Here is a 72,089-nt window from a genome sequence, read left to right as displayed (position 1 = left end):
TCAAAGAGGATGGTGTGAATAGTTCAAACTATTTAACACTTCAACAACAGAATTGCTTTCTCTTTCAATGGCTTGGATGTGGCTTTAGAAAACACTCATAAGAGAATGCATGTGCCATAGGTAAGTCTCACTCAATTCTAGCTAAAAATATATCTTTATCACTGTGGGTGCTTTGCCCTGTGACAGAAAGAAAGACTTCAAGGCCGGAAACATCAGTATGAACCTAGCAGTGCCTGGAAATAATGTCAGCCATCGCGTCTTACTATGAAATAACAGGTTTCTGTATGGAGAACAGTGATGAAAACTTCCATGTTAGAGTTATCGGTCTTTTGCATCATTTTGGCACCCAGCAAGTAAATATACACGATGATACTTGAGCAGTAATTTATTTTAACCTAAAAATAAGGTATGCCTGTGTATATCAACATTGTATATGGCTACAAGTCCTGTGTTTCTGCTGGTAACAACACATACACCACAGCTGGCTGCCTCCAGGCTCCTGCTCAGGGACTCGAGCCAACCTGTGACGTCACAACCAATCACAGAGCTTTTCGCAGTCACGTGACTTTTTAGCTACCTTAGCCCTTATTTTTTACACTTTTTGGCCCAATTTATTTTAAAATATCATTACCTTTGAATTTAAGCGTTTTCTTTACCCAATGACCCGCCATCTTTCGAAAAAATTCCAACCGGCAACTCGTCCATTGTGTGCATGCACCTATATGTTTTAATAATACAGCCGTCAGTCACAAGTGGAGGTGACAACAACAGGTGTAGGTGACACACCTACCTGTATAGGTGACAACAACAGGTGTTGGTGAGAACAACAGGTGTAGGTAACACAACAACGGGTGTATATAGGTGATAACAGGTGCCAGCAGACAACAACAGGGGGTGAAACAGTAAGAGGTGAGTGTGAAAAGTAACAACAGCAGTGGTTGACAAATACTGTACCACCAAGAGGAACAACACGTGAGGGATTCTTTTCTTTTTTTATCAATTCAACTTATGAATGGAAATTAGAGGGAGAAAGACAGTGATAAAAGAAACATTTCAACGTCCACATCAGAAACACCATAACGTAATTTCAGGGAACAGTTGTAACTTTCCGATTGAGTCCAGCGGCTAGCCAGGTCTGCTGCAATGTGGTGAGGGCAAATCATTTTAATTATAATATAACATTCCTAAGCTGAAAATCACTCTTGATCCAGATGATGTGTGTGGAGGCAGGCAGTGACCCTGGACCCTGAGGCAGCAGTGAGTCACCTTCAACATGACGATACCAAACACTCATATATGATTCTATTCGATTTATGGTTTTTTACACATACATATGACCGTTTATACGTATACACATTACACTGTAGTTCATGATATAATTTCGAGGGAGGTGGGACTACAAGCCACTATAAAACTATTAAATATAATGGGTAAAACAGTCCCTATAAAACAGAAGGGCTTCTTGCACTGGCAGCAACTACTGTACTGTTATCATCGAGACAGAGAACACCGGACATAAGTTGGTCATCGTCAGAAGCATGACTACGAACAGCTGAGTGAATAGCCTGCTCATGTGAGCTGACGATAACATACTCTTGTGGTTGTGTCAGTGCACAACTGTGTCATCAAACTGTAATAGGGCCAACATGACGTTTAATATCACTCTCCCCAAATATTAACCCACATGACTCCCATTCCCATGAGGTGACCCTGTCCCTGGCCAGCGGGCATAATATTCAGGCTATCCACAGTTAGTTAATTTTTTCAAATAATAAGACTTAAGTAGAACAAATAGAAGCATTTATAGTGTTGGGAAATACTGTTAGGTGGAACAAGAAAAACCATTGATAATAAAATATTGTTATATAAATTACTGTCGATAGAATGAAAACACTAAGGCGGTGTGGGGCTCCTTGTTGCAAATATACATTATATACTGACAAACACCTCTGTGGACATGGGAGCATCTCGAAGCTAATAGACAAGCAATTGTGTGTTATATCCTATATTATGAACTTCCGAACAAGAAAAAAAAAATTGCTCCAACATCATAGACAGGGAAGAATCCTAAATCAATGTAAGGAAGCTGCATCAAAAATAAAAAAAAGGCATTTCACAGTCAGAATGGCTATCTTCAGTACTGATATTGCAAAGCAAGAATTTGGTGACACATGTGTGAGAACACTGATAGTGTCAGTCACGGAAATAAGTGAGGTAGTTGACTCGTAGATATTTACATGAAACAAAAGTTCCTATACAAAGAAAAAACAACAGAAAATGGCCCTGGGAAATTATCAACAGAAACAAAAACAAAAAATATTTATTTTAGCTGACACTTGATAATGTTTCATAACACGCAGTAATTGTTGATGACAACTTAAGGGTAGAGTTCAAGTAGATATTGTATTATTAAGATAAAACCAAAGTCGATTTACAAGGTTGTGAAAATAACCATCTCCCTTTTCAATATGATTTATATGAGACATGTTTGTGAATTCATCGTTGAGCAATGTTAATCACCGCATAACAATATGTAATAAGGACAGTACCATCTGGAATCCTAAACTTGTGAAACCATCAAACAATTAGTGAAAAGGAGAAGCAACTGAGATATCAAATAAAACGGAGATGAAATGCTACATTGCTGTAAACTTTGGAAAGAAATAAAACACTTAAAACGGATATTTTTCGGTCTTGTAATTCATTTTGGGTCAGAAAACAACAGAAAATAATGACTGGGAGGAAATTTGAAGTAAAATCTACGAAAAAATCTCATCATGATAGACGGACAAAAAGACGCAACTGTGACAAGAAATATAACGTTAATCACAACAGTAGAATGTGTATGTGCCTACTGTAACACGCGTATACCTATAGTTAGACTCACGGATCTTGAATCTTCTCTTTACGATGTCATCTGGCTCAAATATCTCTACCAACTGTGACTAGTTTCCTTTTTTCCTGTACTGTTCTCCCACTAGAACGGGGTGGTAATATCGACAATATTTACCTAGATTTTGCCAAGGCTTTCGACAGTGTACCCCACGAAAGGCTGAAAATCAAACTGGAAGGGTACGGAATTCGGGGAAATGTCCTTGCGTGGATAGAAGACTTTCTACATGACCGCAAGCAATGTATGGTGATTAATGGCACGAAATCGTCATCTGTACCTGTAACAAGTGGGGTACCGCAGGGTAGTGTATTGGGCCCGCTGTTGTTTGTTTGTTTCATAAATGATATGCCTGACGTTGTACACTCCTCCATACAAATGTTTGCCGATGATGGCAAGTTATTTCGGGAAATTAAGAACCAAGCGGACTGTGAAGAGCTGCAGAAGGACCTCTGTGGGCTCCAGGAATGGTCGAAGGAATGGCTGCTGAGATTCAATGTCACGAAGTGTAAGAGGATGCACCTGGGGCGTACCAACGGTAAGGAGGCGTACCATATGTCCCAACGGGATGAAGAAAATGTACTAGTTGAGACTGTGTGTGAGAAGGACCTAGGTGTGTATGTTGACAATGAGCTGAAGTTCTCGGGCCATTGTGAGAAGAAGGTAAATCAGGCAAATAAATTATTGGGTCTTATAAGAAGGTCGTTCAGATATCTAGACGGTCCGTCCCTCGTGACGATCTTCAGGAGTGAAGTGCTTCCCCATCTGGAGTACTGTCACCCCATCTGGTCCCCGAGATATGCTAGGGACTGTCAGTTGGTTGAAAATGTTCAAAGGAGGGCCACCAAACTGGTGCCTGCACTTCGGCACCTCAGCTACCCTGAGAGATTGGAGCGCCTGAACTTGCCTAGCTTATACTACAGACGGGCAAGGGGGGACCTAGTTGAGGTTTATAAGCATCTCAGGGGGCACTACTCAGTTGAGTGTCCTTACTTGGAGCTGGCGGACGCTCGCCCCACAAGGGGTCACAGCTCAAGATTGAAGAAGCCGCAAGTCCAGAAAACCGTGAGGGCAAACTTTTTCGGAGTGAGGGTTGTAAACTCTTGGAACAATCTACCAGAGAGTGTTGTGACGGCACCGAGTGTGAGCTCTTTCAAGAGAAGACTTGACCAACACTGGAGCGGGTTCAGGTACATTCAGGAGCCGGTGCATGCCCAGTATTTGCCAACAGTGCGTGACAGAGACGTGACCGATCGCCCGGGCGGCTAGCGAGCCGACCTTTTGGTGAAGAATATAAAGGAAAAGAGACGTGACCGATCGCCCAAGCGGCTAACAAGCCGATCAGTGGCGAAGAGGATAAAAAAAAAAAATAAATAAAAAAAAACTCTACTAACTATTTAGAACTCTTTGACTGTCTCACTTCTTGCTATGAGTCGTTGCTATCCACACACAGAGATCCTCTACCTAGGGGATTTCAATGTACATCACAGAGAGTGGCTTGGTTCTGCAAAGGTTGACCCAGGTGGAGCTGAGGCACTCTCTTTTTCATTACTTAATGATCTGGAGCAAAAAATTAAACAATCTACACGTGCTCCAGATCGACACGATCAACTTTCTTACATTCTTGATCTTTGTTTTACCTCTAACCCCTCACACTATTCATACTCAATTTCTGCCCCCTTAGGGTCTTCTAATCACAATCTTATTTCTATTAAATCAAACTGGGCGCGGCCACCTCCCCCACCCCCCTCTAAACGTCAGCTATGGCACTATCGGAGGGCGAACTGGCAATCCTTGCGAGAATTCTCAGACTTTCCCAGGGATGAATGTTGCTTTTCCACTCGGGACGCCTAGGTATGTGCTGAGAGCATTACTGGGGTTATGTAGGGTGGTATTAGTGCATTTATCCCATCTTCTACCAAAACTTTCACTTTACAATCATGGTTTGATCGCTCCTGTTCTCTTGCTTGTAGGGAGAGAGATAGGGCGCATCTAGTTATGAAACTATCTCCTTCTCCTATTATTCACTCTTCTTTTATTCCTTCTAGGAATCGTTGTAAGGTTATTCTCCGTAGGGCCAAGCGGAATTTTATGAAAAGAAAGACCGCTGACCTGACTAACTCTTCTTCTAGTAAATCCTTCTGGTACTTCACAAAAAACATCTGTAATAGCGTCTGCACTGCCCCTTTTCCTCCTCTCTTCTGACCTGATAACTCTATAGCCATCTCTTCCCCTGATAAAACCAATCTCTTTGGCACTATATTCTCCTCTAACTCCACCTTAGACGGTTCCAACTCTACCCCTCCTACTCCTGCTCCGCCTACTGAACCTATGCACTTTCCTATAATCCCCATTCGTAGGGTTGCTAGTGTGTTATCCAGTTTGGATGTGAGTAAGGTGCATGGATCGGACGGAATACCCTCTCGTGTTCTGAGGGAGTGTGCTGAAATTCTGGCCCCTGTGCTTGCTCGCCACTTTTGCCTTTGTCTCAAAACTCAAACTTTTCCTTCTTCTTGGAAGCATGCCTCGGTTCAGCCCATCCCGAAGAAGGGTGACCATTCTAATCCCTCTAACTATCGCCCATTGCCCTAACTTCATCCCTCTCTAAGATTTTCGAAACTGTCTTAAACTCTCATGTATTCTGTCACCTTGAACGCCTTTCTCTGTTTCGTCGGATCACCAGTAGGGCTTTCACCAGGCGTGGTCTACTGGTGATCTACTTTCCTACTGCACCCATCTTTGGTCATCCTCTCTTAGGGATTATGGGGAAACTTTCGTCCTGGCCCTCGACATCTCCAAAACATTTGACAGGGTATGGCACAAGTCTTTGATTTCTAAACTTCCCTCTTGTGGTTTGTCGCCTCCATTTCTTCTCTAAATTCTAGCTTCTTTTAGAACCAATCCATAGCAGTTGTTGGCGAGGAATCGATCTCGCTCTTTCTCTTCCAATAGTGGTGTCCCACAGGGTTCTGCTCTTTCACCTACTCTCTTCCTTCTTTTTATCAATGATTTACTTCACACTACAACTAATTCTATCTATTCTTATGCTGATGATTCTACTCTTCACTCTTCACATTTTTCCCTTCCCCCTAATTCTCTTACTAGATATGTTTCTAGAGCTGATATCGTTTCATCTATCAATGCGGATCTGTGCAGCATTTCCGAATGGGGAGGTAGAAACTTGGTTAAATTCAATAGTAATAAAACACAGTATTTACCAATTACACTTTCCAAAATATAAGATGTCCCACCAATCATGTTTCAGGACGCAATTATTCTGCCAAATTCGAAAATAGATATGCTAGGCCTCGTCATTTCCTCTAATATGTCATGGAAGCCACACATCCTCAACATTGCTAAAGCTGCCTCCCGAAAGCTAGGAATGCTGTACAGATGCCGTAGCTACTTCACTCCCGAGCAGTTGCTTCAAGTTTATAAGGGATTCATTCGTCCGAACTTGGAGTACTGCTCCCATATCTGGGGTGAGTCTTGTCCTGTCCATCTGTGAGATAGGATGGAATCAAAGGCATTAAGTCTTATTAATTCTCCTCCTTTAATTAATAATCTCTCTTCCCTTTCTCTTCGCCGCAATGTTGCTTCACTCTCTCTCTTTTACAGGTACTTTAACGGCCATTGTTCTGTGGGTTTTGGCATCCTGTGTACCGCCGGCAAGACCGTGGGCTCGTAACACACGTCTTGCCCGCGGTGCCCACCGTTTCTGTGTGGATTTTGGTCACACTAGAATAACCCGTTATAGTACATCCTTCTTTCCTCAACAGCCAAACTGTGAAATGCTCTGCCTTATTTTGTGTTTCCATACTCATACAATCTGTCTCACTTAAAAAAACTGGTTTTCCGGCTTCTTCTTGGTGTAGATTAATTTAGTCTTTTCTCTTCTATTTTTAATTTTTTTTTACTAATATTTTTTTCGCCCCCAGGCCCCGTTGTGGGACGATGAAATGTGTTCGGGTGGGCTATTCTCCGCAAAAGAAAAAGAAGAGTTTATTGAGAACTGTAAAAGAAACAGTGAGGAAGTTCATGTCGCCAAACATAGCAATGAGTAACACCTGAAATATATTTTCCTGGTGTTTAACCATCGAATAAGACCAGGAGGTGAGGATTTAATAGGAGGTCCTGGAACTTTTTACGATAAAATGCATTGAAAAGAGTTCCAAACAGCGAGATGAATGTCAGAGTCATGAAAAATAAGAGTCCCATTGGCCTAATGGCCCGTTAAAGACAGTGTGGATACAACACACTATTAATAAAGAAGCCTTTCGTACAAAAGCTGGTAGTGTGGCAAACACTACACTTGACAGCTTTCACTTCCAATAGTGCGTAACAGTGACGTAACCGACCGCCCAAACGGCTAACAGTTTGATCAGTGGCGAAGAGGATGAAGTAAAGTAAAGGTAAAGTAAAGTGAGTTAGACTCCTATTCGCAGGTGGGTTGACTGGGAGCGTCCCGGGCACCCTTAGGAGAGTAATGTGAGAGCTTGGTCATTGTATCCCATCGACTTAAAACTAGTTTACGTATCAATGTCGCTTTACTGATTAATAATTTAGTATTTTCAGTCACTTGATAAGACAGTATTTAAATTTTACACAAATATGGAGAGGGAGGCTCCGTCGTATAACATTTAGAACTCGTCTACAACATTTATATTTGACTGTAAAATGTGTCCAAATAATCCCTACTTACGATGCAAAGAGGCACACCGTGACTCATCCCGGTGCGGGAGGTGGACTGACGCAACTTCCACCCCATGTAACACCTCAGTCTGCTGTGGATCATCTGTCACATGACTTAGTTGACGCCTTAGATCAGTGGTTCTCTACCCTTTAATCAGCATTCCCCTCTTCGCCGTACTATACATACATACATACATACATACATACATACATACATACATACATACATACATACATACATACATACATACATACTACTTTGCTGTCACTCGAAATCGAGTATGACGATCATCCAGCTATGATACAATGATATGAATTATTAGGGATGTCACCTTCATTGGTGAGTTTTGGGGTGACTAAAGAGGCCGATACGGGACCGGCAGAGTTGTTCACAGATGTTTCACATGTGGAGGGCTAAATCGAGTACGGGTGGGTCGGTGGCAACGTCTTTTAGGCATTGGCGCTTGTCTGCCTCGGTTTGCAGTCGGGCTAACTCGAAAGTATTGACACCTTCTCGTGTGGTACTCCTCCAAGCGTTACGATGTGGAGTAATCGTCTACCAGGTGAGGGGGTCGATTTGGCACCTTTTCAGGTTTGTCTTAAGACTATCCTTATATCTTTTCAGTTGCCCGCCGGCGTTACGTTTACTATTCGTTAGGTAACAGTAAAGCAGCTGTTTTGACAGTCTACTGTCCTCCATGCAGGTAACATGGCTAGTCCAGCTTAGCTGTTCATGAATAAAAGTAGCCTCGATGCTCCTACAGTTGGTGTCAGCAAGAATACTGGCATTTGTTCTCTTGTCTTCCCAGGGAACTCGGAGGATGGAACGTAGACTACGTTGGTGAAAGTTTTCAAGTGCCCTGAGGTGCCTCCTTTATGTGACCCATGTCTTGCTGCCATATAGCAGGGCGGGAAGGACTACTGCTCGATTACGTATAACCTTGTAGATAATTTCAGCTCCCTACCGCTGAAGACACGGTTTCGAAGTCTGTCACAGGCTTGGGATGCACATCTGATCCGATGCTGAATCTCTTCATCAATGTCCGCGGTGGTGGACAGGTTTGAGTCGAGATACCGAAAGTGAGTAACATTAGAGAGGGTAGTACCGTTAAAATGGATGGATGGTGGAGGTGTGTCTGAACCAGGGGCAGGTTGAAAGAGAATCTGAGTCTTACGTACATTCACCTCAAGGCCGAAGTGTGCGTGCGCATCTGCGTAGGTGTTCAGGATCTTCTGTAGATCGCGTTCTGTGTGAGCAACAAGAGTGAGATTGTCTGCATACTGAAGTTCAGTAATGGAAGCTGCTGACACCGTTGTTCTTACCTGGAGTCGTCTATGTTGAAAAGACCCTTCATCCGGTACTCGATGTCCACCCCGCCGGCTAAATTGGCACTGGCACAAGTAAGGAAGGCAGGCAAGAAAACGGAAAAGAGAGTTGGTGCCAGTACACACCCTTGTTTAACCCCCGTTTGGATGGGGAAGAACTCAGACTGGGTGCCGTTGTGCAGGACACTGCCGTTCATGCCATCTTCATGCCATCGTGGAGTTGCCTCATAATGGCGATGAATTTTGGTGGGCAGCCAAAACGGCTGAGGGTCCACCACAGGGCTTCCCTGTTGACCGCGTCGATGAAAGCCATGCTCAGGTCACGATGCTGTTCTCTGCACTTTTCCTGTATCTGGCGGGCAGCAAAGATCATGTCAGTGGTGCCACGTGATGGTCTAAAGCCACATTGAGATTCTGGGAGGATTTTTCCGCCTCAGGAAGAAGTCTGTTTAGGAGGACTCGGGCAATAATCTTGCCACCTACGGACAGCAGCGAGATCCCCCAGTAGTTGCCACAGTCTGACCGGCCCCCCTTGTCTTATAAATATTGACGATAGAGGCGTTTTTAAGAGCTTGAGGGATTTCCTCCTTTTCCCATATATTCTCCAGGAGAGAGTGGAGACGGCTAGTGAGCAGAGGTCCTCCTGCTTTATGCACCTCTGCTGGGATTCCATCAGGCCCTGAGGCTTTGTTATTTTTCATCTGATTGATGGCAGTAGCTACCTCATCGAGGGATGGAGGATAGCTGAGGTGGGTCAGCTCTGGATGCTAAAGGACCATCTGGATAGTCAGGACATCCACACCAGTGTATCAGTTGAGCAATGAATGATAGTGTTCTTTCCAGCGCTAATGGAGGCCGTCATCGTCTTTAATTAGGGAGTCACCGTCGGATGAGCGAAGGGGGGCTGACCCATAAAATGTTTTGGTGGAATTGAAAAATTCGCGCATCTTGTGCTGATCTGCAAATTTTTGTGTTTCACATGCTTTATTTTTAAACCAGTCATTCTTTAGATTGTGAAGTTCCCGCTTGGCCACAGCTTTCTTCTTGCGGTAGGTACCAGCTTTGGTCCGAGACTGATGGTTGTTCTGACAGTCCGTTAAAGCTGCACGTTTATTATTGACGAGTACATTGATTGCCGGGTCATTTTCATCAAACTAGTCCTGGTATATTCTTTCGATCTGGCCGAGGGTCTCTCTGCAGGTTTCTGTCATGAGAGTGTAGTGATTATCCCATTCGGCACTGGGATTTGGGTTGTTCGTTGTCGGGTTGTTTATCAACCCATGTTCGAGCTGCACTCTGAAAGTATGTGCTACCGCTGGATCCCCCAGACGCTTAGTATTAAAACCTCTTCTGGAAGCTTGCTGCCTTCGCCGTTTTGGGGCGACATGAAGTGAGAGCTTGGTTCTGATGAGCCGATGATCAGTGTCGCAGTGGTCTGAGTCACGCTTGGCACGGGTGATGAGGACATACATACATACATACATACATACATACATACATACATACATACATACATACATACATACATACATACATACATACATACATACATACATACATACATACATACATACATACATACATACATACATACATACATACATACATACATACATACATACATACATACATACATACATACATACATACATACATACATACATACATACATACATACATACATACATACATACATACATAAAGAACGGGACACGTTGGAGGGTATAGCGAGCGTGTATACAGAAACACCAAGCATATGAAAAGCTTTTTCTTTAGTAAACCTCTGATTTTTTTCATATTTATTTAAATCTTTTTAAGTTAATTGCAGAATTAACCACATACACACCTATTCCACGTGAGGCCCCTCATAACACCATCTGTGAGGGAATTACTACACCACGTGAGGCCCCTCGTAACACCATCTGTGAGGGAATTACTACACCACGTGAGGCCCCTCGTAACACCATCTGTGAGGGAATTACTACACCACGTGAGGCCCCTCATAACACCATCAGTGAGGGAATTACTACACCACGTGAGGCCCCTCGTAACACCATCTGTGAGGGAATTACTACACCACGTGAGGCCCTCATAACACCATCTGTGAGGGCTTACACCACGTGAGTCCCTCATAACACCATCTGTGAAGGAATTACTACACAACGTGAGGTCCCTCATAACACCATCTGTGAGGGAATTACTACACCACGTGAGGTCCCTCATAACACCATCTGTGAGGGAATTACTACACCACGTCAGGTTCCTCATAGCACCATCTGTGAGGGAATTACTACACCACGTGAGGTCTCTCATAACACCATCTGTGAGGGAATTACTACACCACGTAAGGTCCCTCATGACACCATCTGTGAGGGAATTATTACACCACGTGAGGTCCCTCATAACACCATCTGTGAGGGAATTACTACACCACGTAAGGTCCCTCAAAACACCATCTGTGAGGGAATTACTACACCACGTGAGGTCCCTCATAACAATCATCCTCCTGTAGGAACTACTACACCTCACGTCATGTCCCTCAAAAATGCTCATCTGTGAGGGAATTATTACACCACGTGATCCCTCATAACACCATCTGTGAGGGAATTACTACACACGTCAAGGCGTCCCTCAAAACACCATATGTGAGGGAATTACTACACCACGTGATGTCCCTCATAACACCATCTGTGAGGGAATTACTACACCACGTGAGGTCCCTCATAACACCATATGTGAGGGAATTACTACACCACGTGAGGTTCCTCATAACACCATCTATGAGGGAATTACTACACCACGTGATGCCACTCATAACACCATATGTGAGGGAATTACTACACCACGTGATGTCCCTCATAACACCATCTGTGAGGGAACTACTACACCACGTGAGGTCCCTCATAACATCCTTCTGTGAGGGAATTACTACACCACGTCAGGTCCCTCATATCACCATCTGTGAGGGAACTACTACACCACGTCAGGTTCCTCACAACACCATCTGTGAGGGAACTACTACACCACGTGAGGTCCCTCCTAACACCATCTGTGAGGGAATTACTACACCACGTGAGCCCCTCATAACACCATCTGTGAGGGAATTACTACACCACGTGAGGCCCCTCATAACACCATCGGTGAGGGAATTACTACACCACGTGAGGCCCCTCATAACACCATCTGTGAGGGAATTACTACACCCGTGAGGCCCCTCATAACACCATCTGTGAGGGAACTACTACACCACGTGAGGTCCCTCCTAACACCATCTGGGAGGGAGTTACTACACTACGTGAGGCCCCTATAACACCATTCTGAGGGAATTAATACACCACGAGGCCCCTCATAACACCATCTGTGAGGGAATTACTACACCACGAGGCCCCTCATAACACCATCTGTGAGGGAATTACTACACCACGTGAGGCCCCTCATAACGCCATCTGTGAGGGAATTACTACACCACGAGGCCCTCATAACGCCATCTGTGAGGGAATTATTACACCACGTGAGGCCCCTCATAACGCCATCTGTGAGGGAATACTACACCACGTGAGGCCCCCATAACACCATCTGTGAGGGAATTACACCACGTGAGGCTCCCCATAACACCATCTGTGAGGGAATTACTACACCACGTGAGGCCCCTCATACCATCTGTGAGGGAATTACTAACGTGAGGCCTCATAACACCATCTGTGAGGGAATTACTACACCACGAGGCCCCTCATAACACCATCTGTGAGGGAATTACTACACCACGTGAGGCCCCTCATAACACCATCTGTGAGGGAATTCACTACACCACGTGAGGCCCTCATAACACCATCTGTGAGGAATTACTACACCACGTGAGGTCCCTCATAACACCATCTGTGAGGGATTACTACACCACGTGAGGCCCCCATAACACCATCTGTAGGGAATTACTACACCACGAGGCCACCTATAACACCATCTGTGAGGGAATTATTACACCATGTGAGGCCCCTCATAACACCATATGTGAAGGAGTTACTACACCACGTGAGGCCCCTCATAACACCATCTGTGAGGGAATTACTACACCACGTGAGGCCGCTCATAACACCATCTGTGAGGGAATTACTACACCACGTGAGGCCCCTCATAACACCATCTGTGAGGGAATTACTACACCACGTGAGGCCCCTCATAACACCATCTGTGAGGGAATTACTACACCACATCAGGTCCCTCCTAACACCATCTGGGAGAGAGTTACTACACTACGTGTTTGCTGTTCAACACCTACAATAAACTGTATGTTCACTGTATGTTCCTTCACCTTTCTCTAATGAAGGCTTTTGTTAAACCACCAATGTATGTAATAAGTCATTTATGTCCATTGTATATTTTCAGCCTTCGGGCTGCAGAACTTTTTCAATAAACCGTTAATTATTATTATTATTATTATTATTAACATCCTGCGTTGGCTTATTTCCTATCAATTGTCAACCAATAGTCATTTCTGACCCCACCCCTTCCATTGTGACCTCACTCCGCCTTGATTTTCGGTCTCAGTTTGTAGCAGCTCTGTATTGAGAAGGTGAATGATTCATCGAAATATGTACGCAGAATAAGCATTGTTCCAAAAAGAACTTTGTGTGAAATAAAGCAAAGCTTAGGATTGATTTTGTTGTCCTTGTGGCACGAAGGTAGCGATCTATAGTATGCGGTCTACCGAGCTAGAGTTGTGCCTACCGGGATATTTACACTACAGCATCCATTAACCTAACCTAGTTTACGTTAAGATATATTAGACTAAGTTAGGTTAGGTTAGGTTAGGTTAGGTTAGGTTAGGTTAGGTTAGGTTAGGTTAGGTTAGGTTAGGTTGGGTTAATAGACGCTACAGTGTAAATATCTTGGTAGAGCAACACCAGCCCGGTAGAATATATATATATATATATATATATATATATATATATATATATATATATATATATATATATATATATATATATATATATATATATATATATATATATATATATGTGTGTGTGTGTGTGTGTGTGTGTGTGTGTGTGTGTGTGTGTGTGTGTGTGTGTGAAAAGTCCGCGTGTACCGTCTTCGCACTAATGGTCATGGTATGGGAGTGGTCGCCATAATAATTACGTTTGGTCCGTCCCTCCTTAATGATGATGCTCTGGTGGGTGTGGAGGTTCGTATCACGTTACACATTCACCTTCGCCGCACTCCCTCCATTATCTAGTGCGATATCAGTCTCCTCTGACACCTTCAGAGTTGGGTGCTAATGAGGTACACTTAGTGCTTTGTGGTGATTTGAAGGACGCTGACACCATATATCTCCAGGATCACAGCTCCATGTATCACGAGCAGTGAAATTTCTCACACACGACCAAAACACTCGAGACCAAATATCAAGGCTTACTAACCAGTTATTGACTCCGCAGCGTGTCGTTTAGGACAATGGATTGTCCAATAACCCTTGACTGCAGTATTAAGTGTAATGATATAGACACTAATACGTCTACATGGATAGAATACATTAGCTCCATCTAGGACACCTACCACCACTTCTTCCCTAAAAAGTCAATCAGGCTATAATCAGCTGACCTACCCTGAGTAACCTCTCGTAACAAGAGTTTTATGTAGTTCATCAGGAATATTTTGTCCTGTTCCTCTGCATTACTTTGCGATCTGGATATACGAATATATTCCTAAACGTTATATTTCCTGCTATGACCCATTTTTATTCCTCATTTTCTCATGTAATCCTGAGGTGGCAAGGCTTATTCTCTGCCTTTTCCGTAGCCGACTCGCTTCAAAGATGAGAATGACCTCTCAGCTCCACAAGCACCTAGCAGGCTTCTTCACCCTTTCCATATATAAGGATTTCACTCCTAGCACCCTTTCTTCTGACAAGGATTTCTCTTGAACTACTAAAATAACATAAGTACATATAATTTATAGCCGAGTGAGGCATAAGAAAAATCCATTCCATTCAAAGGTTAATGAGCAGACAATTTGAACAATAAAAAAGCCAAAAACAAAGGCTGACAACTTATTAAACAACTAAAAGACAACATGAACGACAGAAAATATCATGCGGTGATCTGGTTGAGCCCAGATTCTTTTAAATTCTACCACTTTATTTATATTGTTACGCACCCCTTTCGCTGATTCCCAGCTTCTACCGCTGGTTACCAGCGGCCAATTCGTTCATCCAGCAGTAGATATATCACAAATGTCGTCGAATTACCACTGGCTGTCCCGTCAGTCTCCGATAATTTCCCGACGATCGATATCAGTGTACAGACAAACAACGGGCAGGTAGATTTCCACCAGGTCACAGAAACACATTTGTGAACTGTAGTCTCTTTAATAATCACTAGATCCTTATAAAACTGTTCACAGGGTATGTCTTCACAACTGGACTTCTCACTTCACATCTATACAGTCAACACACTACCAGTATAAAATTCCTTAGTCTTTTCACTTTATATCGCTCACAACAATTCCACAATACTTGAACAACAATTATCTTAAGCTGTCACTAGGCTTGTATTTCACACTCTGAACAGAAACGGTCGACTACTTCTTATGATGATGATGATAATGAAGTAAAGTGGCAAATGACTTTGCCATGGGAGAGGAGAGAAGAGAGAAAAGGAAAGCATAGATCTTAGGTGGCTCACCTGTGTTTATATACTTTTCGTCAGACGCCTAGAGCATTCTAGCGACATCCAGGTGCTGCAGGTCGGAACAAGACACGCCTGGAGAGTTCTAGAATGATCTAGGCTTGCAATACGTAAATAAACTATAAAAAATGCTGAAATACATTCTAGAAAATTCTTACGTAATTAATACATCAATATATACAGAAAATCTCCCAAAACTTGTTAAAATAACTGCTGTTTGAAATAAAAAATAATCAAAACTCCTAGTCCACAAAAATTATATAGCTAAATTATGCCTCGACATAACAATATTATGATCTCTAAATCCTTAACCATTACTCATCTTTTTTCTACTTTAACTAAAGGCTTCAAAATCAAAGTTAGGGGCAGCTGACAATTTCAAATTGATATCCATTTAACTTTGACTTAACCAAGTTAAAATAGCACACAGGGGAGGGAATGGTGAAGGACGTCTTTATTTTGCGGAACGATTGAAGGTGTAAGGAGTCTGCAGTGTTTATATTAGTACAATTAGATTCAATACGTCTGCAGTTTAGGCTGAGGACTAGGTTGAGTGTGACGGGTCGTTGTTGTCTTCATATCAGAAGGGCATTTAGCTTTTCTTAGTGAAGTACAGACGATGGAGCAGAAAGTTTATTTAGTTCTAAGTAAAAGTGCTAGTAGAGTTTCATTATTTGGTAAAGTGTTCAACTTTAAGATTGCTTAGCCGCCCGCCGACTTTAAAATCCTACACCTTGTCAGAGGGTGAGGGGCTCAAGGGTAAGTTGGAGAGCTTTTGACATACTGTGCAGTATACAGGTAATGGATAAATAATAAATAATTTATTGGGCTGCGTCATCATTGGTGAGATAGCTGAGAACTGGGAAGGAGTGCATTATGACTATATTCTGAAGCAAAAAAAAAAATAAATAAAAGAAGACTGTAAGCATGAGCTTCAACTATTACACATACGTTTTAATTGTTGATGGAATCGTGTAATTGCTGACCTAGTTACGTGCTTAAAGACCTAAGTTGTTGAAGCGCAGTAATACCATATCAACAACAATAGCAACAACTGTACGTAAGAAGTCGAATGATATATCACAAATGAAGGAGTACAATAACTGGTTACACTTGAAGACGACAGTATAACAACTGTTCTAGTACACCCACCCATTACTGCGAGGTAAATAGGGAACTTCTCCCCAGCCAAAACTTCCCAGTCAACAGTATCAACAATTTACAAAAAAATGGAGTTGTATGCAGATTTTATTTGTTTTTAATTCTAAAATAAGTGATGACGATTTCCAACCCTCGATACGTGGCAAACTGTCGAGATCACGCCACTTAAACCACAACCAATCACAAGCCAGAAGTCAAGATTAATCGGTTGGTGAAAAACGCCACTTTAACTAGGCAAACATGATCAAAACTATGGACCAGCCTCGATCAACCCTTTTGGCCCATACATTGCAGTCATTGTTCCTCATAAATCAGTCCGAGCGAGATCAAGTTAAAAATCGTTTTGGTAACTTATTCCATACACTTGCAACTTTGTTTTCACACCAATGTTTACCTAATATCCACCTAAATCTAAATTTGACTAATTTAAAACCATTGCTATGTGTTTGCTCCTGTTTTCTTTTTCTTGTTCTTTTTCATACGGGGAATAGCCCACCGGGGCACAGGTCATCGACCCACAACGGGGCTTGGGGGCGAAAAAAAAGAGTAAAAAGAAATTTAAAATAGAAGAGAAAAAAATCTATTAATCTATACCACGAAGATGCCGGAAAACCAGCTTTTTGAAGTGAGACAGATTGTATGAGTATGGAAACACAGAAGAAGGCAGAGCATTCCAAAGTTTGGCCGTGTGAGGAAAGAAGGATGTACTATAACGGGTTATTTTAGTGTAACCGACATCCACGGAGAAACGGTGGGCACCGCGGGCAAGACGAGTGTTACGAGTCCACGGCTTTGCCGGCGGTACACGGGATCCCAAATCCACCGAACATTGCCCGTTAAAGTACCTGTAAAAGAGAGAGAGTGGAGCAACATTGTGACGAAGAGAAAGGGGAAGAAAAATTATCAACTAAAGGAGAGTTAATAAGACGAAATGCCTTTGATTCCACTAATAGTTAGACAGAAGAAAAGCCACCCCAGATATGAGAGCAGTACTCCAAGTTAGGACGAATGAATCCCTTATAACTTGAAGCAACTGCTCAGGAGTGAAGCAGCTACGGCATCTGTACAGCATTCCCAGCTTTCGGGAGGCAGCTTTAGCAATGTTGAGGATGTGTGGCTTCCATTACACATTGGAGGAGATGGTGAGGCCTGGCACATCTATTTTAGAATTTGGGAGAATAATTGCGTCCTGAAACATGATTGGTGGGACATCTTATATTTTGGAAAGTGTAATTGGTAAATACTGTGTTTTATTACTATTGAACTTAACCAAGTTTCTACCTCCCCATTCGGAGATGCTGCACAGATCCGCATTGATAGAAGTAATGATATCAGCTCTAGAAACAGATCTAGTTTGAGAGTTAGGGGGAAGGGGATAATGTGAAGAAGGGTGATGAGTAGAATCATCAGCGTAAGAATGGATAGAATTAGTCGTAGTGTGAAGTAAATCATTGATAAAAAGAAGGAAGAGAGTAAGTGAAAGAACAGAACCCTGTGGGACTCCACTATTGGTAGAAAATGAGCGAGAGATCGATCCCTCGACAACAACTGCCATGGATCGGTTCTCAAGGAAGCTAGAAATTAGAGAACAAAGTGGGGGAGAGAAACCATACGAGGGAAGCTTAGAAAGCAAAAACTTGTGCCATATACCCTGTCAAATGCTTTGGAAATGTCGAGGGCCATGATGAAAGTTTGATAGTTTAAGTATCTTAGTTATATCACCTTTATTTTAACCCCGCCTTCCACTAATATACTTCGGTCATGTCGCCCCTCGTTCTATGATTCTCAAGAGAATATATATTTAGTGGTCATTATCTGTCTTTATCCTCAAGTTTCCTAATGCCCCGGACCGACTTTGTCATCCTTCTCTGAATGCTTTTTATGGACTCACCCCATCCATTCTATAGTACGATAACCAATACTGAATCGCATAATCCAATTGTAATCATACTTACGCGAGATATACTGTACATCTAAGATAACATCACTTCCCCTGCCTTCCTAGATATGAACCCTAGTCCTTTGCCTTATTTCGTACAGTACATAACTTCATTGCTATCTAGGTTTTAGGTTCTTACTTCTCTTAACCTCTAAATGTTTCTCACAATCGAATTTCTCTATATCTGCGTTGTTCGTTTTCAGCTGTTAGGTTATTCACGTTACCGTTCCTAAGCATAAGAAATATACATATTTCCACATTAAATTGCATCTGTCATTTTTTTCAGTCTAAACTAAAAGTTTGTTCAGATCTCGGAAAAATCCTTACAATTTCATCGATACTTATCATAGCCTGCTTCTCTTTTCCTTGCACAACTAAAGAGGAGGATAGCAATCATTGAAATTATATTCTTGAAATAAAAGTTTATTTTTTCAAGTGAGTAGCGACGGAGAGGACGTTCCCCGTTAGAGATTAGGGGCCGGATACTCAAAAACATTTATGGGACTGTATGTCTTTGTGTACCCCGTAACTGGACTTACAGTCTCAGATCGGTATACTCAAAACAAATATTTGACATCGAACTCCGTAAATTAAAGAGCATAACTTACACCAGCCCCTGAGGCTCTGTAACACTCTTAAACCGGATGTAGTAGTCACTAATTCCCGATTGTATAAAAAATTATAATAATATATATTGTAATAATGCTTGTTAGACTTGTTTTATCATAGAATAATGAAGAAAATGTTTTGTACATCAACATACTGAAATATAGTATTTCAGTTTGTCTTTTTCGTAAAATTTTTGTTGCAATAATACGAGGCTTTGAGTGTTTGTATTTGTCGCAGTTTGGAAGAGACGCATCTTTTGTCTTTTTACAAATTATAAAGTATTTTTTACCAAAACAGAAGGTTTGTATTGTTCACACTTAGGGTAAAAATATGTTTTATGACTAAGTAAACTTATTAATGTTGCATAGCCGTAAATATCCCTCAGTAATGAAAGCCAAATACTGTATGAGGTGAAGTGAACATTCCTGCCTAGACTTCGCCTTGTTTTTCTAATATGCAACCAATAGCCTAGCCCTATTTTCTTATGTATATGGCTTATGATAACATGAAAGGCTCTATAGGTTAGCCAAAATTAAATGATATGCGTAAAATATGGATTGCAATAAACTTGATTAATAGGGGCATATAAAACTCCTTTTTTTCATTCTTAGGCCAATAAATGTTTAAACGTGGGGCGTACTCAATTTAGTTATAACATGAGGAATATTTAAATAAGAAATTACACCAATAGGTTATAGGTTAGGTTTGGTTTGGTTATGTTATTTTATGTTATGGTATGTTAGGTTAGGTTAGAGAATGTGTACATGTTTTTTTTTTGGTGAGTGTCAGGCTGTCAGTGAGACACTTTGTCTAACAGCTACCTTAGGTCTAGTTCCAGACTTTTCATGAACAGTATCATAGGGTAGAGTATTAATTTAAGAAAATTTACGAATAATCAGATATATTTTCAGGTTTTAAATTGTTGTTTTTTGTATGAACTTGAAGACAATTCAGACCAAATGACCCAAACATTGAAAGGAAAACACCATGTTCTAGGCTAAATTTCCCTAAAATTATTTTCTTTCTTTTGGTGACTTCACGCACCATGGCGCATACTTCAGTCTCACTGAAATTTGGTCGTTTCTTTTAGGTAGTAGACAGCTACCAAACAGGGAGGTACTACCGCCTGGGAAGATATTGGAAGCATAATGTGTTGTCTAATGGTAGACCCTGCTGCTATATGGCATCACGAAAATTGTGACCAAGTCCCAGGTTGCTGATCTATCTTTCTGCCTCATTTGCACACAATTGCAGGGCCTCAACTGTCTCTCTTACTATTGACAACACCACAACTAAAACCGTACTCATTCTTGATCTGTTTTATTCATTCTATTTTATTCTCCTATGTCAGTTGATATTAATACTGAAGCGGGGCCTTCTCGGATGGGTCCCACTGGTCGGGAAGGTTGTGGACCCCGGGGCCGACCTGATCATCATCAAGCTACTGGGGCCTCAACTGACGCCACTACGGTTGCTGGAGGATCGGCTTTTTTCACACTTCATTTTTCCAACATTCGCGGACTGAGATCCAATTTTTCTTCTGTGGAGCACCATCTATTAACCTCTTCCCCCGATCTCTTTCTACTCTCCGAACTTCAACTGACCAAAGCAGCTTCACCCAAACCTTTTCAAGTCTCTAACTACAACCTTTATACCTACTTCCGTTCTAAGGGAGGTGTATGCGCCTACTGCAATACACGTACACCTATAGCCCGACTCACGGATCTGAATCTCCCCTTTATGATGTCATCTGGCTCAAAATATCTCTACCTACTGTGACTATTTTTCTTTGTTTCCTATACTGTTCCCCCAACTCTACCAACTATTTCGAACTCTTTGACTATCTCACTTCTTGCCATAAGTCGTTGCTATCCACACACCCCAACACCGAGATCCTCTACCTAGGGGATTTCAATGTACGTCACAGAGAGTGGCTTGGCTCTGCAAGGGATGACCCAGGTGGAGCTGAGGCACTCTCTTTTTCCTTACTTAATGATTTGGAACAAATAATCAAACACCCTACACGCGTTCCTGATCGACACGATCAACTTGCTAACATTCTTGATCTTTGTTTTACCTCTAACCCCTCACACTATTCATACTCAATTTTTGCCCCCTTAGGCCTTAGGGTCTTCTGATCACAATCTTATTTCTATTAAATCAAACTGGGTACGACCACCTCCCCCACCCCCTCTAAACGTCAACTATGGCACTATCGGAGGGCAAGCTGGCAATCCTTGCGAGAATTCTTCACCGACTTTCCTTGGGATGAATGTTGCTTTTCCACTCGGGATGCCTCAGTATGTGCTGACAGCATTGCTGGGGTTACACAGGGCGGTATGAGTGCATTTATCCCATCTTCTACCAAAACTTTCACATTACAATCATGGTTTGATCGCTCCTGCTCTCTTGCTTGCAGGGAGAGAGATAGGGCATATCGAGCTATGAAACTATCTCCTCCTATTACCCACACCTCTTTCATTACTTCTAGGAATCGTTGTAAGGCTATTCTTCGAAGGGCCAAGCGGAATTTTATTAAAAGAAAGACTGCTGTCCTGACTAATTCTTCCTCTAGTAAATCCTTCTGGTCCTTAGCTAAACACATCTGTAACAACTTCTGCACGCCTTCTTTTCCTCCCCTCTTCCGCCCCAATAACTCTATAGCCAACTCTCCCCCTGAGAAAGCCAACCTCTTTGGCACCTTATTCTCCTCTAATTCCACCTTAGACGATTCCCACTCTATCCCTCCTACCCCTGCACCTCCTACTGAACCTATGCACTTTCCTATAATCTCCACTCGCAGGGTTGCCGGTGTGTTATCCAGGTTGGATGTGAGTAAGGCGCATGGACCGGACGGAATACCCCCTCGTGTTCTGAGGGAGTGTGCTGAAGCCCTGGCCCCTGTGCTTGCTCGCCTCTTTCGCCTTTGCCTCAAAACCAAAACTTTTCCTTCTTCTTGGAAGCATGCCTTGGTTCAGCCCATCCCGAAGAAGGGTGACCATTCTAATCCCTCTAACTATCGCCCCATTGCCCTAACTTCATCCCTCTCTAAGATTTTCGAAACTATCTTGAACTCCCATTTTCTCCGTCACCTTGAACGCCTTTCTCTTTTGTCGGATCACCAGTATGGCTTTCGCCAGGCGAGATCTACTGGTGATCTGCTCTCCTATTGCACCCATCTTTGGTCATCCTCTCTTAGGGATTATGGGGAAACTTTTGTCGTGGCCCTCGACATCTCCAAAGCATTTGACAGGGTATGGCACAAGTCTTTGCTATCTAAACTTCCCTCTTTTAGTTTCTCTCCCCCACTTTGTTCTCTCATCTCTAGCTTCCTTGAGAATCGATCCATGGCAGTTGTTGTCGAGGGATCGATTTCTCGCTCTTTCTCTACCAATAGTGGCGTCCCACAGGGTTCTGTTCTTTCACCAACTCTCTTTCTTCTTTTTATCAATGATTTACTTCACACTACAACTAATTCTATCCATTCTTACGCCGATGATTTTACTTTTCACTCTTCCTCACATTTTCCCCTTCCTCCTAACTCTCAAACTAGATCTGTTTCTAGAACTGATATCATTAATTCTATCAACGCGGATCTGTGCAGCATCTCTGAATGGGGAGATACAAACTTGGTTATGTTCAATAGTAACAAAACTCAATATTTAATAATTTCACTTTGTAAAGTAGACGATCTCCCACCAATTACATTTTAGGACGCAATCATCCTGCCAAATTCTGAAATAAATATGTTAGGCCTCACCATTTCCTCCAATATGTCCTGGAAATCACACATCCTTAGTATAACTAAAGCTGCCTTCCGAAAGTTGGGAATGCTGTACAGATGCCGCAGCTACTTCACTCCTGAGCAGTTGCTCCAAGTATATAAGGGATTCATTCGTCCTAACTTGGAGTACTGCTCTCATATCTGGGGTGGCTCTTCTTCTGTCCAACTATTAGATAGGGTGGAATCAAAGGCATTCCGTCTTATTAACTCTCCTCCTTTAGTCGACAATCTCTCTCCCCTTTCTCTTCGCCGCAATGTTGCTTCACTCTCTCTCTTTTACAGGTACTTTAACGGGCAATGTTCAGTGGATTTGGCATCCTGTGTACCGCCGGCAAGGCCGTGGGTTCGTAACACACGTCTTGCCCGCGGTGCCCACCATTTCTCTGTGGATGTCGGTCACACGATAATAACCCGTTATAGTACCTCCTTCTTTCCTCACACAGCCAAACTGTGGAATGTTCTGCCTTCTTCTGTGTTTCCAAACTTATACAATCTGTCTCACTTTAAAAAGCTGGTTTTCCGGCATCTTCGTGGTGTAGATTAATACAGTATAACCTTTTTTTCTATATTTTCAATTTCTTTCCGTTCTTTTTTTTTTCGCCCCCCAGGCTCCGTTGTGGGTCGTTTGACCCAAAAAAAAAAAGGTGGTTGTCCTTTCATCTTTTGTTTACAAACTAATATCACGTGCATCGCTCTCAGCTGATTTCTCCTTCTCTTGTGATTGGTTGATGATTTTGTTAACTGAGCGCTGATTGGCCAACTAGCTCCTGCACTGCCGTCTACCTTCCGACAAGAAAACTGAATTTACAGGGTAAACACTGGAGTTATGATAACTTATGGACTGCTTAAGGAACTGTAATTAAATTTTGAATATGCTAAATTTCCTGGACTGTGAGGAGTGTGTAATATATGGTACTGTATCTCGCTAATATACGTAAAGTATGAGGTGTTTTGAGTATCCGGCCCCTTAGGTGAATTAGGTGGTTGTCAACTTCGGGGACGGGGGCAAATTTTTAAACAAACTCATGTAAAATTACGTAATCTAAGCAAGATCATAAACTCAATTAATTATAGGTGAGTCAGTGAAGTAATATTTTGAATGTTATAAAATAATACCGTGCTAATTATTGGCTAAGCACAATAGTAACATTTTACTGATTATACGTTTATGGTGTCCTCTTTGAGATTAATTTAGTTAACCAAAAAAACAATCAAGACAAAGAATTATATTTACATTATGCGGTTGAACTTTTGGAAGATACCAAAATTTTTCTTGTAAGCTGCACGGATGACTGAGATTTTGAGGAAGCATTAATAGATGCCCGTAAACTAACTGAGGAGTTGGGCATATCAGCAAACTCTTAACTTGACCCAGTCTATGTTAAGAGGAAGCAGTCCACATATGAGACACGATGAGCCAGAGCCAGTCCATGTTAAAAGGAGGAAGCAGCCCACATATGAAACACGATGAACCAATTCAAAACCCCAAACAAGAGTTCAAAGTATACTTGGTAAACTTTTATATTGTAGTCTTGGACACAACAATACAATCGGTTCAACGAAGATTCACGCAGATGCATTAATTTAGTTCTCTGTTTGGCTTCCTTTACGCAAGTTTACGGTATTCACAATTTGCAGAAAATAACAAGGGAAATAATGGAATATTGGTCAAGCTAGAAGAAGCTTTACAAGTCATTGCATGACGGGTAGAGAGGCGTGCCCCACCACAGCACATTTTGAAGTTTATACGTAAGAATAAATTGGCATCCATTCGAAATGGATTTATTATTTTCATTTAAACATTGGTGGCCAAAACGTCCATCGCGATCTACTGGCCGATCGCACACCAGTTACTAGTAGATTGCAGCTCCGAGTAACCGGTCTCCAACAGTTGACGCATGATCCTGTTAGAGATCATTATAGTGTCACTCTTATTTTAAAAGCATGAAACTGCAGGAAAACTTGACTTGAAATAACTTGTTTGCACATTTGCCAAATCAAAATTACCGAGAGTAAAGTTTCGTGGAGCTTCAAGTGTCTGCTGAGCCCCTCAATCACAACCGTCTTTTGACTACAGAAACAGTCTTATAGCAGCGTTTGTCAGTAGTCAGCTTCAAATGAGATTGTTGTAAACTGTTGTCCTAAAAAACTATATATACAAGGCCACAATGAAGGTTAGAGTGAGTTGAGAAGGCATACCAATCTGTTTATGTTTGCCACTGTCTTTGCATTTTGATCTGTTTATAAATTACTGTTTCTTCATGTATGTCAATGCCTATTAATCATTGCTGAGTCAGAATTATTTGAATAAGTCAGCTAAGATGGGGTGTAGTCACGCGCGACGTCAGGGGAGGGGATATGGGTGGTCCCAGCGTTAGATTAATTATATATCAGCCTGACGGGCCACAGTTGTCGACACAAGATCAAGTTTCAGTGTTAGAAAATGTTGTCATAATAATTATTTTGTTTTATTTTATTGAATCCAGGTTATAACAGTGATATAAAAAGTATATTTACTAGAATTATGAAAAGTAGGTTCATAAGGACAGTTGTTTACATTCACCAACAATTACTGTCAAGTTGGTATGCCATTTTAACCAATGATTTACCTTTAATATGATTCTGGCGACACATAGAGACAGTGAAAGTTAACTGCCGAGATGGTGGTGGTGGTGCTCTGATAGTGACAGTGATGGGGGTGGTGAGCTCTGGTGGTAGTGGTGACAGTGAGGGGGTGGTGGGGTGCTTTGGTGGTGACAATGGCGGGGTTGTCAGGTGCTCTGATAGTGACAGTAACGGGATGGCGAGGTGCTCTGGCGATGATGGTAGTGGTGATAGTGAAGGGTGGTGTGCCTGTGGTGTAATGGTCAGCATTCTCGCCTCGCAAGCGAACCGACCCGGGTTCGATCCTTGGGCAGGGTGACACTATGGGAAAGTTTCTTTACGCCATTTGCCTCTGTCTACTCAGTAGTAATTGGGAACCTGGATGTTAATCGATTTGCGTATCGTCTTCCGGGGTAATGATTAGCCAGTGCAGTTGGCGAGTTGTCCGGTCTTCTCCGACTATTCCATGACACTGGGTCATACAGCTCGCTAACTTAGAGTATGGTTGTTGTGTTGGCGACAGCTTCTACGCCTTAAACAAATTCTCGCCTAGGTGGCCCTTGAGCTGGCCATCCTCGTTACACGAGGGGCAACTATTATTTATTATGCTCTGGTGGTGGTAGTGACGACAGTGAGGGGGTGGTGAGGTGCTCTGGTGGTGACAGTGACGGAGTGATGAGGTGCTCTTGTGGTGGTGGTAGTGATGACAGTGACGGGGTGATGAGGTCCTCTGGTGGTGGTGGTTTGGTGATGTGCTCTGATAGTGAGTGACGGGGTAGTGAGGTGGTCTGGTGGTAGTGGTGACAGTGCGGGGGTGGTGACAGTGGCGGGGAGGTGAGGTTGTCTGGGGATGGTGACAGGAGGTGATGAGGTGGTCTGGTGGTGGTGGTAGTGACAGTGAGGGGTGGTGAGGTGCTCTGGTGGTAGTGATGACAGTAAAAGTGACGAGGTGGGAGATGTTCTGGTGGTGGTGGTGACAGTGGCGTGGTGGTGAGGTGGTCTGGTGGTGGTGACAGTGAGTGGGTGGTGAGGTGGTCTGGTGGTGGTGGTGACAGGTGGTGGGGTGGTCTGGTGGTGGTGGTGACAGCAGGTGGTGGTGGTGGTGGTGGTGGGGTGGTGCCTGGTGGTGGTGGTGACAGTGACGGGGTGGCTGGTGGTGGTGGTGGTGGTGGTGGGGTGCTCTGGTGGTGGTGACGGTGGGTGGGTGGTGGGGTGGTCTGGTGGTGGTGTGTGAGGGTGGTGGTGGTCTGGTGGTGGTGGTGGTGGGGTGGGGTGGTGGTGGTGGTGGTGGTGGTGAGGGTGTCTGGTGGTGGTGGTGACAGGACGGTGTGGTGGTGGTCTGGTGGTGGTGGTGGTGGTGGGGTGCTCTGGTGGTGGTGAGGTGTGTGGTGGTGAGGTGGTCTGGTGGTGGTGGTGGTGGAGTGTGGTGGTGACTCTGGTGGTGGTGGTGACAGTGGGGGTGGTGAAATTCTTTGGTGATGGTGGTGGTGGTGGTGCTCTGGTGGTGGTGACAGTCATGGTGTGGTGGTGGGGTTGTCTGGTGGTGGTGGTGACAGTGGTGGGTGGTGAGGTGCTCTGGTGGTGGTGGTGACAGGGGTGGTGAGGTGGTCTGGTGGTGGTGGTGACAGTGAGTGGTGTTCTTTGGTGGTGGTGGTGGTGGTGAGTGGTCTGGTGGTGGTGGTGACAGTGTGGGTGGTGAGGTGCTCTGGTGGTGGTGGGTGACAGTGAGGGGTGGTGAATTCTTTGGGTGGTGGTGGTGGTGGTGGTGAGGTGCTCTGGTGGTGGTGGTGACAGTGAGGGGGTGGTGGGGTGGTCTGGTGGTGGTGGTGACAGTGTGACGGGGTGGTGGAGGTGGTCTGGTGGTGGTGGTGACAGTGAGGGGTGGTGAGGTGGTCTGGTGGTGGTGGTGACAATCATGGGTGGTGGTGAGGTGCTCTGGTAGTGGTGACAATGACGGATGGTGAGGTTGTCTGATGGTGGTGGTGACAGTGAGGTGGTGAGCTGGTCTGGTGGTGGTGGTGACAGTGTGGTGGGGTGGTCTGGTGGTGGTGGTGACAGTGAGGGGTGGTGAGGTGGTCTGGTGGTGGTGACAGTAAGGGGTGATGAGGTGCTCTGGTGGTGGTGGTGGTGGTGGTGGTGAGGTGCTCTGGTGGTGGTGACAGTCATGGTGTGGTGGTGAGGTGGTCTGGTGGTGGTGGTGACAGTGAGTGGGTGGTGAGGTGCTCTGGTGGTGGTGGTGACAGTGAGGGGGTGGTGAGATGGTCTGGTGGTGGTGGTGACAGTGGGGGTGGTGAGGTGGTCTGGTGGTGGTGGTGACAGTGAGGGTGGTGAGAATTGGTGGTGGTGGTGGTGGTGGTGGTGAGGTGGTCTGGTGGTGGTGGTGACAGTGAGTGGGTGGTGGTGCTCTGGTGGTGGTGGTGACAGTGAGGTGGTGGTGGGTGGTGGTGGTGGTGGTGGTTTGTCTGGTGGTGGTGGTGGGTGGGGTGGTCTGGTGGTGGTGGTGACAGTGAGGGTGGTGGGGTGGTCTGGTGGTGGTGGTGACAGTGAGGGTTGGTGAGGGTGGTCTGGTGGTGGTGGTGAGGTGCTCTGGTAGTGGTGACAATGACGGGATGGTGAGGTTGTCTGGTGGTGGTGGTGACAGTGAGGGGGTGAGCTGGTCTGGTGGTGGTGGTGACATTGGTGGGTGGTGAGGTGGTCTGGTGGTGGTGACAGTGGGGGTGATGAGGTGCTCTGGTGGTGGTGGTGACAGTGGCGTGGTGGTGAAGTGGACTGGTAGTGGTGACAGTGACGGGGTGATGAGGTTCTCTGGTGGTGGTGGTGGTGGTGGTGGTGAGGTGCTCTGGTGGTGGTGACAATGACGGGATGGTGAAATTGTCTGATGGTGGTGGTGGTGACGGTGAGGGGTGGTGAGGTGGGTCTGGTGGTCTGGTGGTGACAGTGAATGGGTGGTGAGGTGGTCTGGTGGTGGTGGTGACAGTGAGGGGGGTGGTGAGGTGGTCTGGTGGTGGTGGTGACAGTGAGTGCGTGGTGAGGTTGTCTGGTGGTGGTGGTGACAGTGACGGGTTGGTTAGGTGGTCTGGTGGTGACAGTGAATGGGTGGTGAGGTGGTCTGGTGGTGGTGGTGACAGTGACGGGGTGGTTAGGTGCTCTGGTGGTGGTGGTGACAGTGACGGGTGTTAGGTGGTCTGGTGGTGACAGTGACAGTGACGGGGTGGTTAGGTGGTCTGGAGGTGGTGGTGACAGTGACGGGGTGGTTAGGTGGTCTGGTGGTGACAGTGAATGAGTGGTGAGGTGGTCTGGTGGTGGTGGTGACAGTGAATGGGTGGTGAGGTGGTCTGGTGGTGGTGGTGACAGTGAGGGGGGTGGTGAGGTGGTCTGGTGGTGACAGTGAGGGGTGGTTAGGTGGTCTGGTGGTCGTGGTGACAGTGAGGGGTGGTTAGGTGGTCTGGTGGTGACAGTGAATGGGTGGTGAGGTGGTCTGGTGGTGGTGGTGACAGTGACGGGGTGGGGAGGTGGTCTGGTGGTGACAGTGAATGGGTGGTGAGGTGGTCTGGTGGTGGTGGTGACAGTGACAGGTGGTGGGGGTGGTCTGGTGGTGGTGGTGACAGTGACGGGGTGGTTAGGTGGTCTGGTGGTGACAGTGACGAGGTGGTGAGGGTGGTCTGGTGGTGGTGACGTGAGGGTGGGTGGTCTGGTGGTGACAGTGAATGGGTGGTGAGGTGGTCTGGTGGTGGTGGTGACAGTGACGGGGTGGCAGGTGGTCTGATGGTGGTGGTGACAGTGACGGGGTGGTTAGGTGGTCTGATGGTGACAGTGACGAGGTGGTGGGGTGGTCTGTGGTGACAGTGAGGGTGGAGGTGGTCTGGTGGTGACAGTGAATGGGTGGTTAGGTGGTCTGGTGGTGACAGTGAATGGAATGGTCTGGTGGTGGTGGTGACAGGTGGTGAGGTGGTCTGGTGGTGACAGTGAATGGGTGGTGAGGTGGTCTGGTGGTGGTGGTGACAGTGACGGGTTGGTTAGGTGGTCTGGTGGTGACAGTGAATGGGTGGTGAGGTGGTCTGGTGGTGGTGGTGACAGTGAGGGGTGGTGAGGAAGTCTGGTGGCGGTGGTGACAGTGAGGGGTGGTGAGGAAGTCTGGTGGTGGTGGTGACGGTGACAGGAATGGGGAGGTGCTCTAGTGGTGACAGTGAAGGATGGTGATGTGCTCTGGTGGTGACAGTGAGGGGTAGTGAGGTGCGCTGGTGTTAGTGGTGACAGTGACCGGTCGGTGGTGGTGTTAGTGGGGACAGTGGCGGGTCGGTGGTGATGGTGGTGGTAGTTCAGGTACCTGGATCTGACTCACTCTTATCTCCATTATTAAGTGTCACATGCTGCAAGACCCTTCCCCTGGATACACCCTCACCACCACATGTATTAAGTGTGCTTATGATTCACCCTTACTATATGTACTGTAACTTTGCTCCACCGAGAATCACAAAAACAAGAACACTGTACAGTATTCAATCCTCTACAGCTTACAGCCATATGAGTAAGATAGTCCAGGTTAGGTATGGTTGAGACGATGTAGCCTACAGTATACCGCACCTACACACAACGTATATATAATGTAACGCGTAAATTAATATGGAACGATGAGGAAGTGCTGTTTAATTAAAGTTGTTAGGTAAAGCTACTATATAGTTGCCTGTGGAGGAAAAACTTGTCAGTACCGTCTACCTTCTCTACAGTGTTTAATATTTTATACTTTAAATAATTGTTTCATCTATGTGTACTTTAAAATGATTCTCAGTACACAGCTCAATGCCAGAAGTAAAGTCCCAGAACATTTCTCAAACACAACTCTTCAAATATCCCTCTAAATCCCGCCTTCTAGTAAATTGTAAAAGCTACTGGGAGTGGCTGCAGTACTAGCTCCTCCTTCACATCGGCCTTTGATAGCAACCATCGTGAATGACGTTGCACAAGTACTGAGCAAAAATCTAGGCGAAGTCTGAACTTGGTGGCAGTTGCTACTCGCTAGTCGGTGGGTCCAAAGGTTGGACGACGCAACCAATATGTGGGCTTTCCGCACCTCCATCTCGCCAGTGTCCACCGCGCCCGTCAACAGGTAACATCAACATATCGTCACACAACTTGTCTCCTTATCTTCATAGTCGCATATGTGAGTTAATTTCTATCTCAGAATTATTGACAATTTAAACATTTGTAACTTGTCTCCTACAGGCTTCTTTATCACAGATAAGAACTTGTTTCAAAATACTGTAAAGTGTTTGGCTGAAGACTGTGGGCGCTCATGTGATATCTTATGAGTGCTGTCATCCTCAGCATTATGCTTGTGATAAAAGGGATCCTGGCACTCGGAAAACTGATGTACGTGTTGTCAGCCTAGATACTTATCAGAGACCAAAGTGTTGTCAGGTCTCCCAAGACAACCCAGAGCTCTGCAATTAAAGATTTGTTCTAAATCTTATTTACACGAACATAGACGACAAGCAGTCCTTTATAGTGGCCCCAGCAGTGCTGCTACGAGTTGCTCAGAATTATTGAATTATTAGATAAGCGTGTGGCGTCGCAGTAACGAATGATGATGACGTATAGGCCGATTACAGAGAGAGAAACATATTTCATGACATTTACCACCGACTAGATTGTGTAATACATGTCAGCTCAAGTTTTATACCATAGGTTTCCAACACTGCGTATTTCGTGAGGAGCTTACTATGTTTTCAAATATCATCCGCCCACCAAATGCTTCTATTACACTTAAGTGTATAATTACAGGTATTGCGCTAAAAACACAAAATGCAGTGCAGCTTCTCGATGTTAAATTCCTTTTCTAGAGCATCAGAAAACAGAAGTAAAGACTGGACAAACCCTTTCACAGTCCGGTGGTCTTAACATGGAAGCATTTGAGCAATTTTTGGCCAACACAAGTGATTAAAGTGATGACAATCGATTTCCTAATTACTACATAAGTAGACAAATCATAGAAAATATTTTTCACATGAACAATACAACTAAGAATCAGCTAACCTTATCATACCAGTGGCAGTTATCTGCATGTGGGAGTTCTACACTATCATATTTACTGTAAAGACGGAGCCAGTGATAATATTGTGATAGAGGTGATGGCGCTCACTGCGTTTACTGGGTTGCTAAGGACTATAATCTCTCGAAGAAATTTTCCCAACATAGTTAAATTTGTTAACACATTATATGCACATACAACTAACCTAACATCGCCACATTGTTTGTAGATGGTCAGTGTTGATTTAGTAAGGCTTGCCTGTTGTTCATCAACAACGCTCGTGTTGTAACTCAAAGATTCCACTGTGAACTGAGGGAGGCCGACGTCATTAATTAATAAACTGGTGGTTAACAGGGCTCTTCCACCACCCGACGAAGGCCTGTATGTTCTCACGGAAAAGTAACACTTCACGTGTGACCCCCTTTAGACTGCACTTATTCAAAAGTTTCCTCTCCCATATTTTTTTTCATATAAACAAGTCAATTTACCAAACGTGTCAAACTAATTTATGTATTAATAAAGCTGAATATTCTTTTAAACGAAATCATATAAATTTTCTATTTTAGGTTCTTATCATGGTGATTCATCGATATTACAAAGATATGATTCCTTACGTGCATTAGGACTAATAGCTCTTCCGGATAAATATTGTATTTTCTAATAAACTATCAAATAAAATGTAACCAGAATGGTGTGTAACGTAATCAGTGATAAGGAGCTTACATACCTTTAAAACTACTAGGAATAAAAAAAAATCCATTTTAACAGATCCTCTTAGCAATATCATCCTGTACTCATTGGTTTTGTAAGTGTTACAGAGCTTGGCGGTGTGTGGGGTGCGACAGGTCCTTGACACTGTGCGTAAAATTACAATTCAGCTTAAATCAGACCCAGGAGTGTTGGAACCGAGATAGGAATGAGCAAAACATAATTCTCAATTTGATCAAAAAGAAACCCTAGAAGGACATGATACTGTGTCGTTAATATTATAAGATTACCTTGGCTCAGCACATGAGTACAGCTGTGAGAGAGACAGATGAAACTTTCGATTGATTTATACATAGCATCAACATGACTGTGGTAATTTGAAAGATTGCTCAACTATGTACTGTAAGTTTATTTGCTAATGATACCTCTCTCGTTTATTTGGTGTGTGTGTGTGTGTGTGTGTGTGTGTGTGTGTGTGTGTGTGTGTGTGTGTGTGTGTGTGTGTGAAAAATATGGTTGAAGAGTTAATGCTATAAAGACTAAACTATTGGTTGTTTCCAATTTTGAAAAAAATCCTCAAATAAAAAAATATAATAGGTAACAGGGAACTTAACAAGTGGAAATTTTTGTGTATTTGGGAAGTAACATTAGCTGTGATGGTAGATGTACCGAAGAAATCAAAACAAGAACTGGGCAATCAAAACCCCTAATGACATAATGAAAGGGACATTAACTTCAACTTGAGAAAAAGGCTGCTGAATGACTTTATATGGCAAGGAATGATGTTTGGGTCAAAAGCGGGGACACTCAGCAGTCACCAGAAAGAGGTTGGAGGCCTTTGAAATGTGGTGTTATAGGTGAATGCTGATAATAAGCAACACTGGCGAGAAAACAAATGAAGTACTAAGATTGGCAAAAACTTAAAGAAAAATACTTGATATGTACAGAAAAGGAAAAACTAGAAACCTTGGTTATATAAATGGGGATGAAAACGAGGTTGAGGGTATGAGGGCTAGGGGAAGGCAGAGACTGAGATGAATTAAATTCAAAACTGGGTCCCCAGAGAGATACAAAACCTTAAACCATTGATAAAATCAGCCCGAGACCTTTTTGAGTAGAGGACAGTGGTCACCAACCCTCTGATATGAGAACGGTACTGTGTGCGTGTGTGTGTGTGTGTGTATGTTTGTTTGCTCGCAAAAAGTATGTTTATGTATAGTTCATTGCTCCAAGATCCAAAGATAAAACATCCACCATTCCGGTATCTGGAGTTCGACTTCCAGTTTATACGCTGAAAGCTTGGCCATGACGCCACCTGTCATATATTTTACAGCGTGTACATGAGGAGGATGAGCGAAACGCAAACGATGACGCAGCAGCAGCAACAGGGCGCGAGGCTGGCCATTGCCGAACTGCGCACTGTGAAGTGGGTGGCCTCACAGCCCTTGGTGAAGCAGGTCTACGACGCCGCCAAGCCTCGCTACCTTACACTCAAGCAGGCAGCCATAATCGGCTGGTTCATTATTCTCTATGAGGTAAGCACCACACACTGATTTTGGCTGTTTTAGTTGAACTTGGGCATTACACAAAATATAGAGGATTTTTAAGGATTAAGTACTCTGTTTACACTGAGTTCAAATCATATTTATACAAAACAGGCTACTATTGCACTCTTATAGATACGTGTTACAGCTTTTATTTTGTAGCCAGTATTTAAGTACAGTACTTAGCATATGTTGCGATTTCCATGCACTTCTCTTAGGAAGAGAACATCTGATTGTTGAGGCTCATATATACTAAAAGGTGTGTGACACGACACAATAGAATATTTATGATATAGATTTGTATGTTAATGATGAGTAAGACGCAACAAACTCCGTAACCACTTTGTTGTATTTGATCAGGTGATACTGGTGTGGTGGTGGACATTCATCCACAACCTGCCGTTGCCCGTGATGGTGCTCTCCCTCCTTCAACAGGCCGACTCCCTGACGGTGCGAGTGCTCGACTTCTCTCAGCAGAGGCTGGAGTGGGTTAGTGGACAAGTCCTGCACTTTTTTAGGCCCTATATGAACAGGCTTTCGGTAGATGGGCTTTTCAATAAGAACCAGAGGGAATAGTGGTGGCGGTGAAGGCCAGAGACTAGGGCAGTCATATTACTGTTTTGTTATGTGTAGCACGTGGGTCAGTTCCTCTTGTATTAGCATGTGACTCATCCGTGTGTTGATCTGACTCTTGGCTCACTTGTTCCTCTGTGTATGCAACCCATTGTTTCCTGTATGCATTACTTGGCTGAAACTTGGGTTGTATACATAGATGGTTTTGCTTGCAAGTGGAATGTGGTTAAGTCCTGTTATTGCCGCATTTGACTCAAACTTGTTTCGTAAACGCACTTAATGTTAACTATATAATCAGCTTTAATGAGCGTCTTATTACATTACTCCATGTTACATTTCAGGCTTTCTCTCAAGAAGTAAATCCATTTATAATGTATTGATTTACTCATACTATTGATAAGTAGGAGAATCAACAGTACTAAAAAAATTGTTGGAGTTTAATATATGTTACCTCAATGTTAAGTACAGTATACGTTATATTAGCTACCTGATTACAGATGATTTATCACGAAAGTTGCAATCTAACTTTATATGTGAAGACACTTTGTGAAAAAAAATGTCAACTATATAATAAAAGCGATAAGCCTTTGTAATAAACTGTCTTTTTATAACCGCAAAGAAACCTGCACGGCGCCTGAAGTGAGGTAAAGTGATCTCTGTACCACTCACTGACACCAGACGTAAAGCTCATGTGTAAATGAGCATATGTATAAAGATTATCAAAACTTTACATGTCAACTTCGACAACTTATTCTGTTTGTCTTAGAGTCTTAGACCATCTCAGATCTCAGTTACTTCAAAAGGCATTGTGTTGCCTGATCCTCAGAATAAGAGTAATCTGTCAGGACAATTTAAAACTTAAAATTCAAACGTTTTCTCGTAATTTTTACATGAAAAATATTTACTACAGTCAAGACTTAAATTATAAATCTGCAGAAAAAAATATTCTAACAAAGAATACTACTACTATAGCCTTCAAAATTTTCCTTGCTTTAGGTGAAATGTTTCCTGAAGAATAATAACAGACATAATTGATGGCATCTTGCTCAAAATTCAATAGAATGTGACTTGTTTCCCAGGTTGATGTTTGCTTGTTCAGTACAATATTTACATAAATGTTTTCTTGCATGTGTTTATGTATCTGCTTTCATGCTTTGTGTGTCGCAGTGATTGTGGGCTAGATAGTAAGGGGATTCCACTGTCTTGGAGACTGACTGCACGTATATTATTGTACAGTACAGTATATGTCTCATATTGTAACCTGCATCGACTTGCTGCTTGCTTTTACACATTCATATTATACATCATTCAGCAAGCCCCATTTTTTGTGTTTTCACAAGTTTTTTCGCTTCCAGGTTTCTCGGCAACATCTTAGCCAATTTAAATTAAGTCTGAAACAACATAATTATTGGCTTCGGGTACAGCGTGGATCTGCCGTAGTGCTGGTTGTTTTATGAGCCAATTACCCGGAGCCTCAGTTTCTGGATGATCCTTTATATATCAAGAGATTTATTTTTAATCTGGAACGTGGAGAAGAAACGCTGAGGTAGTAGCGCCTCTCACTATCTTTATTTTAAGGATTCTTACCACTCCCAGCTCGTTTCTTGTCGTTATCATGTTATCAATTATTTCGTCAAACCTGAATTATACTGAGGCATGATAAAGTTTGTGATATATGATGCCCTTGCTGCGATTCTATTGCTATAATCATTATCGTTGTTACTAAAAATTAATATTGGTAGTTTCTAATATACTATAGGACTAGCCATGTGTCTGTGTGTGTGTGTCCGTTTTGGGCAGCCGAAACGGCACAATCGTTTTTCATCAAACTTGGTGGAAAAATCGCAAAAAATTCGTAGAGTGGGACAAACTTGGTCCCATGTCGATGGTTTCTTTAGGAAGGCATTAATTAACAATTTTATTTACGATGGAAAACGATGCAAGTCTACGGATTTGGCGCACTCGAATTAACCATGCAAGTCTACAGACTTGGCGCCCCCTCATTCGCTGTACGCTGTCAAGAGCGTTCAAACTTTCACAAGGGCAAGAAGGGCCTGAGATCACTTGTTTATTACTGTGGCCTGAACTGCTTAACCCATCATCACGAAATTTTACACGATAAGGAACCATATGTAGACTCGACTCCCAAAGGACTTTACATAAATAAATTCTTTGCTGGAAGACAGAGAGACCAAGACAACCTTAAGTGCTTGTAAAATATAATCACAAGACTCCAGCAGAAGGTACGGCCAACTATCATCAACACAGTCAGTTTTATAGTGTCGTTTGCTTATAATTTCAATCTTATCAACAACAGCTTCCCTATACACAACACTCCTCCATTATTATACGTATATTTGCTTCTCTCTCTCTGTGTTGTTATACTTTCAATCTAAAAAATCGAAGCCTACACAACTGTATTCATTACTCAATAAGATGGTGATGTAATGCAAAGAACACACGGGTGATGTACAGCAGGACACACGGGTGATGTACAGCAGGACACACGGGTGATGTACAGCAGGACACACGGGTGATGTACAGTGGGACACACGGGTGATGTACAGTGGGACACACGGGTGATGTACAGCAGGACACACGGGTGATGTACAGTGGGACACACGGGTGATGTACAGTGGGACACACGGGTGATGTACAGCAGGACACACGGGTGATGTACAGTGGGACACACGGGTGATGTACAGCAGTACAGCAGGACACACGGGTGATGTACAGCAGGACACACGGGTGATGTACAGCAGAAAAGCAGGACACACAGGTGATGTACAGCAGTACAGCAGGACACACGGGTGATGTCCAGCAGTACAGCAGGACACACGGGTGATGTACAGTAGGACACACGGGTGATGTACAGTAGGACACACGGGTGATGTGCAGTAGTACAGTAGGACGCAGGTGATGCAAGAAACGTGATCAGCCAACAGTGGCGGGGTTTACTAATATCCAACCCACACAGGTCACGTAGTTCCAGTGACTTGCCAAACAAAATTCTTATTAAAACTCTATTTGGAGTTAATATCTTAATGCCGCTCACTGAAAGTTTTCTGTAGAAATTTAATTGACAGAGAAATAGGTCAGAACATTACTCATAATACCTAAAAAAAATTCCTTCTGTTACCCTGAATTAAATAAATTACTGGTTTGGTAATAAAAATAAAAATACAGGCAACGAAAGAGAGAGAGAGAGAGAGAGAGAGAGAGAGAGAGAGAGAGAGAGAGAGAGAGAGAGAGAGTTCTTCTTTCATGACGTTCATTTGTGCCAGTATCCAGAAGGGTCCCGACATTTCATGCAGCTACCATAAGAGGTTGTATAGATTGTTTTTGTTTTGATCTGTGATTATGATTGTGTTTTCGACGGCATAAGGATGACCTTACTGGGTGCAGTTGCCCAGTCAGGTTGGTTCTTTAGCCAGACTGTGTTTAGGGCACCTTTTCTAGCCCCCTCCCCATGTGGGGTGAGCAGAGTGCTCCTGGAAAGGGTTGCTCAGTCGCACAGACAGGACCGGATTGCACTGCTGCCTAGATCCCAGTGCATAAACGACCATCCTTGATCTATGTGGTGAGGCAAAAGTGCAGGCTGCAACCACACATCTTGGCTCTCCCTTTTCCTGATCCAGTGGTTCAGGTAGTTGTAACGAGTGGGTAGACGGAGAGTTGCAATGGACTGCCGATAGCCCAGTTTGTTGGGTTTCACCTTAGTAGCTCCTCCATCTTGCATTACTTTCAACCTCTGGTGTAGTCGCTTGGTTCCCCTGTTGGTCACCGAAGCCCTCCTCCACTCATCCGACGGTAACTCCCTAATTAAAGACGAAGAAGGCCTCCTTCAGCGCTGGAAAGAGCACTACCATTCGCTGCTCAACTAAAACACCGATGTAGATGTCCTGACTACCCAGTAGGTCCCTCAGCATCCAGAGCAGACCCACCTCAGCTATCTTCCATCCCTGGATGAGATAGCTACTGCCATCAAGCAGATGAAAAATAACAAAGACTCAGGGCCTGAGGTGTATAAAACAGGAGAACCTTTGCTTAATAATTCAGCCGTCTACACTTTCTCCTAGAGAATTTGTGGGAAGAGGAGGAAATCCCCAAAGCTCTTAAAGACGCCTCCATCATCAATATTTATAAGAACAAGGGAGACCGGTCAGACTGTGGCAACTACCACGGGATCCAACACCACCACTCAACCACCCAACTCTACCACCCACCACCCAACCACCATCCAACACTACTACCCGACCACCCAACACCACCACCCAAACCACCCAACACCACCACCCACTACCCAACACTACCATCCAAACCACCCAACTACCACCACCCACCATCCAACACTACCACCCAACATCACAACATTACCACCCACCATCTAACACTACCACCCACCACCCAACACTACTAACCCAACCACTCAACATCACCACCCACCACACAACCACCACCCACCTTCCCACCACCACACACCACCCACCACTCCAACATCACCACCACTCCAACCACCACTACACCACCACCACCCAACACCCGGGTATGTGTGATAGTTGAACTGCAGTGTGGTGGATGAGCAACAGGTGTGGTGGATGAGCAACAGTGTGGTGGATGAGCAACAGATGTGGTGGATGAGCAACAGCAACAGATGGTGGATGAGCAACAGAGGTGTGGTGGATGAGCAGCAGGTGTGGTGATAAGCAACAAACAGGTGTGGTGGATGAGCAACAGGTGTGGTGGATAAGCAACAGATGTGGTGAATGAGCAACAGGTGTGGTGGATGAGAAACAGGTGTGGTGGATGAGCAACAGGTGTGGTGGATGAGCAACAGGTGCGGTGGATGAGCAACAGGTGTGGTGGATAAGCAACAGATGTGGTGAATGAGCAACAGATGTGGTGGATGAGCAACAGGTGTGGTGGATGAGGAACAGATGTGGTGGATGAACAACAGGTGTGGTGGATAAGCAACAGGTATGGTGGTTGAACAACAGGTGTGGTGGTTGAACAACAGGTGTGGTGGATGAGCAACAGGTGTGGTGGATGAGCAACAGGTGTGGGAAATTAAGCTACTTGTGTAGTGAGAGAGAATGATGAATACGCAGAGATTAATTAAAGTTAACACGGTGACTCACTGTACGTACAAGGATCACCAGACCTTAGGTCCTCACGCCACATGTGAGATATTGTCCGTTTTCTCGTTTCTTTTATTTTCTTGTTTCTCCTGTGTGGAGGAGAATGGAAGTGTGGAGGAGAATGGAAGTGTGGAGGAGGAGAGATGTGTGGGGGAGGAGAGACGTGTATAGGAAAAAGGAAGTGTGGAGGAGAAAGGATGGATAGTTGGATGGGAGGAATGTATGGAGAAGAGTGGAGGAGGAGAGGTGTGTGGAGGAGGAGAAAGGATCTATGAGCGTTTGGAGTAAAATTTTGGTCTCCTGGTAAATCTCATCTGAACTTCTTTCAGGAAAAGGACAAATTGAATTATTGTCGCTAACAACAAGTGAATTTCATTACCATACCATTTACGTCGGAAGCTATAATATAAACGCGATGTTTACTAAGGCATGCTGTGGTTCAAGGCACAGCCAGACATGAAGGATATAGAAGTCACGACAGATAGTCGTGGGGGAAAAGGTTGGAAAAGAAGTTTAATGAGTTAAAAAGAGGGGGACGACACCCCTTGTTTTACATAGTACAGACTATAGGATTTAGGATGAGGTTGCACAATTTTTACTTTGGTAGACAATGACTAATTTGATTTTACAATTACATGTTTATTAAAATATTATACTGTATTACGTTATGGACTCAGTAGATTATGACTTGTTAAATGTGAACTTATATCATCTAAGTTTTAATCTAAGGTGGATCGTTGTGGCGGACATAGATGGGTCGCGGGCTTTGGTTGTTGTAGTGCGGGCAGACTCCGGGGCCACCAGGTGTGGGGTCGCCCTGCGTAGGTGGTCTGGGCTGTGAGGGTCGTCCAGGAGCTTGTCCCAAACCTTCTTCCCAAGGCTATGGAACCTGACGTTGAGGGCCTCTGTTTTATTTCTCAGGTGGATGGTTTCCACTGTCTCCAGGTAGGGTGGCGCTTGACCACAGGCTAACCTCAGACACTTGTTTTGGAAGCTCTGTAGTTGTTGTAGTCTGGTCTTCCCGAGTGTGACGAGTGGTACGTGTGGGTACTCCAACACGGGTCTCACCAGCGCCTTATACAGGTGGATTTGTATCTTCTCAGGCATCAGTTTAAAACGTTTTAATTTGGCGGCGGCGACTTTGGCTTTCTTTAGTCTGTCCTTCACGTGAGAAATGACGCCAGTCCGAGAGATGATGAGGCCGAGCAACCTGCCTTGTTTAGAGTACTCAATCTCTTCGTCGTCGATCATCAATAACGCCGTTTTGTTTGTTTTTATTTTCAATTTATTTTCATCTCCGACATATCTTTTATTGCCCGAGCGGTGAGTCGCACCATCCTTGCCGTGTACTCTCCTGGGCAGGTGACGATCTGTGTTACGTCGTCGGCATACATGACGTACTCGCTGCCGACGACTGGGGATGGCAGGTCAGCCGTGTAAAGCATGTATGGGGTTGGCAAGAGACAACAGCCCTGAGGCACGCCGCTCTTGAGTGAGAATTCTTCTCTTGATTTTGGCTCTACGATCCGTAATGAAGTTGCACAGCAGGCGCGTCAGGTTTTCGGGTAGCCCCAGTTGTATGATCTTATACTGCAGCCCCGCGTGCCAAACTTTGCCAAACGCCTTGCTGACGTCCCTCAGTACTACGTTGCACTGCAGGCGGCCAGTCATGGCGTTGGTGATCTGCTCGTAGGCCTGGGCTATGACGGTGGATGTGCCTAGGTTCTGGCGGAGGCCGAACTGGCGGGGGTTATGCACGTTTTCGTCCTCTAGATAAATCCGCAACCGCTTGTTTACTATTTACGAGGATTTTGGCAGGTGCCTCTAGCAGTGATATTGGTCGAAAGTTTTCAACCTTGTTTGAAGCCTTCCCTGCTTTTGGCGTGAGGCGGACAACGGCGATTTTGAACAACTTAGAGAAATCCAGAGGCAAGGCAGGCATTGCATATATGAGCAAGCCTGTAGATACGTTTACTTTCACTGTTACGTATTTTTCATCAAGTAACATTTTCTTGTCACTTTTGGTGGGTACGGTAACGTAAAGTGTTCACTAATAACACAGCCAGATGTTTGATCACGCCTACCGTCATCATTTGTTCTTCCTTGTAAGCATTACAAGTATAAAGAATCGCTCTAATTTACACCACGACACGTTTTGTGTAATGATCACAACTTTTAGCAGTGATAATGTCGCTATTATAGCAATGTCGGCATGTCTTTAAATGATGCACACAACTTTGGACACGATGGCTCGTAAGAAGATATCATGAATATCCTGTAGACAAATTGTAAATATTAGCTAAGATTTTCGTTGGCAACTTCGTATAATTCTCTTTGAATATTTTGATTATTATTTCGTTTTCAGTGGTGGGATGCTTCAGGTGTGCGGTTGATGTGGCTGCGGGAGAGTTTCCTGGTAAAGCTGGACAAATACATTACCTTCATCGACGGCTACCTCCTCCGCCTACAGGATATCTTCGCTCCCTTCTTCACAATTCTTATTACCCCCATCAGAATTATATATGAATATCTAAATGTGAATCCAAAGGTAAGTCACGCTGACCATGTTTTAAGAAGTATTTTGAAGTGTGTCGACGGCATTCAAACTTTTCTAGGGGTGATAGTTTGGGATTTCATGAATGCTTGAACAGTGTAATAAACTGACATCATTATTAATCGTGTATGAACAAAGTCGAAGTTGTTCCGATACGCTACAGCGTTTTAGAGACAGCCCTGATAATTGAGTTGTTTTGAAAAATTATCATATACTGTAAATCCCAGATTAAATCAACTCATAATTTTTCGTTGATGAAAGATTGTCTGGTTTAGATATGTAGATGATGTAATATGTCTTTGGCCATGTAATGCGGACCTAAAAGCTTTGCTACCACAACTTAACAACTTAGCCCCCTCGATCAAATTCACTGTGGAATTAGAGAATGACTGCAAATTACCATTCCTAGACTGTCTGATCCACAGAATAGGTAACACCTTTAAGTTCAGTATTTAAAGGTAACCTACTAATGTGTGTTCATACATTCATTATTATTCTGTCCACCATAATAGAGTCAAACAGTCCGGAATTCATTGATGCGGAATATAAATATATCTATAATATTGGCTTGAACCTGAAGTACCCTAGATCTTTTACAGACAAATGCATTTACATTACTAAGAAATCTTTTTATAGAACTGATTCCAAGCCCACCCATGACAATAAGAATCTCTTAGTATTACCATTTAACAAAAATTTATCTCAAATTCCTATACAACTGAAAACCTGGAACGTTAATGTGGCATTTAAAAACTCATGCACTGTTAAACAAACGTTAATCAAGAACTCCCCCAACAATGCCGGCGGCTGCATTTACAAGGTTCCCTGCAAGGAATGTAATATGTTCTACTTAGGTCAGACGGGTAAAGATCTTATAACTAGACTTAAACAGCATAAATATAGTGGGACAGTATATATAGACATTATAGAATCCAGTCTCTTAAACATACCGAATCTGTCAACATGAATTTGAGTAATGGTATGCAAACTGGATAATTTTGTGATTAAGAAGATTTGTAACCAGGTGAAAGTTGGGTCATCTTACCCTATGACCTGACTACGGACAGCTGCTGTGCTAAGAGTCAATTTCTTTGATTAAGAAGATTACTAAAGGTCACTGCCTTATGACCGAAACATTGGACACCTGCTGTCCCCTAGGACTTGATCTCACTCTCTCTACTCTATATATTAGCCTTCTCAAGTATTTCTCCTTAGCCTGTACTTACCCCTGAAGATGTGAATTACACAGCGCTTGGGAACTTCGTGTTTACTTGTTCCTTGTGGTTATCAGCATATACTTGGATCACGCCCTACAGTGATTTACTTGCATATATATATATATATATATATATATATATATATATATATATATATATATATATATATATATATATATATATATATATATATATATATATATATATATTTCCTCTTGAGCAGAGCACAAGTCGTCCTCTGGTTAGTGGGAAGGCAGACAGCTTAAGGCAAGGGATGGCAATGGAGGGCGAGAAGTACGGTGACGAGGAGTACGAGGACTGGGGCGAGGACTACCTCTCAGATGCCTCTACGGACTCGAAGCGCTTGCTAAAGAACGACCCCCAGGGTAAGTCTGAGTGACTGATACATAAGTTTATTAATAAGTACTTTTCTTCTTAACTATTTCAAGTCCTGTTGTACTTCTTTTGGTCTAATTGTTTAATGTTTTCCCATTAGCGAAGTTATTAAATGCAATTCGATGTCCCGTAATTGCAATTTGGCTTGGGAGTCATGAGTTATGAGGTGAAATAAGATTATTAGGGGTTGAAGAAAAAGTGGTGAAACTGAAATACAGTAGGAGTAGAAAGAATCTGGGCTCAACCAGATCGCTTCATCTTTCCTATTGGTGTTTTATCTTTGTTCTGCTCCCTTGGGTCGTCAGACCTTTGTATTAATATTGGTTTATTTATATAGTGCTGCTTATTATACATTTTTTTTTTATTGCGATGGAGTTAGTGAGCCCGCCCAGGTCCTTTTCTCTGACTCGAACCCCTATGTAGTCATAAACCATCAGCAGCTGTGACAGCGACACAATTTGAACTAGGATAATGAGGCCACGCTCACACCACTCACACACACATACAGTACAACGAACTAAAAAACATTTCAGAGTTTCTACATTATTATATCGTGGTACAGAAATTATATAACAGGAAAAATCATGAGTGAACAATGCGGTCACGTAGAGCCAGCTTACAAGAAGTAATAAATGAAAGAAGAAGAAAGATTAACACTTGCAGCTGCACCAGCGTTACAAAGCAATTAAATTTACCTTTGTGAACTAATATCCCAGATTCACAACTTCTACAATAACTGTTTACTACACTCAACCCGTAACTTGTATTATTTTAATTTGGCCCAACACCAGTGTACGGAAAATTATTCTCTCCCAAACCATGGCACTCGCCACCATCACCGGGAATATAGCGTCTGGTTTTCTTCCCACCATCTCTCTCAGAATACTTCGTTTATAGTACAACAAATTATATATTTCTGAAGTAAAAAACCAGAACATTTCTATTTAATATGTCCCGCCATAAGGACATTAAGGCGACACTGATTAATATAAAGGGTCATCGAGCAATGAAGTAAGATCAGTCGACAACGTTGAAGTAGTGTGGCGTGCAAAAATTTTTTGATGGTGGTTGAGCTGCCCGAAGTGTCACAAATATTTCCCACAGAGAAAGATGTCAGTTGTTTTCAGACTTCTGCAGGTCTCACAGCTTCGTTCATCCCTAACTCATAGTGTTTGTTTATTGCTGCAACTGTCGCAAACATTTTAGTAAATGTGAACAGTCACCTGTGCCCTACAAAAAAAGTAGGAAAATTAATAATCATTATCTCATGGCTTTCGACTATGTTAGGTTATCAATCACTCCCGGGTGGTACCACAGGATTCACCATTATTCGGTATCTATTGGCATGTTATAACTCACGGGCGGCGCCACCCTTAAGACACATTATAAGAACCTGAAACACGTGTACTGTTACAGCTACTCCACTAGGGTGTGTACTGTTACAGCTACTCCACTAGGGTGTGTACTGTTACAGCTACTCCACTAGGGTGTGTACTGTTACAGCTACTCCACTAGGGTGTGTACTGTTACAGCTACTCCCTAGGGTGGTGCTGTGTACTGTTACAGCTACTCCACTCCCACTGGGGTGTGTGTGCTTCTCCACTAGGGTGTGTACTGTTAGCTTACAGCTACTACTCCACTAGCCTTCTCACTAGGGTGTGTACTGTTACAGCTACTCCACTCCACTGAGGTGTGTACTGTTACAGCTACTCCACCATTGTGTGCAGTAGCTGCTCCACTAGGGTGTGTACTGTTACAGCTAGCATTCAGCTACTACTGGGGTGGTACTGTGTACTGTTACAGCTTACTCCACTGGGGTGTGTACTGTTACAGCTACTCCACCAGGGTGTGTACTGTTACAGCTACTCCCACTAGGGTGTGTACTGTTACAGCTATTCCACTGGGGTGTGCTGGTGCTACTCCACTAGGGGTGTGTGCCACTGTTACAGCTACTCCCACTAGGGTGTGTACTGTTACAGCTTCTCCACTAGGGTGTGTGCTGTTGCAACACTCCACTAGGGTGTGCTGGTACAGCTACTCCCACTAGGGTGTGTACTGCAGCTACTCCACTGAGGTGTACTGTTACAGTTACTCCACTAGGGTGTGTTACAGCTACTCCACCAGCTACTGCACTAGTTGCAGCTACCCACTCAGAGTGTACTGTTACAGCTGCCTCCACTAGAGTGTCCACCAGGGTGTACTGTTACAGCTACTCCACTAGGGTGTGTACTGTTACAGCTACTCCACTAGGGTGTGTACTGTTACAGCTACTCCACTAGGGTGTGTACTGTTACAGCTACTCCACTAGGGTGTGTACTGTTACAGCTACTCCACTAGGGTGTGTACTGTTACAGCTACTCCACTAGGGTGTGTACTGTTACAGCTACTCCACTAGGGTGTGTACTGTTACAGCTACTCCACTAGGGTGTGTACTGTTACAGCCATCTAATACCTACATAGGTGTGTACTGTTACAGCTACCACTAGGTGTACTGTTACAGCTACTCCACTGTGGGTGTGTACTGTTACAGCTACTCCACTAGGGTGCGTATCATTACAGCTACTCCACTAGGTGTGTACTGTTACAGCTACTAACTAGGGTGTGTATGGAAGTTACAGCTACTCCACCAGTGTGTACTGCACACAGCTACTCCACCAGAGTGTGCACTATTACAGCTACTCCACTAGGGTGTGCACCACTGTTACAGCCATCTACTAGGGTGTGTACTGTTACAGCTACTCCACTGGGGTGTGTGTGTACTGTTACAGCTACCTCCATTAGGGTGTGTACTGCCACAGCTACTCCAAATTAGGTGTGTACTGTTACAGCTACTCCACTAGGGTGTGTACTGTTACAGCTACTCCACTAGGGTGTGTACTGTTACAGCTACTCCACTAGGGTGTGTACTGTTACAGCTACTCCACTAGGGTGTGTACTGTTACAGCTACTCCACTAGGGTGTGTACTGTTACAGCTACTCCACTAGGGTGTGTACTGTTACAGCTACTCCACTAGAGTGTGTACTGTTACAGCTACTCCACTAGGGTGTGTACTGTTACAGCTACTCCACTAGGGTGTGTACTGTTACAGCTTCCCACCAGGGTGTGTACTGTTACAGCTACTCCACTAGGGTGTGTACTGTTACAGCTATTCCACTAGGGTGTGTACTGTTACAGCTACTCCACTAGGGTGTGTACTGTTACAGCTACCCACTAGGTGTGTACTGTTACAGCTACTTCACTAGGGTGTGTACTGTTACAGCTACTCCAATTAGGGTGTACTGTTGCCATCTACTCAGGGTGTGTACTGTTACAGCTACTCCACTAGGTGTACTGTTACAGCTACTCCACTAGGTGTGTCGTACTGTTACAGTCTCTCCACTAGGTGTGTACTGTTACAGCTACTCCACTAGGTGTACTGTTGTTCACTATGTTGCACATACTCCACTAGGGTGTGTACTGTTACAGCTACTCCACTAGTGTACTGTTACAGCACACTAGGGTGTGTACTGTTGCTACTCACTAGGTGTGTACTGTTACAGCATTCCACTAGGGTGTGTACTGTTACAGCTACTCCAATAGGGTGTGTACTGTTACAGCTACTCCAATTAGGTGTGTACTGTACGTACTTCTCCACTAGGGTGTGTACTGTTACAGCTACTCCACTAGGGTGTGTACTGTTACAGCTACTCCAACTAGGGTGTGTACTGTTACAGCTACTTAATTATGGTGTACTGTTACAGCTATCTAACTAGGGTGTGTACTGTTACAGCTACTCACTAGGGTGTGTACTGTTACAGCTACTCCACTAGGGTGTACTGTTACAGCTACTCCACTGAGGGTGTGTACTGTTAGCTACTCCACTAGTGTACTGTTACAGCTACTCCACTAGGGTGTGTACTGTTGCTGCTATTCCACTAGGGTGTGTACTGTTACAGCTATCTACTAGTGTGTACTGTTACAGCTACTCCACTAGGGTGTGTACTGTTACAGCTACTCCATAGGTGTGTACTGTTCAGCTACCACTGTTAGGGTGTACTGTTACCTTAGGTGTGTACTGTTGCTATCACTAGGTGTACTGTTACAGCTACTCCAATTAGGGTGTGTGTACTGTTACAGCTACTCCACTAGGGGTGTGTACTGTCAGCACTTCACTAGGGTGTACTGTTGTTACTCCACTAGGGTGCGTACTGTTACAGCTACTCCACTAGGTGTGTACTGTTACAGCTACTCCACTAGGGTGTGTACTGTTACAGCTACTCCACTAGGGGTGTACTGTTACATACCCACTAGGGTGTACTGTTACAGCTATCTACCTGGTGTGTACTGTTACAGCTACTCCACTAGGGTGTGTACTGTTACAGCTACTCCACTAGGGTGTGTACTGTTACAGCTACTCCACTAGGGTGTGTACTGTTACAGCTACTTCCCTCTTCCCTGTTAGTTACGTGGCGAGGAACTGTAGATGCAAAACACCAATTAATCTCGCCATGAACTATTAAAATATTGACATTATACCGGAATAACTTCCTTGGAATCTTAACAGGGAAGTTTTACTTATTTTCTTAGATGTGAATCACCTCCAGATCACCGTTGGTAACTGTAGAGACAACCGTCTTTAATTTTGTTTAGGTAATATCGGAGTTCTGAACAAGAAGTTGAGACCCTTCACTTAGCTAAGCCTCTAACAGTTGCTTTTTCAAACCTTTGCATTAAGTGCTTTTGGTAACCATCATTAACCCACTAATACCCCCCACCTACTAACGCCCACACCTACTAACTCCACACCTACTAACTCCCACACCTACTAACTCCCACACCTACTAACTCCCACACCTACTAACTCACACCTACTAACCTCCCACCTAAACTCCCAACCTACTAACCCCCCCACCTATTAACTACCCCACCTACTAACTCCACACCTACTAACTCCCACACCTACTAACCCCACACCTACTAACCCCCACACCTACTAACTCCCCACACCCACACCCCCACCTACTAACCCCACACCTACTAACTACCCCACCTACTAACTCCCCACCTACACCCCACACCTACTAACTCCCACACCTACTAACTCCACACCTACTAACTCCCATCTACTAACTCCCACACCTACAACTCCACACCCACAACTCCCACACCTACTAACTCACACCTACTAACTCCCCACATACTAACTCTCCACCTACTAACCCCACACCTACAACCTCCCCACACCCACTAACTCCCCATCTACTAACTCCCACACCTGCTAACTCCCACACCTACCAACTCCACATCTACTAACCCCACATCTGCTAACTCCACACCTACTAACCTGACACCTACTAACTCCACACACACCTACTAACTCCCACACCTACTAACTCCACACCCACTAACTCCCACACCTACTAACTCCACACCTCCCATAACTCCCACACCTACTAACTCCCACACCTACTAACTCCCCACACCTACTAACCCCACACCTACTAATCCCACACCCCACTAACTACCCCACCTACTAATCCCCACCTACTAACCCCACACCTACTAACCCCACACATACTAATCCTCACACCTACTAACTCCCACACCAACTCCAACACCTACAAACTCCCACACCTACAATCCCCATCTACCAATCCCACACCCACTAACTCCCACACCTACTAACTCCCCACATTACTAACCCACAGCTGCTAACTCCCCATCTACTAACTCCCACACCTACTAACCCCACACCTACTAACTCCCACATTACTACCCCCACATCTAACCCCACACCTACTAACTCCCACACCTTAACTCCCACACCTACTAACTCCCACACCTACTATCCACCCCACCCACTAACTCCCACACCTACTAACTCCCACACCTACTAACTCCCACACCTACTAACTCCTACACCACTAACTCCCACACCTACTAACTCCCACATCCCACTAACCCCATACCTACTAACCCCACACCTACTAACTCCCCCATCTACTAACCCCCACACCTACACCCCACACACCCAATCCCCACATCTACTAACCCCACATCTGCAACCCCACACCTACTAACCCCACACCTACTAACTCCCACACCTCTACTCTCACACCTCCTAACCCCACATCTAATATCCCCACACCTACTCCAACCCCACACCCCACACACCTCCCAACTCTCACACCTCCTAACTCCCACATCTAATAACTCCCACATCTACTAACTCCCACACCTACTAACTCCCACACCTACTAACTCCCACACCTACTAACTCCCACACCTACACCCACACCTACTAACTCCCACACCTACTAACTCCCACCCACTTACACACCCACATAAACGCCATATCTCCACATCTGTCACCTGCGGGAGACAAAACCCTCCATCCTGCTTCCTAATATCACTTGGAACTTGGCCCTTCACCAGGACAGTCCTATAATCGTCTTCGGACTACAGTCACGGCTGAAGGAAAGCTGCGGGCTGCCATGTACCACCGAGTGAAGAAAGAACTGGGTCTAATGAGGAAGAACTCCATTAGGTTTTCCTGCGGCATTGTGAGTTGGTCGGGGAATAGAGTAAGGCTGCGGGTCCGTGGCCCCTCCAGCATGATACGTCATGATGGACTTTAGTTTTTAGATGTTGAGTGTACAGTATGTGGTTGGACTGAGTGAGAGAAAGAGACACAGACAGAGAGAGAACAAGAGAGAGACAGACAGACAGAGAGAGCAAGAGAGCGAGAGAAAACAGATGTTTTAAGTGTTGGTGCTTTCAGTATTATGCTGTGTTACGATAGTTTGTGCGGTAATTTTGATGTCTTAATTGTTTGTAATATTGTTCTATCGTCATTCTACATAACAATTATAATTTTACTGTATGTTAAATTTTGTAGGTCTGTCTACTGAGTGGCAGTGGTGACAACTATATAAAACTAATATTATAACTAGATTTAAACATCAGTGGTTATAAAATAAAGTTAGTTCAGTGTAAATCATTCCATCCACGAATTAATTATATTTTATTTAAATTTGCAGTATAATTTCAACACCTCAGGTTACTAGCTGTTCAGGTGGTTGGTCTGTTCTTTGTTAGTACAGGATTATGTCTGTTTCATCACACGTCCTCCTTGCCTTTACACAACGCTTTACTGTCCTGCTAGCCAGTGTGGTGGTGAGTGTGAAGCTGTGGTATCACTTCATCAACAGCTGTGACAGGCTTTTTCGAAATTAATTTCATCTTCGGTCATTGTGTATCACTTTATGACCTTAGGACGTGTTACTGTGTATTTATAAACTAAATCTATTTGTTATTTATTGTGAGTGTTGATAGCATCATCACCGTCCTTGTAACTCAATTGTCCTTCAATCAGCGTATTGTTCTAGCGCACTGGTTCCCAAACGGGGGTGTGGGGGAGGCCATGAGAAAAACATATATATTGACATTGTTTTTACTTCATTAAGAATTTTTCAATATAAATTTTTCAGTATAAAATAATTACGAGTTACTTCATTTTGAAAGTAACAAATACGAGTATAAGGCGTAAAATTTATTAAAATTTATTCAATTGATGTTTAGAAAATGAGGAGGGGGCGTGAGTGTTTGGTAAAATGCAAAAGAGGGCGTCATGTGAAAAAGTTTGGGAACCACTGAGTAACAGTATATAGCATATTGTTCTGTACCTGTGTTTGTTATGCTTACTGGGATTAAATGTTAATATACACCTGTGTTTTGTTACGTGACATTTAAGCTATTGCATCGCACCAGTAGTTGTGTTGTGTGCAAAAACCTGGCCTGCCCTCACCATCACTTCTACCACAGGTAAATTACGCCAGACAAATGATGGAACCGCGAATGCGTCCGTACGCAGAATCTTTCCAGGTCTCCTGTCAAAAGTGGGCAAGGGTAAGTATTATTCTTAACTTCAGAGCAAAACTATATCTGTTGATGAAAACAAGACTCTTGCATAGGGAATGCTGAATCATAGACACAAACAATTTAACATCTTGTGAGATGTACAGTATCTATTGCAAAGTTTTTACCTTTGCCACTACTAAGCAACTCTTATTAACAATAATAATTTTCATTATAACTTTACTAATACAAGTTACACTACATATGTAGTGATTAAATTTTAGTGTAAAAAATCTCTTGTTCCTCAGGAGTACGAGATAACGGATATGACGGCTCCTCTCCAGGAGGAATGGAACAGCGACAAACGCTTCCTCGCGAAGGCTCTAGCTCTCGCTCGGGCTCTCTGCGTCGTCTACCTCGCTGTTAGTACCACCCTTCTTAACCACGAGGCCCACAGTACTTTGTTCCATATTCACCCATTCAATGTCTCTAGCCTTCTGTCCTCTGAGTTCTCATCTTCTGGGTCCTGTACTACGTCCTTCTATGTTTTGTCATCCTCCAGAGAGTACTGTACCTATTCATTTCTTATTGATTATTCCTGGATTTTTTCTTTATATTGTTCCAAACCATATTGCACTCGCTACTGTTACTGGTCATTCGTCAATTTCTCTTGAATTATGTTCTTCTACATTGAACCCTTCAGAACTCCTGCTGGAAAATCTACAATACAGTATTAGGTTTCTTTTTTATTGGTTTGGTCTGTATCAAGTCTTCTTTTTTTTTTTTTTTTACGGGGATTAGCCCACCCGGCACAGGTCACTGACCCACATCAGTGCCATGGGGGCGAAAATATAATAATAATAATAATAATAATAATAATAATAATAATAATAATAATAATAATAATAATAATAATAATAATAATAATAATAATAATAATAATAATAATAATAATAATAATAATAATAATAATAATAATAATAATAATAATAATAATAATAATAATAATAATAATAATAATAATAATAATAATAATAATAATAATAATAATAATAATAATAATTATAATAATAATAATAATATCAATTATTATTATTATTATTACAACAATTAATAAAATTAATAGCTAATTAATACAAATAAATAATAATAATAATAATAATAATAATAACCATAAATAAATACAAAAACGGAAAAATAAATCAAGAGTGAGAAATGATAAACATTATGTAGGAATTCAAGTCAATAATTTTCCTAATATTGGGTCTTTATGCACTTATTTCTGCTATATTGAGTTAATTTGTGGTTGGTCTTCATTTTAGATCCTCTTGACTCCTTTATGTAATTTTATTGAGCCCTACAATAATAAATTCTCCTTTAAGAGGGTTCTGGTCCTTCTCCGTTCATTCCGAGATTGAGTCCTTATGTATCTTAATTTTATTTAGTTAGTTAAGTCCCATCTGAAGAGTTCCAGGTTGGGACCCTTCTGATGCGTCTATATTGTTGCCATCCCTGTTTGTCCTTTCACGCTAGATCATGTCACGCGTCTCCCTCTCGAGGGCCTTCAGTCAGGTAGTCTTCGGTCGTCCACGTGGTCTCTGCCCCTCCACTCTCTCAAACATTATCTTCCGTGGTAATCTGTTCTCTCCCATCTTTTCCGTAGGTCCACACCATCTTAATTGTGAGTCTCTCACTTTGTCCAATATTGTTATCCGTAAGCCTGATAATTCTCTCACGAAGTCGTTTGTTCGCTTATGGAACCAACGGATCGTGCAGATTCCCCTCGAACAATTTGATTTACTGTCTTCTATACATACTGCTTCCACCTGTTCATCACTGCTTCTTAACATCTTAATTATTATTGTCTCTGCATACTTTTCTTGGTTCCTCCACTAGGCCCAGACCTTGGACAGTTCCTTTCAGGATTCTTTAAGGCATTCTATATTTTTCTATCCTCGCCAATAGCCCGCCCAAGAGCATTTGACAATACACAATCACACCTACGATCATCTGAAGTTATGTCAGTTTTCTGATTTAATCGTCGTTCCTCTGTCACCAGTCATTAGTGTTGCATTAATAGATACAAGCAGCTGTTATATCTTAGTCAGGATTCAGTCTAGCCCTTATACCGTGGGTCTTACTACTGTGTTGTATATTATTAAATAGTGCATGCCTTCTAACGCTTCCTTCATTTCAAGAGTATATGGTACAGTAGTAGTGTTGTGTCGTCTGTATTTGTTCTCTTGTGAGTCTAATGTCAGCCTCTTGTCTCCTATAGTTTTTGCTTCGTCTGGTGAAAGGAAAGAAGAATCGCCGTACTCGATCGATGCGTTCGGAAAGTCTTCGCCGACGAGCTCAAAATATGACCTGCAACAACAGTTCGCACCCACTAAGCCCCTCAGCCCTGCAGCAGTCATCCGAGCCAACGCCATCTCCCCCCCTGGAAGTCCCGGCGAGTCTCCAGGAGCCAGCCCTGAGAGAAGAAGAAGAGGATTTGGACGATTCTCCCTCAAAAAACAACGCTCTGGCAAATAAGAAGACCCCTGCTTACAACGCAGACAGTGACCGCACAATCTCTCCCATTGAAGAAGAGTTGTCAGATGTAGACGTGACAAACAAAAAAGAGAATGATCATGACGCCAGTGAAGGTTCAATTACCTCTTTTGACGAAAGTAGCAAAGACAGCGGTTTTTCGGACAAGAAGAGTGAAGATGAAGATCCTGTGTTGGTGAAACAACCAAAGAAAGGAGTGACTATCATGACCCCGACCTCGCCAGGACAAACCAAGAATAAAAATAAAAAAATTGGCGACAAGAAACTTTTTTCCAGGCAGTAAATGCGACTGATGATGGTTAGGGTGACCGCTTTAATAACCGTATACAATATATTTATTTGCTAGATTATCATAATATAAACCTTATAAAATAATAGATTTTTTTTTCTCAACTTTAGAGATTGTTTTATTAATGTGGTTTTTTTCATGATAAAGAAAAGTGTTCTGATCATGAACTATGTAACATATCACGTACGTCTGCGTGCGTCAATCTTGGATTACCAGATCTTGCTTAAGTCGGTCATATAAAGCTCAACAAAAGGATGTATATACAATGATAACAACTCAGCCTTCAGACGAGTATAAATATATATGAATTAGTACGGTGGTGTGGCTGACTCAAGAGTGATGGCCATCCAACACTGGCCGGGCGTGGAGTACTTACTGAGTGGTGCTGCTGCTGCTTAAATGTACAAAATAAAATTGGTACCTAAGCTCACAACCGCGAGCTGCATGATGTGCTGATTATTTTTTTCTGGTTAGCTTGTGCTTACCATCTTATATCTGATGTATAGGATGTATGGTTTTATAGTACTCGCTCTCTATATTGGCTCATATTTTAGGTGAGTCATACATTGTTTACGATAGCATCTTGTAAATACTTAAACCTTAAGATATTAGATATTTATACATATGTTTTGTGAGAGTTTCAGGCGTCTTAGTTTGTTAATAATATTCGATATTAAAGTTCTTGCTGTTAACACCAGGCGACGAGCTCTTGGACAACATTCACACATGAGCTTCTCATTGAATTATTAATATTACAACTTTACATTTTGTTTCGTTTTCTAAATTATGAACAAATATTTTAATCAAAGAATAGCCATGTCTCGTACATAGCATTTTCATAGCAAAAATTGGGTCACACTCCCGCTCTGAATGTCATAACTCAGTGTTGAATGTCGGGAACTTCATTTTAAGCTCCAACCAATTTGAGATTTCCTTTTTGTATCAATGTTAAATATTGATATTGTTATAAAGAGAATGTGTCGGGGTCATCCTGTTTTTTGCGGGTCCATTTGAAACTGTGAAGGAATATTTGTGCGTCTTGTCTTGTTACTGCGTGTCTCTTCCATGTCTACCTGGATGGTCGACGTTGGCCCAGCGTCTCAAAAATCATTGGAAACTGAGTCGTAATAAATTCCTTACTAACCTCCGCGGCTATTAGGGTTACGTCTCAGTTTGCTGAGAATGCCTCAGTGTAAGTTCAACACCTTTGCCACTGACAGATCCCGCCTGTATATTCCTCTATAAAGAGCAGAAGAGTTGGAGTTAATAGTCTGGTTACATGTTACTGACGTTATTATACGTCATTTTAATGTTAGTTTTATTGATAACAATTCAAGGTCACCCACTATATTTATCTTTAGTATTGATATTGCCGTCTTTATTATTATCTTATTCTCCTCCTCATTCATGCCAGCTTATTTACATTTCAGGTCATATTTGCAATATTTACTTTATTTGCTATATTGTGTCTTGCCCCACTAAGTGTTTCAGTTTACAGTACAGATTGATGTGTAAAACATGCATTTTTCCAGGAATGTCCTCAATGTGTAATATTATACTTGTTTTTATACTTAAGATTAATTTACACTATAAAAGACAATGATTAAATCTAGTTTCTTATTTATTCATTCAGTACACAGTAAGAACTTGAGAGCAGCAGTTGTCAGGTTGTCTTCAGTTATTTATTAATAAATATCTATTTACTAATTTTGGAATAAAACAATTTTGATCTTTTATTAAACACCGCGATGTTCTTAACGTATAGGTGGTCGTCCACAGCCTTAAATAATAGGTGGTCGTCCACAGCCTTAAATTATAGGTGGTCGTCCACAGCCTTAAATTATAGGTGGTCGTCCACAGCCTTAAATTATAGGTGGTCGTCCACAGCCTTAAATTATAGGTGATCGTCCACAGCCTTAAATTATAGGTGATCGTCCACAGCCTTAAATTATAGGTGGTCGTCCACAGCCTTAAATTATAGGTGGTCGTCCACAGCCTTAAATTATAGGTGATCGTCCACAGCCTTAAATTATAGGTGGTCGTCCACAGCCTTAAATTATAGGTGGTCGTCCACAGCCTTAAATTATAAGTGGTCGTCCACAAAATTAAATTATAGGTGGTCGTCCACTGTCTGTTAATGCCGTGGTGGTCGTCCACTGTCTGTTAACGCTGTGGTGGTCGTCCACTGTCTGGTAACGCTGTGGTGGTCGTCCACTGTCTGTTAACGCTGTGGTGGTCGTCCACTGTCTGTTAACGCTGTGGTGGTCGTCCACTGTCTGTTAACACTGTGGTGGTCGTCCACTGTCTGATATAGCTGAAGTGGCCCTTTAACCGTTGATTCTTGTTGGGTTAATGGGGCTGGAACATGTAAAAGTATGGAGGGTTTTTAGTAGCGAAAATCCAACTGTCATTTCTGTATTTATTAAAAAAAGATATTATATACAGTCCCAAGTGTATATCACCGTAACTTAATCACTGTAGCTATGAGTGATAAATGAGGACAGAGGCTATCTTATATAGCTCTGCTAAGTACTTCCTGTCGATGATGAGATAGTCGAGTGAGAATGAGTAGGAACCCATCGAGAGAGCCAGCCAGCATTATGTTAGTGCTAAGGTGCAGGCACTGCCTGCTTGCTCTCGTTTTAAGCTACCGCCGCTGGCTAGCCCTGGTGGTGAACAAGGAAGCAGTCTTGCATAAGTCTTCCTCTGCCAGTACACAGCCTCCTCACCATCAAGATTCCTGCTGTGCCTCTTCGTGGCAACACACGGTAACTGGGTGTACCTCGCGGCCCAAGACTAAACCAACAGGGGATCTCGGAGGAGCAGTGGGCCCAGAGGGCTAGCACATATGCCCATCGGCATTTGGACACGTCCTGGCGCCTACCAACCATTGACCTTGCGGATTAACCTTGGTAGGTATATAAGGCTACAGGACTTAACCTCGAACGAAAAATCTGCTGTGGAGCTCCACATCAGGCAGGCATGCTTACAGAGCTCCAGTATAACCCCAACGACGGTGTAGGTGAAAGAGGTGACCACCGTGGGAACCCAACGACTACACCGGCTGATGAAATTAATGCAAGATGGAAAGGCTACTAAGGCGAAACCGAACAAACTGGGCTATCGGCAGTCCATTGCAAATCTCCCTCTCCGCAGTTGTTGCAACTACTTGCACCACTGGATCAGGAAAGGGTAGAGCCAAGATGTGTGGTTGCAGCTTGCGCTCCTCCCTCACCACAGACATCAACTTACGTGCAGCCATCATTCAGCTCATCATACTTATCATCATCATAAAAACCTTTATACCCTCAAAAGTCCTATGGCGACAGGCAAGGGGCGATGGGGACAGGCAGAGATGACTGCCGGGAGTCTCTAGTTACAACTCTGCACATGGACGACAGAGATAAGATGGTCGTTTGTGTACCGGTATTAGGCAGCAGTGCAATCCGATCCTGTCTGTGCGATTGAGCAGTCCTTTCCAGGAGTCACTCTGCTCACCCCACATGGGGAGGAGGCTAGAAAAGGTGCCCTAAACATAGCCTGCCTAAAAATCCAATTCTAATTCGGTCGAAAACATAATCACAGATCAAAGCATATATATATATATATATATATATATATATATATATATATATATATATATATATATATATATATATATATATATATATATATATATATATATATATATATATATATATATTACAAAGGTACTCGAACTATCCAACCGGGAGCGAACTCGTTCCAATGGTTTTAAATTAGACAAATTTAGATTTAGGCGCGAAATAGGTAAATATTGCTTTAGAAATAGAGTATTGGACGAGTGGAGCAAGTTACCAAATATCATCATTAACTCGAATAAGTTGGATATATGAGCAATAGAGGTTGGGTGTAAATGGGACTGCCCAGTATGGGCCAATAGGCCTCCTGCAGTTTCCTCCATTCTTATATATATATATATATATATATATATATATATATATATATATATATATATATATATATATATATATATATATATATATATATATATATATATATATATATATATATGCTGATAACCACAAGGAAAAGAAAAAACACGAAACGGATAATGCCTCCTCAATATTACCTTGTAATTCAATTGATAGTAGGAACATCATAGAATCTAGTCTCATTAAACATACCGAAGCATTCAACATGAATTTGAGTAATGGCATGTACAAACTGGACAATTTTGTAATTAAGAAGATTTGTAACCAGGTGAGAAGGTTGGGTCACCTTACCCTCTGACCTGACTACCGACCGTTGCGGTGCTATTTAAAGATTAGTAGGGTCATTACCTAATACCTGACCATTGTGGACCTGGTCTCACCCTCCTCTGTATATATACACCTTGTTTTGTACTTCTCTTTAGTCTGTACTCACCCCTGAAGATGTGAATTACACGAAAGCGCTTGGGAACTTCGTGTTTTCTTCTTTCCTTGTGGTTATCAGCATATACCTAGATCACGTGCACCTACAGTGATTTACTTGCATATATATATATATATATATATATATATATATATATATATATATATATATATATATATATATATATATATATATATATATATATATATATATAAGAAACAAGAAAACACGAAGTTCCCAATCGCTTTCCTTGTAATTCACATCTTCAGGGGTGAGTACAGACTGAGGAGTAATTATTGACAAGGCTAATATATACAGCAAAGGAGAGTGAGATCATGTTCCTGGGGACAGCAAGTGTCCACCATATTCAGGTCATAAGGTAGTGACCCATCCCTTTCACCTGGTTACAAATCTTCTTAATCATCAAAATTGTCCAATTTGTACATGCCATTACTCAAATTCATGTTGACAGATTCGGTATGTTTAATGAGACCAGATTCAATGCAATGTTTATTATCTCTCATATGAATGAACAGAGCATTGGATTCCTGGCATGTCCTAACACTATATTAATGTTGTTTAAGTCTAGTTATAAGATACCTGCTGTCTCTAGGGATTTGATTTCACTCTCCTTTACAATACTGTATACATTACCCTTGTCAATTATTACTCCTTAATCTGTACCTACCCCTAAAGATGTGAATTACACGAAAGCGCTTAGTAATGGCGTGGACACTTGCTGTCTTTAGGGACTTGATCTCACTCTCCTTTACTGTATATATTAGCCTTGCCAATAATTACTCCAACTATGATGAAAGTCAGGTTTCCAGAGATCTCTGTGGCTCAATAGGCCTTAGAGAATGGCCTCTGCGTCTCCCACTACCACCTAACAAAACAAATTGAACAGGAAGAATTCTACCCAATAACACCGTGTGGGAACTGCTACGAATACACTCATTTATCGGTAAACTGTCCCCAAAAAGATAAGAAGTTCTGTTCTGAATGCGCAGCAGACGGCCACACATTCAGAGAATGTAGTAACAAAGACAACCCCAAGAGCCTGAACTGCATTGAGGACCACGGAACTGAAAGAAAAAGAAAGGGTAAATAAGAAAATAGAAACGGACCCCAACAAAACTTATGCAGCAATAGCAATTGCAAGACACCACCTCCAAAGACTTAGAGAAAACTAAAGAAAAACCCCTCACACAACCTACATACCTGAAACAGAACGAAGGACTACCATTCACAATACTAGCGACTATTATCCATGCACACATCAACAACGTCACAAAGCCAGGATCCTTCGAAAAACGACCAGGGAAATGTTTGTTGCCAATAATCTCCCAAAGGTGAAATTCCCAGACGATGTCCCTTCAACAGAAACATTCATAATTATTACCGAGAGCAGCTTGGGAATAACTCAGACTCAGGAGCAAACAACCAAACCTGTCTTAGAAGAAAACGCGATGGAAATAGACCCAATCAGCCAACCAATTACACCACACCACAAATTATCAGATAACACAACTCAGCAGACAGAGAAACCACATACCGCCAAAGCTGACCCAACCAAAGGGAAAACAAGAAGAGACATCCCCACTGGCCATCGCCCCCCTCTCCCAATCTTCACCAACCAGAATGCAGGCAGCAGACCTAGGCGAGGAAATCGGCATCCGCTTCTACTCATTCAACACACAACCTACAATGATGTCAAATGATAGACTTGTGCACATAGAAACGTTGATTAGGTGAGGACTAATAAGCACCAAGTACAACAAAATTAAAAGGGTAGCTGTAACTAAATTCAAGAAAATCAGAACGGGACTCAAGGAAGATAGACACAGACACTCGACAGGAGACACACGAGCCAGCAAACAACCTGCACCAAGTTCTCGGGATCCACGACTTTACAAAACAACTCATTAAAGATAATCCAACAATATGTTCTTGCCTGGACTCAGGCGAGAAAAACAGAACTCATAAACATATACAACACAATAGACCCCGACATCATTCTTATCAACGCACACGGACGAAAAGATAACGAAAAATTCTAAATATTTAATTACCACGTATACCAAAGAAGCATCAACAAAGATCTAACTAAAGGGACAGCAATAGCAATTAAATGAACGAGTCAACACAAAATAATTGACAACTTCCAAAGTAACTTCCTGGCATCATCAAGGGACCAATAGCAATAGGAACATCATACCTACCATTCAGAAGACCAGTATTCCCGACAGGAGACCTAAAATTAATCAGACGAAACAGCCCGGCATACTTCCTAGGCAATTTGAACGCTCGACACACAACCCTTGGACACCACAACAGAAACCCAGCTGGAGTAATTCTGTACAACCTAATCGAACAAGACAGCATTACACACCTAGGCCCAGACTTTCAAACATTCATAACACCGGGAAATTCGGGGAACCCGACATAATTCTGACCAACAGACACCACCATTTACACACACTCATAAAACCTGGACCCACCAGCACCGGTGACCACCTACCCATAAAAGCAACTTTCTCTATATCGCCAATACAAATTCCCGCGATACCAAGATACTCATTTAATAGAGCAAACTGTAAATTTTCAAAACAAACCTCAACACCAACGACACAATACTACTCCACAACAAAAGCAAAAACGAGATCGATATTGCCCTAGAAACCTGGTATACAAAAATCACAACAGCCATGAAAAACAACATCCCCAAAACAACATTTCGCACACTACCATATGCACAACTAACGCATGGAGAAAAAATCATCCAAACCACATTCACTAACCTCCATGAATTTATAAAAACACATGGCTGGGGCCTACACACCACAATACTATATAGAAACCTCAAAGAGGAATTACAAGAAAGGTGCAAAATAGAACATAATGAGAAATGGAATCAACTAATAATCATGGTAGTGGTTGTTACAATCATAGTCGCGGTTGTTATAATCATGGTCGTGGTTGTTATAGTCATGGTCGTGGTTGTTATGATCATAGTCCTGGTTATTATAATCATAGTTGTGGTTGTTATAATCATGGTCGTGGTTGTTATAATCATAAAGGTGGTTGTTACAATCATAGTCGCGGTTGTTATAATCATGGTCGTGGTTGTTACAATCATAGTCGCGGTTGTTATAATCATGGTCGTGGTTATGATCATGGTCGTAGTTGCTATAATCATGGTCGTGGTTGTTATAATCATGGTCGTGGTTGTTATAATCATGGTCGTGGTTGTTATAATCATGGTCGTGGTTGTTCATGGTCATGGTTGTTATAATCATGGTTGTGTTTGTTATAATCATGGTCGTGTTTGTTATAATCATAGTCGTGGTTGTTATAATCATGGTCGTGGTTGTTATAATCATGGTTGTGTTTGTTATAATCACGGTCGTGGTTGTTATGATCATAGTCGTGGTTGTTATAATCATAGTCGTGGCTGTTATAATCATAGTCGTGGTTGTTATAATCATGGTCGTGGTTGTTATAATAAGTGTCTCTTTCTTCTTTATGTTTTATCTCATTATTCTTACTCTTTTTACCTTCATTTAACCGACTAATTTCTACATGTTATCATCCAAATACTTGTTCTCATTTTTGTCTTACTTATTGCTGTCCTTCCTTTGTCTCCTTCTCTAGTCTCCTTCTCTACTATCCTTCTATACCATTCTTATTCTGTCCTTCCATCCCTCCATTCATACCTTCACCTCTCACTATCCCTCTCTCCCACCTCCTTTCCTCGCCTCTTAAGGATAATAATGCTTCAGTCTCTCTTCTTTTCCTTCTCTTCTCCCTTTCTATCTTCTCCATGCATTCCTGTTATTTTTTTTTCTCTCTTCTCCTTTTCCCTGTACAGTCAGCCACAGGAATATGTCTACTGTACACACTGTAGCTGTAAGGTCCGAAAATGGTCTGGTAACGTTAAAATTGCGCATCCAGACGCATGATGAAACTCAGCTCCCCCCACCTGTTATCTTTAACTATTTTCGGTTTCCCCTTCTTTAATCTTCTATTTACTCATCTTCCTTCCTTTACTAATCCAAGCAACATTTTAAAAAATAGTAGGCTAAGAAAAAAAGTGGGGGGAGGAGGAGAGAGCCGTACGAGAACTGCAATCGTGGGCTGACAGCGTACAGCGAATGAGGGTGCGTCAAGTCCGTAGACTTGCATCGTTTTCCAGCGTAAATAAAATGGTTAATTAATGGCTTCCTAAAGAAACCATCGACATGGGACCAAGTTTGTTCCACTCTACGAATTTTTTTGCGATTTTTTCACCAATTTTGATGAAAAACGATTGTGCCGTTTCGGCTGCACAGACAGACTAACAGACAGAGACAGACAGACAGAAGGATAGTCCTATAGCATATTAGATATACGAATCCATCGCAAATGCAGCCAGCAACAGAAACCAATGCAACATTGTACTTTGGGATGTCAGCAAAACTTTCGATAAAGTATGGCACGAAGGATTGAAATATAAGATCATCCAACTTAACATGCCACCCAACATCACGGCTCTCCTCTGCAACTTCCTCGACAACAGACAAACCAAAGTCATCACCGACAACCACAAAGGACAATATCTTACCCTTCATAGTGGAGTACCCCAAGGCAGCAACACTGTACACCAACACTGTACACCATATATACAGCGGACATGCCCAAACCAAGAAACTCAGAGTACATAGCATACGCAGACGACGTAACCCAAATCATACAATACCCAGGGAAGTCCAAACAAATGATGGCAGTCAGAACAGGCAGAGAAATCGAAACCATAAACAACTACGAAAGGAAATGTAAAATCAAAACAAACACTCAAAACCTGGAGAAAATTCATATAGCAAAAACCAGACCCCACACCATCATTGTTAACAACCAAAACATACCATATGCAGAAAATGGGAAAGCCCTGGCCTCAAAATTCCAAGAAACGGCCATACTCCCACATATCAGAGAAAAAATCGCAATAGCCAAGACCCAACTAACTAAACTCAGAAGATTCCGTAACGTAAACACCAATACACAACTTCACCTTTATAAAGTACTAGTCAGACCACACCTGGAATATCCCCAAGGTCCACTTAACACTTTAACAAAAACAAATGAATTCAAAATACAGGCAGTCCAAAACGTAGCCCTCAGAAGAGCAGCAAAACTCAGACCATCATATACAAAAACTGCCAACGAACTACACACAGATCATAACCTAACCACAATCAACATCAGAACGCACAATCAAGCATTAGCAATATGGGAAAAGCTACAAGGACTGGAAGACCCCATATTACAACACATAATGCAAGAAAACATTACTACAACACACAGCTGGTGGCCAATGAGCATAACAGACGACTTCACAGAACCAGAACCAATATATACACAATGAAAATACAATGAAAACTAAGATACATAAAAATAGTAACTGAAAAGATGGGGATTCCCCAACAGATACACAAGGACCTGAAGCCCCCCCCCCCCCCGCAACACCAAAAACTACCTTAGCTTAGCTTAGTTTAGCTAGTCTCTTCTTGCCGGAGTAGACCTGCTCAAATGCTGTCGTGGCAGACATAAATCCGTCCCCGCAAGGTGGATAGCCCACCTGCTATCAAATCTCCCACTATATTTCCCACTTCCTAACTTTACCTTCCTCCTACACCGCCTCCCATCTTCAGAGCAAACGGCTCTCTTCTCTCCATCCCATCATCATCATCACTCCTCAGTCATTCGCCAGCCAGCCTTCGCCGTGATAGGACGTCTCTCCAGGCCCTTCACCGCCAAAGCCAGCCAGCCTCTGTCTCAAACTGTTGACGACCAGAACGTAAACGACCACCTCACTAACCATCACTTGACGCCACTCACCACCACTTAAACACTTGGGAAGCTTGTTCCAGACAAAGCCCTTTCTGTGTCTCCGCACTGCTCAGGGGTGTCTCCTGATGAGAGGCGGCCCAGATTGGGTGCTCTGTAACGGCTTCCTGCAGCTGACTTGGGCCACGATCCCACTGTTGTTACTTGCTCCAGTGGCTGTTCTTCCTTCCTTTTCGCTCTGGGCTGGGGACCTGCATCCTTGAGGTGTATTCGTCCTTGGGTCCCCCTGTAACTGTTCACCTCCCTTCCAGGAGTTTGTGAACACGAAAGGGAATAGGAGCAGAACCTATAACTCCACCGAGCCTTCCTGGGTAACAGTGATCGTGCGGGTCCACCTAGGAAGAGGGTCGCATTCCTGAATCCCCCCCCCCCTTGAATAGGTACACTAGCTCATGTCTATAAGTGAGCATTCATTAACACTATGGAAATAGGCTCCCCGAACTGGGCTTCCGGGAGACAATCGAGGGAACCACTCTACGGCCACTCGATCAACAAGTGGCGGTAGGGGGTGTTGTAATTCCCACGACAAGCTTCTCTCCTGGAATAGGTAGGTCTCCAGCTTCATCCCACGCAACGGTGGCCTGTCTCCCAAGTACTCTCTGAAATGAGGGCACACTGGCAGGACTCCTTAGTGCAACCCTACTCATCAAGATATCAAACCTCATCACCACCAAGGACTCCTTCATCTCCCTGTGCCTGGCTGAGAAGGATGTCGATTTACTCCTATCGAGCGAGAGCACAAAAAAACTCAAGACTGCAAATTTGAAGTTGCAGTCCCTCCACAACTCCGAGCAAGGAAATTATTTGTAGTCAAACGAATAGATAAAGCGATCACCGAGGAAGCAAGTGAACAGCAATTGGCATCCGACATAGAACATAGGAACCAATGGGCCAAGGTGGAGGAAGTGGTCAAGCTGCCCAAACTGCCCTCCATGCTCAAAATAAGGTTCACAGAAATAGCAATGGCCCAAAGAGCAATCCAGGAGGGACTTTGCCTCTCCAACTACAATGTCAGCAGCAGCCAGGTGGAGCAGGAGGAATTCTTCCCCCTTACTCCATGCTGGAACTGCTACCAATACACACACACGGCTACAGACTGTCCTAACAAGGACACAAAGTACTGCTCAGAATGCGGAAACAAGGGGCACACCGTAAGGGAATGTAAAAACAGAGATACCACCAAATACTTAAACTGTGAAGGAGAACACAGAACACTGGCTGCCCATGCGAAAAGCAATAGTTAGCCAAAGGAAGAAGGAAAACACACGGGAACAGCAAAACAGAACATATTCAGCTGTGACAAAATTAACCAAAGAAACGACGAAGGTCCTCGAAAAAGTCACCACGCCACCCCCTGCAAAACAACCTATTTTGCTCGACTTGGAAATAACCTTTCCATAAAAATAATGACCCACATAATTCACGCGCACATCATGAATATAGCCAGACCTGAAACATTTGCCAAGGCAGCAAGGGACATGTTCGTCGCCAACAACCTACTATAATAGACATGGCATTCCCAAACGACGTGCCTTCTTCTGAAATTTTTTACATGATATACAAACCAGAGAGCACCGCAAATCAAGAACCATCGACCCAAGAACAGGTTATCCCCGACATATATCTCGAGCCGGCAAGCGAGGAGGTAACGATGGAGGACGAAGACGAAACCACCACAAAAACAGAATACCCCGCCAAATTCAGAACCCCCAAAAAGAATCTAACAGGAACTATGGCACCACCACCTTCATCCAGAAGGACCACGGAGAGCCAAGACCGAGGAGACGAAATTGGTCTACGATTTTTCTCCACTACAGCTCCCCCCATAGTCTCAACAGAAAGACTCCTGGCAGAAATAAGGCAAGGTAAGGTAAGATAAAATACACATACACAGATACAAACCTAGAAGACACACATATTGAAATACTAATTAAGAAAGGAAGAATCCTCACAAAACACAACAGGATAGAGAGAGTTGATTAGTCCTCGTATACAAAAATCCGCCTAGGTCTGCTGACAGGAGGGGGTCAGGAGAACACCGGTCACCAAAAATGGCGCAAACCAGCTCTAGACACCAACCTTCATAATAAACTAACTTGAAATAATCCAACACAATGTTTTAGCATGGATCCCACAGAGAGCAAGCCAACTATATAACACATACCGTAACATAGACCCAGATATTATCCTCCTAAATTCGCATGGTAAGAAAAACTCAGAACAAAATCAAAATATTTAACTACACAGTTTACCAAAAAAACAATCAAGTCCTATTACATGATGGAATTGCCATAGCCATCAAACGGAACATACAACACAAGATACACGACTCATTTCAAGAAAACTTTCTGGCGATCGAAATAAACAGCCCAACAGGACCCATTATAATCGGCACCTGTTACCTCCCTCCAAGAAGACCCATATTTCCACTAGCAGACATGCTCAAGCTGATGAGAAGAAATGTACCAGCATATTTTCTGGGTGACCTTAATACACGTCACCGCGTCTTGGGGCACCAGGACAACAACGCCGTATGGCAGATCTTAAACACATCATTGAATCACGGGAACGCATTACACCTTGGCCCGGAATTCTCCACATACATCAGAGCAGGTCAAATCGGACATCCAGACATAGTACTAACAAACCAGCATCACCAGCTTAACCTGCAAATGGAACCCGAACCATCTCCCTATCGTAGCCACACTCTCCACGTCGCCAATACACATCCCTGCCAGGATGAGATACAGCTACAGCCGGTCCAACTGGGAGGAATTAAAAAAAGAGTTAACCAATCATCAAATTACCCAATTACACAACAAACACACCTCCCAAATAGACAACACACTGGAGATATGGTACGAAAACGTGAGCCAAGCAATGGAACACCACATACCCACGACCACTCACCGAACATTACCACACCCTCAACACTCACACCAATCAAGAATTCTACAGACTCAATTCAGTAACTTAATAAAATTAATCGTAGAACAAGGATGGACGCCAGAATACAGAAGACAATATAACACCATACACGAACAAATAAGAAACATGTCCAAAGAAGCATATATGAATAACTGGGAGAAACTAATAACAGACACAGAAGCAATTTACCACAACCCTAAACAATTCCGACGGAAAATTAAACACCTAATAGGAATCTCCAGCAACGAATCAAACTACAATCTAAACAGCAACCAAATCAAATTAACCGAACCCAAAGAACAAGAACCTGAATTCAGGAAATACTGGAGCAAAATATTTCAAATAAGCCAGGAAGACAACCTGAACTTCTGTATGAACACGGAGCTACAAGTAACCAAACACACAACCCACATCAGGCAACCGAGTCCCAACATAGACATAAACACTCTTGACGATTTATCCCCACTGATCAAACCAATCACCACAAAGGAAATACACAGAACAATAAACAGTTTCAAGAACAAGGCCCCAGGCATCAGTAAAATAAACAAACCCATACTCCAGCATCGACCAAGCAACATGATACACCAACTCAGAAACAGTTTTAATGCATCACTCGCCTCTGGTTACTTCCCAAGAAAATTCAAAGCAGCGAGCAATGACTTATACCAAAACAAGGTAAATCCCCCACACAAGTATCAAATTACAGACCAATTTTCCTTCGAGAAACACCGGGAAAAGTCCTGGAAAAAATCATGAACCACCGACTGAGAACACACCTCGAACTTGAAGAGAAATACAACCCCAGGCAGCACAGATTTAGAAAACACAGAGGAACACATACAGCTTTAGTCCTAATTTACGAAAACATAGCCAAGGCAATTGTCACATGTCGGCCCACACCAGTCTAGGATTGGCTAATTACGTGATGCCTGAGAACGACCAATATCAATGAGGGGGGGTTCACGACCTGTATGCTTATATAAATTCTCTAATGTTTTCATTTACGATGTTTCTTTATATCAGTGTTATTTAGTTTTGGTTGTTAAAACATTATGTAAGAGCCATATTATATTTTATAGGGTACTAGCAGAAACGCCGCCCTCCGGGCGGCTCATTCGCTAGGCCACTGTAGGACGCCACCCTCCGGGAGGCTCCACATTGTCTCACTGTTCAGTCCCAAAAACTTCTTCTTCCATCAATAGTTCATTAACGGTGTAAGTTCCACCATGTTTTTCACTACAACGGTACAGCAAAGTATATGTTTTTAGCATTAAACTGTTATTATTTTATTGTCTAATCATCACTACATATAACACCACCCTTCATTACTACATATAACATCATCCATCATCACTACATATAACACCATCCATCATCACTACATATAACATCATCCATCATCACTACATATAACACCACCCATCATCACTACATATAACATCATCCATCATCACTACATATAACACCATCCATCATCACTACATATAACACCATCCATCATCACTACATATAACACCATCCATCATCATTACATATAACATCATCCATCATCACTACATATAACACCATCCATATTTGTGTGGTGGTGGTGATGGTCACGGCAGAGCAGCGTGAGCCACCGACTGAACCGGACAGCACGGGAGAACCAGGAACTCCAGGCCTGGTACACACATGCCGACGTGGGGAACAAGATAGCCGCCGATATTTGGACATGAAAATTTGCTCTGTGAATGTAAATAGTGAAATATGTCATTGTTACACGACGAGTTTCCATAAGCCCTTCCTCTCGGTCCGAAAGCCCTGTGACAACTGACAACAATAGAGATCAATGTAACGTAGTGAAGGGGCGAGAGACAGCTGTCACCTATTATAGGGAATTTACTTCCTATAATACTTTACTTTACTTTCTCTCTGTCCCACTACTTCAACAATTACTGTACTCTGTGAATTAACATCTGACCTGTGGTAGCATGACTCGAGGGTAAGACACGAGGGTAAATGTAATAATGGTAAAAGGATATAGGGAGAAATAAAGGTGGGCACAGTAGGAAAATAATACCCCTAACATTCAATAAAAATGGTGTATTAAAATAATGCTGGACTTCCCATTACTTCCAGTAACACACAATATCAACTCCATGTCAATACCCAGACACTAGTCAACAAGGTACCTTACATATTCCACAGACACCCGTACCTGGTGTACCTGTAGAAACATATACACTGTAACTATATGTAGAGTACACTTGGGATCCAACAACAACACAGAGAAATTGAGAGATTGCTCTCGTTGATGAAACAGGACCTGTAGCACTGGTATTCAAAATAAATACCTACTTTTCTACTCTGTTACATGGCCAAGAAAACGTGGCGGCCTTCACACTATGTCATCTCCAGACACTTATACCATTGGAGATGACATACTAGAATACACGGGCGAAATTACGACCCACGCACTACTCAGGGGTGGACTCATACCAACAGCGACGTTGACTGACCTGTGTTGTGTGGGTCGCGGGGTCGACCACAGGTGGACGTATCTGGCGCACGTTCTTAGTAGCTGACTGGCTCGCCACATAACCATGTTGGCGGCGATATCCGACCTTATTGACGTTCATCCATCTCCAAATATTAGTGTGGACGTCGTCCCGGAGTCGGCACGACCAGCTTGGCCTACAGAAACCTGTGTATGGTGGGGTCGTGGCTTAGAGTGAGATCAGGTCGTAACATTTTAGCTAGGCTGAAGGCCCATGAACACTACTTAAAACACAACACAGCTACGTTATGGCTCACTGCATATTCAGACAAAATACAAAGTTACAACACTAAAGGACGAGGTGGAACATGAACTACTAGACTTTACCTGTGTACGGAGTGGAGTCATGGCTTAGAGTGAGTGGCGTATGAAAATTAGGTTGCGAACCTAGTCTAATCTTCTAAGACAAGAAAAAAACTGACGACAAATACTCAGCATGACAGTGTGCGGGGGTGGGGGTTGCGGAGGCAGATAACTGGGACTTTCCGTTAAACTCGAGCGATAAGTACGTTTTGTGTTTACATTTCAGACAATTACCTAACTTCTATAATACAAGACAGACAACACTTTCTATGTTTCCATCGGATTCTCTGATGTTCATTTATCAAAACAGAAAGACTTCAGTTACGAACGGCCGCCGCGTAAGAACACAGTACATATGATTTACAGCTGGCAAACAGAGTGCTCAACACATTATCTCCTTACACGAAATACTCTACTTATGAGATACAAGATGCCTTCAACATATACTCAATACATCTAAAGTCTTTACTCTCACGGTGAGTGTACCTAATTGACTGTACAATAAATTTATTCATTCACAATTTCAAATTCCCTGAGCATCCTGAGTTATTTAAAATATACCCAAGTCCCTAAGCGAGTATACGAAAGAAAATGTAAGAACTACGACATCCTTAAATGGATAGAGAACGGACATTATTACTGGGAAACTCAAACGTTTTACATGTTTTGTGGCGCTTTAGCATAATATGAATACTTTAGGGTTGAATGGACAAATTACTCAAACGTGACCATGACAGTAGTATTAAGGGACGTATCAAAAGCATTCGACATTTAGGGCTCATATACAAAATAACCAACCAAGAACTTCCCACAACTTCACTTCTTTTCTTTGTAACTTCCTTAATAACAGTTAGTCAAAATTCATCATTGGTAACCACATAGGCCCAAGCATCAAGTTATACAGCGGAGTACCACAGGGAAGTAACCTCTCGCCAAAATTCTACACAATATACACGTCGGACATGCCACCTCCTACCCACGGAGAATAGGCTACATAGCTTATGCTGATGACGTCACCCAAATCATCCGACACCCAGGCAAGGGCAAACAGATGATGGTGTAGTGGATTCCTCCCCTACAAGCACCCTCACCACCCAGCTCTCTCTACTCAACGCTTATTACCATGCTACCTACCCAGCAACAAGCTGCATTGTACATCCAATACAATATGTATACAGTGAGCACATTGTGAGTTTCCTTTCTCCATCCCATCCTGAGTGTGAACCAATATCTCATATCCCCACAAATGGTGACCCCCGGAGATTTGCGCTCACACAGGATGGAGGAGAAACTGATCACTCTCCCAGTCTTCAAGCAACATGGAAGACTGGCTTACCCACGCAGAGGCAGCTCTCATCGGCTCTACAGCTACTGTCTCTACACCGCAGGTTAGACACCCTAGAGCAGCTCTGCTACTCTAAGCAGACAGCCGCTCCTCTTCCTGCCCCAAGCACCACGTCCTACCGACCCCAACACACCCGTCCTGCCTCAGACGCCGCCCCCGGCCCAGCAG

General features: G+C 43.1%; 1 protein-coding gene across 3 annotated transcripts; it reads left to right on the top strand.

The window, feature by feature from the left end:
• Positions 1-30,691: 30,691 nt before the first annotated feature.
• On the top strand, positions 30,692-56,133 carry LOC121872724. 3 transcript variants are annotated; one of them, XM_042375736.1, is made up of 9 exons: positions 30,692-30,795; positions 33,758-33,959; positions 34,329-34,457; positions 42,045-42,227; positions 43,674-43,836; positions 50,262-50,389; positions 51,651-51,734; positions 51,992-52,105; positions 53,962-56,133. In XM_042375736.1, exons 1-9 carry the CDS (start codon positions 30,743-30,745, stop codon positions 54,517-54,519), a joined length of 1,614 nt encoding a protein of 537 aa, XP_042231670.1. In that variant the 5' UTR covers positions 30,692-30,742; the 3' UTR covers positions 54,520-56,133. The 3 variants fall into 3 exon arrangements, with proteins under 3 accessions (XP_042231670.1, XP_042231672.1, XP_042231671.1); XM_042375737.1 differs by having other exon boundaries at positions 30,736-30,849; XM_042375738.1 differs by lacking the exon at positions 50,262-50,389 and having other exon boundaries at positions 53,962-54,326.
• The last annotated feature ends 15,956 nt before the right edge of the window (positions 56,134-72,089 follow it).

Source organism: Homarus americanus, unplaced genomic scaffold (assembly GCF_018991925.1).
Source record: "Homarus americanus isolate GMGI-L3 unplaced genomic scaffold, GMGI_Hamer_2.0 scaffold39155, whole genome shotgun sequence".
Lineage (NCBI taxonomy): Eukaryota > Metazoa > Arthropoda > Malacostraca > Decapoda > Nephropidae > Homarus > Homarus americanus.
The sequence above is the reverse complement of the archived record's forward strand: the minus strand, read 5'-3'. Positions and strand labels throughout refer to the sequence as shown.

Excerpts from the sequence above, each read along its gene's own strand:
- LOC121872724 (XM_042375736.1), top strand. The coding sequence starts at position 30,743 with ATGTGGGCTTTCCGCACCTCCATCTCGCCAGTGTCCACCGCGCCCGTC. Across the intron at positions 42,228-43,673 it reads ATCTAAATGTGAATCCAAAG|AGCACAAGTCGTCCTCTGGT; the intron begins GTAAGTCACGCT and ends CCTCTTGAGCAG. Across the intron at positions 51,735-51,991 it reads CCTGTCAAAAGTGGGCAAGG|GAGTACGAGATAACGGATAT; the intron begins GTAAGTATTATT and ends CTTGTTCCTCAG.